This window comes from Leuresthes tenuis, unplaced genomic scaffold (assembly GCF_036924035.1).
Source record: "Leuresthes tenuis unplaced genomic scaffold, fLeuTen1.0.hap1 SCAF_24, whole genome shotgun sequence".
NCBI lineage: Eukaryota > Metazoa > Chordata > Actinopteri > Atheriniformes > Atherinopsidae > Leuresthes > Leuresthes tenuis.
Genome location: NW_027325378.1, coordinates 4,108,026 through 4,178,306, shown reverse-complemented (window position 1 = coordinate 4,178,306; position 70,281 = coordinate 4,108,026). Strand labels below are relative to the sequence as shown.

The 70,281-nt window shown below is 42.7% G+C and overlaps 5 protein-coding genes across 5 annotated transcripts; 2 read left to right on the top strand and 3 right to left on the bottom strand.

Moving 5' to 3' along the window:
• Positions 1 to 14,096: 14,096 nt before the first annotated feature.
• On the bottom strand, positions 14,097 to 22,736 carry cdk13 (cyclin dependent kinase 13). Its single transcript, XM_072379086.1, has 14 exons — positions 20,674 to 22,736; positions 19,836 to 20,402; positions 19,568 to 19,726; positions 19,329 to 19,468; positions 18,993 to 19,163; positions 18,717 to 18,906; positions 18,548 to 18,604; positions 18,329 to 18,430; positions 18,165 to 18,242; positions 17,622 to 17,738; positions 17,403 to 17,534; positions 17,115 to 17,311; positions 15,774 to 16,286; positions 14,097 to 15,507 (listed from the first exon to the last, which is right to left on the bottom strand). The coding sequence occupies exons 1-14, from the start codon at positions 21,819 to 21,821 to the stop codon at positions 14,813 to 14,815; spliced, it is 4,266 nt and encodes a 1,421-aa protein (XP_072235187.1). The 5' UTR covers positions 21,822 to 22,736; the 3' UTR covers positions 14,097 to 14,812.
• A 1,803-nt stretch (positions 22,737 to 24,539) lies between these two features.
• Positions 24,540 to 29,245, bottom strand: ralaa (v-ral simian leukemia viral oncogene homolog Aa (ras related)). The gene is made up of 5 exons (XM_072378038.1): positions 29,156 to 29,245; positions 26,995 to 27,218; positions 26,703 to 26,911; positions 26,440 to 26,614; positions 24,540 to 26,352 (listed from the first exon to the last, which is right to left on the bottom strand). Exons 2-5 carry the CDS (start codon positions 27,106 to 27,108, stop codon positions 26,230 to 26,232), a joined length of 621 nt encoding a protein of 206 aa, XP_072234139.1. The 5' UTR covers positions 27,109 to 27,218; positions 29,156 to 29,245; the 3' UTR covers positions 24,540 to 26,229.
• A 30-nt stretch (positions 29,246 to 29,275) lies between these two features.
• On the top strand, positions 29,276 to 34,881 carry med1l (mediator complex subunit 1-like). The gene is given in 17 exon segments (XM_072378039.1): positions 29,276 to 29,365; positions 29,781 to 29,872; positions 30,865 to 30,940; positions 31,022 to 31,076; positions 31,250 to 31,376; positions 31,459 to 31,487; positions 31,648 to 31,719; positions 31,806 to 31,880; positions 32,095 to 32,171; positions 32,242 to 32,321; positions 32,407 to 32,510; positions 32,613 to 32,737; positions 32,827 to 32,942; positions 33,044 to 33,275; positions 33,348 to 33,443; positions 33,824 to 33,926; positions 34,026 to 34,881. Coding segments are annotated over 17 exon segments (1,749 nt in total). The 5' UTR covers positions 29,276 to 29,364; the 3' UTR covers positions 34,315 to 34,881.
• A 523-nt stretch (positions 34,882 to 35,404) lies between these two features.
• LOC140284223 (F-box/LRR-repeat protein 7-like) lies at positions 35,405 to 62,701 on the top strand. Its single transcript, XM_072378037.1, has 4 exons — positions 35,405 to 35,851; positions 40,924 to 41,013; positions 57,804 to 58,421; positions 59,718 to 62,701. Exons 1-4 carry the CDS (start codon positions 35,815 to 35,817, stop codon positions 60,452 to 60,454), a joined length of 1,482 nt encoding a protein of 493 aa, XP_072234138.1. The 5' UTR covers positions 35,405 to 35,814; the 3' UTR covers positions 60,455 to 62,701.
• A 973-nt stretch (positions 62,702 to 63,674) lies between these two features.
• LOC140284470 (uncharacterized) lies at positions 63,675 to 68,864 on the bottom strand. The gene is made up of 10 exons (XM_072378336.1): positions 68,797 to 68,864; positions 67,553 to 67,656; positions 67,375 to 67,462; positions 67,049 to 67,123; positions 66,891 to 66,956; positions 66,688 to 66,801; positions 66,458 to 66,586; positions 66,281 to 66,358; positions 64,492 to 64,617; positions 63,675 to 64,409 (listed from the first exon to the last, which is right to left on the bottom strand). Exons 1-10 carry the CDS (start codon positions 68,797 to 68,799, stop codon positions 64,278 to 64,280), a joined length of 915 nt encoding a protein of 304 aa, XP_072234437.1. The 5' UTR covers positions 68,800 to 68,864; the 3' UTR covers positions 63,675 to 64,277.
• Positions 68,865 to 70,281: the final 1,417 nt, after the last annotated feature.

Genomic DNA, 70,281 nt, shown 5'->3' with positions numbered 1-70,281 from the left:
CACTCTGAGTGCCCCTCCACTCAAAATTATACGATATTAAATGTACTTGATCAAAAAGAGACGCAGATGTGTGCATTCATTTCGGTCTCTGACTCAGAGGTAAGGGACCAACAGCCCAAAGGACCGGTATTACACTTTCATACGATCGGCAAAGCCAAAGCAATCATACGAATTGAGATATTTTACAATATTTCACTGTTTCCACACTAATTCTGCCCGTGCTCCACTTCTACAGCAAGCAAAATTATCCAGCTATTTTTCTGGGATGTGCGTATGCAAACAGAAAACAAATTATTCTACAGAACACCGTTCTAAAAGCTTGCTCTTCGTTATTGCACCCAGTTATTGATGATGAGGACAATACAAGATGAAATGAAAGTGACAATGGAGCGAAATGGCATCCCATAGACCCAGCAGCATGAATAACAATTTAAATCAAATATTAAATTCATCCAAAAGGGGATGACACTGGCAGTGACAGTGTAATCAATCCAAATTCTGGCCTGATCAATTGTGTAACAGCTCAAACAAAAGAGTGCAAATGAAAAAAAAAAGAAGTCGATTTCTCCTCGGCTGTGAAACCAATCTTCCTTTCACTCTTTTTTCCCCTGTTCTCGCTCATTTCTTAATGTTTCCTTCCACTCTTATTCTTGTTCTCAAGATCAATTAAAGTCATTTTCCTGGTCCATCTTCCATACGTTACACTTTTGTGTCGTAATATCTGATGGTCTCACATAAAAGAGCAGTCTATATACGGCTCCACAACAATGGAGAATCTGCCTGCTTCATTTCTTTACTTGTGACAGATCTAATCCTCCTCATATCTGTCTTTCTTACCAGCCTGGGCCACATTGCTTCTGAAACAGGAAGAAAAGGTCAGAGCATTATTTCATAAAGTGACAGCAGATACATCACCTAAATCTGTGGTGACTTTTGGTAATATATCTCACATATGGGCTGATTTTTTTGTTCGAGGAGGGGTCAGAGGAGAGAAACTGGGAGCTGATTTCTCACTGCTAATTATGTTTAATAAGAGGATAAACAAACTGAGGGTGCTCATTCTTTCTAATAAACTAAATATTATATGTCATTTCCATTTGTTTGCCATTGAATTTGTCTTAATTGCAGCTCATTTGAAAGCGGATAATAACAATGCACTTAATAACAGAAACACATGGGCTCAGTGGTGAGAGTGGGTCCAATAACCTGAAGGTTGGCGGTTTGATTCCCTCTCTCACTGCTCCTTGTATATGGCATCTGTGACCCTGTGCATGTGTGTGTTCAACAGGCGCCAACCTGGATGGGTTAAATGTAATTTCGTGTTTCTACATGACAGTAAAAGTCTTAACTTAACATCTCTTGAGTTATTCTATAATTTTAGACAAGGAGCAGGGAAAGGATGATCAAACACCACAAACCACTACTGTTGTGTTTTTCTAAGTATATTTGACCTTAATCAAGCTTTTTTTTGTACATTCGATTAATAATTTGCTTTGCAGTAGCATTATTTTCATTGCTTCCATTACACATTTCTCACATAATTTACATTTAAAGTAATATTCAAACTAAACGTCTTGAAAAAAAGAAAATAAATGTTCGTCACGGTGGGTAAAAGGCCTCTAATCTGACTTGATTTTCTACACTGCTGCTGTGTCTTTACACTTATTCTGCAGATTGTGTGTCTGTGATCATGATTCACAGTTAAATATTTATCTTGGAGCCAAAATATGTTGGAAGTCAGGGAAGCAGACACCGGAAGTAAGATGCCTTTGGCTTTTACTGTTTTCCCACATGTGCATATTAATTTGAAGCAGTTTTTAAAAAAATGTTTCAGTGGATTCACTGATGGTGACATTGGCAGGACCGTCTGGGGCTTTGCAAAATGTGAGCGATGGCAGTTTGTGACCTGTTCAAAAACCCAAACCTAACTAAAAACTAGTGGTAAAAGCAGAATATATTCATGGGATCACAGTATTTTGGAGAATGGTTTGTCATTTTGTTCAAAATGGACGGAGAAATTATTTCAGGAGCTGGTCTTACAATGTATGCACAAAAACATGATCCTGAGGGTTAGAAAGCAGGGTCTCTGCATACAAAAGATAGCCACAATGCCAGCTGGATCCTTACAATATGGTATATAAACAATGTAAGGTTGACGTCATGAATTGTGGGCTTTTGGGTTTCTCTATTGTGACACATCTGCGTTTTTGTGCTGAGGAGCTACTGCAAGTTCTGGAGTGAGACTGGTTTGCAGCATTTTAGTCGTGCATTTACAATGGAGCAGAAGAGAGTAATTCCATTACATTGCCAGGTCAAACTCTAGCTTTAGTTAGTTTGTGTTGTGAGTGTCCAGCTTGTTGCGCTCTGTCTTCAAAATAACTAAATAACATTTGATAAATGTTTAAATTACGATTCAGATGTTTTCTGCACAGCCCACTGGATAAAATTCAAAGAGCCACTTATAAGATAACAATATTATGAAAACACATTAATCTCACCATATTACCATTGCAAAAGCAATAAGATGTATGCACATAGATGTAATTCTTAATTGAATATCTAATTTTTAAGCTGTTTGTTGCAGTGATATTAAACGGGGGGGTTGATTTTATACACAATCTTTATCTATTCATCATAAAATACATAATATTTCCAAGGTCCAAGGTTTCAAGTATAACTTCTTGAAAATGGTATAAATGAGCATGTGCTCTATCTTGAAACCAATTAAAATGCCTCTTTCTCATTTATTTACATAAAGACAAGTCAACTCAGTCATCCAAATTGTCCTGAATTGCAGATTATGGAGAAACTGTATGAGAGTGTCATTTTTACGATCATTAGGATGCGTTTCCATTAACAGTTTCAGTTAAATGTTGTGTGGATTAGAGTTTGCTGAAGCCATTAGTAAGCAGGCATTTCTTCACACCCTGTCTCCCTCTATCACTCTTTGTCCTTGTGGGTGATTAGAATGCACCCTGGTTGTCTGTCTGCCTGCTCATTAATCACACTGCAAGAGACTGGGCCCAACACTAAATATACAGTTTGTCCTCATCTCAGCTCTCCACACAAAGTGCTTTTACAGCAGAAACCCACAAAGGGTCATAAATGACTCATAAGCCGGCTATAAGAGCTGGTTTGCTCTTGTTATAGTGGCCCTACCAATGCATAAGGTGTAAAGTGATTGCCGCTATTTGTGTAAAATGTTACAGCCCATTAAAAATTACATCTTGGAGTCAAACACCAAGCAGGACTGGAGGGGTATTCTGTCCAGGTCTGGCTGCTGACCTCCACTCTCAGGCTGCTTCCGGAAATAACTAACTTTATTTTATTAACAAACTTAATTGTTTTACTTTTAAGAAGGGGAAAAGAATGAAAATTTGTTATTTCATTTTCATTATTTGTCTGTTAAAAACGTACAAACCAGTTTACTCTGTGGGCAAAACAGCTGGGATTACTTCTGTATGTAAAACCCTCTGAGCAGGCATTAACTTGTGTCAATAAATACATTTTCCATTAAGCTCAACGTTTTTACATGGACTAATGTCGCTAAACTACAGGCTATGAATGGAGTTTATTTTGACACTTGATGCAATAATAATGCTGGTAGACTGATAATGCAATGAATAAATTCATGTTTTTCATATTAGTGTTGATTAATTTAAAATTAACTAATTAAGAATAAATCAACAACAAAGCGGCTTCGTCCAAAAGTGTGTATTCAGTTTTATTATGAAGTTTCTTGCACATAAGAGATCGTCAGTCAGCCGTTAGCGCAACTTATTTATGACAAACCATCCACATTTGGTATAATCATTCGGCAATTTGCAAACGTAACCCGTGGATTCAAAGTGCGGGGCGGTGCGTCATGAGGACCGGAATTTAGAAAAACTGGATTAAGGTGTCTACATGAACTGAATAACTCAGTCTTATTGTAATTTGGCCATTAATCCGATCCGATGACATGCATGTAACCCCACTGACTGATTCAAATATCCACCTGCATCCACCCAATTTAGGGTCGCGGGGGGGCTGGAGCCTTTCCCAGCTGTCATTGGGCGAGAGGCGAGGTACAACCTGGACAGGTTGCAGAGACAAACGAGACAAACAACCATGCACACTCATACTCACTGCTAGGGACAATTTAGAGTCACCAATTAAGCTAACATGCATGTTTTTGGACAAGCATACTCCACACAGACAGGCCCAAGCTGGGAATCAAACCTGGAACCCTCCTGCTGTGAGGCGACGGCGCTAACACCACAAAAAATAGTTCAGTGTGAATGTATATGCCATCAATCTTTTTCTCAGCCTGAATATTTTGTCTTTCTGTCCTTTAAGGTGGTGAACCGTACAGAAATTGATCTTCTGGCAGAAAATTAAATAAGTGTCAAAAGTATTGACAAAGTTACAAAGATTTCACCATCAACACACAGCAACTTTGAAGAAGAACTTAATAGCAGTCTTCTTCCACTTCTGTGTTGTGAAGTGTAAAGTTTAATCTTTTTGGCATTCATTATAAGAGATAAGATCAGTGCCATTTGTTTATCTTATCCCGTGATTGCATAATTTAGTCACACCACAATAAAGCAGATAAGTTGGAATTAAATACAAAACATAAAGGACATTTCTGACTGTTATATCTCTCCCCAGGATGAAAAGCAAAAGTGCAGTGTCAGCAAACTGCTTCAAACATGTTTGCGCAGTTACTTTGCTGAAAGACTCATTCGTCTTGTTAATAGTACTTTATTCAAACAGCTTAAATTAACAACAAGTTCTCCAGTCACAATGACCAAATAGGTCATTTGTTCATGCCCTTAAATATGAAGGAGAAATACAACAATATGGTGTAAGAGCAAATTACCTCATCACGTTTCCTTTAACAGGCCACAAAGTCCTCCTATGAAGGAGGGGAGAGTTGCGTGGATGGTGTGATTATGCGCTGTGCTTTCAACCATGGGAAACCAGCTGTTTTTTCCCTTCTTGGTTATGCCGAGTGAATAACACGACAACACTTTACTCAAATACTTTAGTCACTTCCTGGTTGCGTTTAGGCATTAAAGATTGTGGTTGGGGGTAAAATACATTCTTACAACACAACCATCACCTTGATGGAGGCTAGTTTTCCAGTTGCCATGGTGGCAAACAGGCCATACTTTTTCTCTACTACGCCTTTTTTAGGCACCATTTTGAGACTACGCATGCAGTTTTCCTCATGACCACTAGAGGCTGCACTTTCTTTAACATAACTGGGGTCATTTTTGGGTGGACAGCGTTCGAATGACGTGATTACGAGGCCAGCAGTGACATCTTGAAATGAATATTTCGCTTTTGCATTACTTCAGTGTCCTTAAACATTCAAATGAATTAATATACAGGTTAAAGTCGCATGTAGGAAACTGAAAGACAGTTGAACAGTTATTTTCACTGTTTCCACTGCATGGACTCTAAACTTTGTTTATGATACCATTAATGGTATTTTGAAGGTCTTTTCATTGAATATCACAGATTAATGCTGCATATTTTGGACTTTACTCTTAAACTTGCTTGGCCTCATTCTGTCAGTTTTAGCCGCTGACTCCAGGCACAAATTCAATGCTAAGTTTACTATGTTAACGTGTTTTAAAGCTAAGCTGGCTAACCATCATGGGGCTTGACTTAGTGTTGCAGCAAACAAAGGTTACATAGGACACAAATATAGTGATGCTTCATGGAAAAACAAGTAATAAGAGCTCAACATCTCTCATTGCCAGCTACAACTTACAACACTTTAACAGACCCAGACAGATACTTGTGATTCAGTAGAGGACGTTTATCAGTCAACACACCAGCAGCACTCACAGAAATTCAAATATATTGACAATATGCCTGATGTACTTAATCGGTCAACTGTCAGGTCAAATCAAGCCTTCCGAGCGAGGCTGCGTCTTTTTTTTCACAAGGATGCCAACTGATACATAATCTCTTGCGTCTTCAAGGGTATGATTAAAAACCAAGGACACTTTAATGAGGACCTTTCATAATAATCTCCTTTTTCTAATTATTCTGCTTTAATGGGCCTCCACATTCACAGACCAGCTCGGGGGCGGTCATTTACCTGCAGCCTAAGCCCATAACCCACATCTGCTGTGTGATTCACAATCTAGCTAATGAGGTTGCCCCTTAAATTAGATTTTTTTATATACTGCGGATCACCCAGCTGAGGATGTAAATGAGCATTGTTTTTGGCATGTTTAACCCCAAATATCTGCTTTTGATGAATCTTAAGGAAAGTCAGCAGGTCCAAATAACATCAATTATCTCTTGAAGAATTATTAGCTTCAGCAGAAACTGTGTGTAATTTCATTACAAGCTCTATCCTTGAGATTCATCCTCAGGAGGATGAGATGAGCCTCAGGTCCATGGGAAAACTGGTAATAGTGACCCACAAAGGAGAGCTCCCATTTTTCATCTCAGTCAATTACTCACTATGAGGAATATCTTATAACTTGTTAAAAAAAAGCAGTGAAATCATCTCCATCAGTGCTGTAGTCATTTTAGTTCTCAGTCTGAGCCTGGAGATTTCACTTAGGAATCATATTACTAAAATTCGTTAGTTAATATTGAAAAGTAGCCCATATATGATATATATATGCAACAGATCTTAACATTAGCCTATGAAGTCTGAAATGTGCTTCAAGAGTTACTGAGCACTAACTTTTCCAAAGGAGATAGACGCTGTGGAAAGGATGGGAGGATTGGAGTGATTGGCCAGTCTGAGAGGAGATCTAAAGTCATGTAGAAATGTTTCTCTGTGGTCATGTGACCGAAGTATCTCACAGATCTCAACAAATTCTGTGTGAAAAAGGGCAAACGGCCTATAAAAGGCAACTGTAAAAAAAGAAATAAGCACAAATCCACATATTTTCTGACTTAACATTAAAAAATGAAGATTGTTAGATGGACATTGATGTGTATTTTCCAGCAGATAGCAGGAAAGCTCCAGATCCTTGTTATTCCTGATTCTTTTTCACTGCCTTTAACACACTTTTGTTTGATCAGCACCCAAACGCATCATTCTCCTGTGCAGGGAATTTGAGAATTTACTCTTTCATCACTCGAGCATTGTTTGTTTTTTTTCTCTCTTCATGTATGAATCACATCATAAAATGCTGTTATTGTTTCCAGTGAAATCACTTTGGAAATAAAGTTGTTTTTTTCCATTTTGACCTGATGGTAATAATTTAGCTTGCTGCCTTATTATTCTGATGCATGGACCATTAGAAATAAACATCAGCCAGCATGTATTTAAACTCCCTCCTCCAGCATGATGGCATATTGTTGTATAAAACAGTGTCAATCGTCATTACTGGAGTGTTTCATTTTTTTACCTTCATCACAAACAACCAGCCACAAGCTGTGTTTATTTCCTCCTTCTGATGAGTTCAAGAGCCTGTGGGGTGAATGTTCCCTCCAGGTAAATATCAGTCCCGGGTGTTTTTTCCTGACAGGTTGTTTGCTCAGGAGGATGTCGGCGGTTGCAGCCATCACATTGATATAACGCTTACAACGCAACACGCAAACTGTGCGTTTCTAAAGGAGCCGGTGGAGAAACCAGCCGCAGAAACAGGACTTTCTGTAAACTTGCTATGATTCTAAAAGACATGTAGTGTCAAGGTTTTACGGTGCCACAAACAGAGCCGCTGAGCACAAACCATGAACCTTTTGGACAAGGGTTAATCTACGGAGCAATGAATCGTGACCAAGATGTCTTATTGGCCTTTACGCATGTCAAAGTGGTTGTCTTTTTCCCATCCATGCCCCCTTACACCATTTCAATTTGAGCCACAATAATTCTCTGGATTGCAACTCACATTTCACGCATGATTTCATATTTCTCTTCGCATTTACAGAAGAGCACTTGTCTTTGCTTCCACAATTTAAGTTAATGGCTCTGGAGATTGTTTTTGCTACGGCTTGGACAGCCATAATCTGTAGGAAGTTGCTTTATCAAGCCACCAGCACCCTGTTTCACACATCATATAGCTTTGCTTCACCTTTGAGACACAGTATGAGACTTCATGTGCCCTAGAGCAAAGGATTAGATGCTTGTCATTACACTGTGATGAATAAAAAACAAAGCACTGCTGTGTCGCTGCTTTTGTTTTCATTTTCATTGATCCGAAACACCCTGCAGCAAAGGCAGCATGAGCCCACAAATATTAAACATACAGTAACTGCACTTACTTATCATGCTCAACAAAAACGTAATTGAATTAACAGTCATGCAGAAAGCAGTGCAAAACCCAGCCCAACCCTTTTTACACTCAGTTTTGTTGATGCTTTTCTTTGGACTTTAACTTTAATGTTTTCTGACGATATCCAGTTTGTCTTTTTCTGACTTTTTTTCTTCAGGAGCTGTTTTAGAAATGGCTGACAAACAACAAATTTGGAAAATGCGTGATGATTGTATAATTTTTTTCATATTGTATATGCTAATTATGGCCATAGAGGTCGCTGTTTATTAACATTTATCTCAGTTTCCTACTTTCCACTTCTAGAAATCTGATCTTTTCCAGGGTTTTGTATTTCCCAGTTCTATATTGCATACAACAGGATCCTGAAAACAGGTTCCTCTGCTCTGTATTTGTTAGTAAGAATACGCTCTTGGGGCTCAAATCAGCAGAGGGTTAATGTGCATCAATGTAGCTTTAAACTGGGAGCACAGGAAGAGTTCAGCTGGACTTTGGAGACTTTTTCTCACCGCAATCAAAACAAATTCATCATACATGTCTGTGGCAACACTGACGGTTTAAGACACAATCTACCAATTGTAGATTCAGGGGCTCCGTTAGAACATATTTCTGCATCTATACACAAACCGTTAGCCAGTGGCAGCTTGGATTTTACGTTGGAGCTCATTTACAAAACTGATTTCTACTCCATGGTGTTGATTTGTTTGGCTTTTTTCCCCTTTAAGGCATCCTAAGATATGCCCTCATCTTTGTTTAGCCATGCTTTATATGCTCAACACAACACAAGCACTAATACACGGCACAATGTCCCCTTGAGTTTACATGCGATTGATTTAATTGGAAGAATTCATGCACAGTAATTATCCATTCAAACTTCACTTCTTTAATGACAGCCCTGAATTTATGGGCAGAGGTAGAAGTCATAGCTGAACAGGGTCCAGTTTTGGTCTGTTTGGGCTTCATGAAATCAAACTTTCTTTTTATCTTGAATTAAAGCATTCCAACAGTGTCCCTGTGAAAGGAGTCTGGTGGTCAAGATGGCTGGCGCCGAGCCAGATTTACTTTTAAAGAGACTTCCTGAAGGTTGACCTTACACTTCAAAGGCAAGGCGTAAAGTTAGGTTGAGCATGACATTTATGGGTCATTTCTGCTATAAATTATTCGAGAGATCTTTGTCTTTCTGGTTGGAGTTAATGGGGATGTCACAGAGAAGGTGAGGCCACATCTCCCGGGGGACGAGGGAAATCACAGCATTGAACATGTTTGTATAGTAAGAATCGCACACTCTTTGTGTAATTTAAAAGAAATTTAGCTGATCCTCCTTCTCAAAAAGGTCTAAAAAGGATCATGACCTTTAGTTAATGTGATGGCTTGAATAACTAGCGGCCACCCCTTCCACCACGTGTGGCAATAGCACAATAAAGGTCAATGCGGCCCAACCTTTTGAGAAGTGTCACCTTGCTGCTGAACACACAGATCCGATGCACAGTGCCAGGAAGGGAAGGCTGCCCTTTAACACTCCATCTTGATTGATTAGCTCTGAAGTCTCTTCATTGAGAGAATATTAAGTAAATTCCAGATCTCTATCTGTTACACAGTTAGTGCAGTGCCTTTTAAAAGAGGCCGCTCATTAGAGGAGATTAACACCCTGTAATGTAGTCACGTTAATGGCTGGTGTTCCACGCAAGCTCTAATAATATGCATCATAATTACTGACACCATGAGAGGTTTGCTGTGCATGCATGTGGAAGACTGCACAACCATTGTTTGCCCGGCGAAACTTTTTTAGATTCCATGTTTTAATTAAAATCTAAACATAAAACAGAACACAGCTTCAGGAGGAAATCACTCGGAAAGAAAAAACAGGAATGCCTTTCCCCTGATTATCCTTCTAATTCTAAATATCCACACACACACACACACACACACACACGTGTGCACATACACAAAGAAAACAAGTTTGAGCAGTGGCCATGAAGCTGTCATTAGCACAGCTGAGTCACCACTTCAAGGAGGAGCATGGTCCAGCAGCACAGGGATGCAGTCTGGGTCACATTTTGGTTCAGTTACTGCAAAATCTCTAAGGTTAATCAAAGTCACCACATGAATCCCTCAATTGATTTTCCCTTAACTCCTAACTAATTTCCCTCCACATTTAAGCTTAACAGTCAGCATAAACAGCTGATCGGGACAGAAATGAGTTAACAAGTCCAGGCAAGTCTGTAAGACTAATTAGATCAAATCATGGATCATAATGAAACAAGCAGCCGCCCCATATTGTGAATTCATCTGTGGGATCACCGTTGATTAGCATGGGTTCATAACCATTAACTCAAGAAAGAAAGACACTGGACATACTTTTCAGTTTAGTTTCAAATGTTCTTAATGGATTGAGCAGCTTCTAATTGTCACTTTTCTTTTCAATCCTATAGCACCACACAGTGCTTCAAACTGGGCATGACAGCAGATAGGGAGCCTGTGCTTTGACCTGCCATGTGAATGCATACAGAGTTAAGTATGTTTGGCATTTTGCTGATCTTCTTGTTTTTCAGGAGCTTATGGTGGGCCACAATTTAACACCTGCTCAAGAGCAGCCCTACAAACTTTGAGTGTTGAAAAGTAGGAGAACCAGGACTTAGTGAGAGAGTGCTGAGCCTGTTTCCCTTTCAGCACACATACCTGTGCATAATCTGCACGTCTAATAATAAAGTAATAACATCTTTTAATCCTTTTGAATGTTCTGTCTGAAATAAGATTACCTAAAATATTATCAGCAAAAAAAGACTGAACAAAATCATTGTTTTAAAGAGGAAAATGACTAAATATTACATATCTGTGAGTGTAACAAGCATGTGAACACTACTTAGAGCAGTTGAAATCAGGTTAATAGAAGAATAAGCTAAAATTCCTCCAAGCTGATGTGCAGATCAGCAGTTATTAAAGTAAATGTTTGATATTGAAGATATTTCTTCATAATTCCAAAGGATTCCAAAACCTTTCAAGGACTTCAGCTTTAATCCCATTTGTATGTTACTGATCTTGTCTGATAAGTTAGAACAAAACACAAAGGCTCCAAAAACTGTTCAACTGATTTTATTCCTTAACCCAATTTTGATTGCAGGTTTTACAGGTTTTAAGTCCATCCCAGTAACACAGTCATGCCACCAGTGGTACAACTGCGCAGCAAAGCTTGCAGTAAACATGAGCTGTCATGTCAGGCTTAGGAATCATCAGATAATTTTCTTTAGCAGGTTTCAGCCTGCAAAAATCAATAATTTCAGTCACTGAGTCTGAGAAAAAGAAGCAGTTTTTATCTTTGGGGCATACACTTGTGTACTCCTGAGAGGAGAGGATTGATAAAACTTATCTGTAAGCTGAATATGAAGCTAGCACTAGCAGACTCTTACTTAGCTTAGCACAAAAAAAAAGAAAAATAGAAAAAGGGAAATGGCTAGCTTGGTTTAGTAGAGTTTTTTCTATGGATTACAGAAAGTGATGTGATATTCAGACACTTGTAGTGTTTATGTTGAGGTGGTTTTTGTTGCTGTTCACCATTTCTTTCCATTATTTATAGCAAGCTAAGATATAACAGGCAGCAGGTGCTAGCTCTACATTTAACATAAAGATGTTAAACAACTGAGACATAATCTGAGCTACTAAGGCACTCATGGCTCGGTTACAGCACCAGCAAGTGTCATGTGGCCCAAAGGCCCATACAGCTAGGCTCAACGGGCTCAACAGGCCTAAAAGCCTCAAGAAAATGCTAATTTAGGCCTTAGCTGGTGGATATGTAACTGAGTTTGGACAGCCACACTCAACCTGCATGAACACAGTAAACTGAAGCCAAATTTGGAGTTAAAGAAAACTTCAGATATGAGACATGGTTTGCTTTATGGGAATCTTCTGCTCTGAAAAGGGGATTATGTAGAGACACCAAAGGAGAATGGACTCGTGTAAGACGATCTGTCACATTGCAAGTCTTCTAAAATGTTTGTGCAGGTATGTATGTAAAGATACTGAGTGATTTATGTGACGTTAACTTTAATAAATGACCACATGTCTTATATCTGTGACCAGATGGGAATGCTGACCTGCTCAGTGTGTATCCAGCCTCTTGCCCAATGACACCTGGGATAGACTCCAGCGCATATAAACAATGATATGTTGAAGATTTTTTCATTTCTCAGAACCTTAACTTTGAATGAAATAATGCAAGAAGCTGAGTGGATTTAGTTTTATTCCTTGGCATAAAGCCTTTTTTGACAGGACGTGATTGTGTGATTGATGCTCCTGTCTTGTTTGGAGTGGCTGCTTTAAGAGTGATGAAGGACTTTTATCCCAAGTTTGACACGAACGTGCAAGATCTTATGAGGAACATTTGCTGGGGTGCAGCTATTCAATCAACAGAGAGCGAAAACAAAAGAGAAATGATTCATACACATATTCATATACATACATATACAAGTTCACTGAGTGGATGAGATGTCTGAATAAATTATATGATCTGCATGGGAGGGCCAGCGTCACATCTGCTTTATTATTTAACTGTAAGTGATTGAAGAGTAGGATTTCTTCATTTTTCAAACTGGATATAGGCCTAATTTGTTTTTTAAAAAGACCAAATTACTTACTGTATCTCGTGTTCTATCATCTTTTTAAATGTATACAGTGTTGTTTCTTTGATTGTCCAAATATTATGCTGCCAGTCTCAGTAAACGTGCCTTAAATTTTCCGGCAATTCATCATCCATGCCGCATTAATCAGACCAGCTGCCCCCCAGTCTATGAATTAGCTTTGCAGAATGGATCCCCTCTCGAGATAATCGCTTTTTCATCAATGGGATGTGGGAGAAATTCAGATGTGGATTGGATGAGAGAAACAAAGAGCTGACGACCGCTCCCACTCTGCCTCCCTGTTTACCCTGTTTACCTCTGCTTTCTGTTGCAGGTACGGGGAGTGGTTAGTGGGTGGAGTGGGAGGGTCATACCCATGTGGGTCCATGTGGGCTGGCTTTCCAGGGGGCCTTCTGCATAGCTTCTCCCTCTCAGCAGGCTCCAGACCCGCCATTGTTGCTTCTTTGTTTGGTTTGTTGCACCATACAACACATGCATCCACACACCGCTGCCATGACTGACTCTTATCTTACCTGCAAGCCACATTCATTTGCAAATAAGTTAATTCAGTTAAATTAAATGAAACTACTTTCTGAGCTCCATCGGTGTATGTGCCTCCCTCCTTGTTGCCACCTTAGATCCAGATGGTAACAGTGGCTTAAGTCTCACCGTTTTGGTGTAACAAGTTGTTTAAGCTCAATTAAGCATCCTCTCAATTTAATAAGGAGGAGAAATCCTTTAATTTAGTGACAAAACTGATTTTATCTGAGCGCAACAACTTAAAAACATCCAGAAAGGTCTTATCAAAGTTGGTTGTGGTCGTTCAGGAACTGTTTTCTATTAAAAAAGTACACTGCCTGAAGATTGAATTCAGTGGAAGCTGTCAAATGCTGGAACATTTTCTTTCTTCCCCGAGTGTCTCGCTGTTATCTGAGGATGTGCATTATGTAGCCTGAAACCTGGCACGAGCTGCTATCTCCTTAGCCACGTCTCCTCTGGTGAAGACTTACTGCAAACAGTCGGTAAACGCGTCGCTTTGCATCACTGGTAAGCGAGCTCGTCTTCTCCTGACTGGTGCATAATGTTCAAAGTGACAAGATTTAGCACCAATAAAGTCGCCAGTTCTGCGGTTTTAAGAGAAACTGACAAGCCAGTGTGCTGAGTAGAAAGCAGACGTGTGTTGCTTGTGTGAGAGCACACTGTGGGACGCACCGTGAGGACATTTTCAACAAGAACTCAACAGACTGGGATGCACTGTTTGCATTTCTTTAATAAACATTTGCCAAAGGAGGAGAGAAGGGGACAAATCATTTTAGTACAAAAAAACAAAGACATTTGTCTCCTTTCTGCACTCAGGTTATGTCTGTTTTCTTTAGGATGCCCCCCCCCACCAACACCTACTGCCAAAAAAGGCATGTGAATTCAAAGTGAAAACAGCCTTTTTCCATGATATAAGAACCGATCCGCTGCAGTCATACAAGTGCTATCAATATCTCAATATACTCTGGCCTTAAAAAAAAGAGAGAACATTACAGGTCATATTCCTCAGCGTGCAGATCCAGCACACCCACGTCCTTTCACAGCCAAAACTGTTTCTGCCTACTTCATCAGTAGTGCAAAACATTAATACTACTCTAACCTGGAGCATTACAGAGAGGCTAAGGTAGAGATTTAAAATTTACCGCGCCTGATAATGTACAACCAAAGGAGAAAAAAAGAAAAGGTTTAATTTAAAAGACAGCAGAATAGATTACAAAAAAATACGAAAATGGTATGAGCAAGAAAAGCTCCTCCTGTGTTATTCAACCGTCGTTCAGCAACATGTTCCAGACTGAGGAAAACACAAGGTGTCACACACATTTAAGTTATCTAAACCCAATGTGCATCTCAACTGGCCTAAAGAGGCTTCAGCTTCAAAGCAAAGTCCTCTGGCCTTTTGTCATTTGTTGCATTAACGTTTCCAGTTTTTCAGAAAGGCAGCCCCCGTCCCCTGATTGTTGCTGTGGAGTTCACATGTGGAACAAAGCCCAGGGGTAATGGTGGGGCTCCGACTTGAGAGGGGGAGCCCCAGGGTTGTCCAGGTGGCGGAGGAGGTCCGCCATCCTTTCTCGCCATGGTATGGTTGTACAAGTGGATAGCACCAGGATTGTGTTGTCCGTCCACGGGTAAAGGGCTGTGATTGTACTCAAATCGGTGGTCCTTATCCCCGGTGAACACCATGCTGCTGGGTCCAGTAGCTGCTGCTGCTGCTCCAGGGGGGAAAGGATCCGAGTGGGTCGGCTGCAGGTGTCCAGCAGCGGTGGAGGAGGCGGCAGCCTGACCAGGCCCGCTAAACACTTCTCTCAGAGTGTGAGGTGGCAGGCCTCCACCCAGCATGTGACCCATGTAGCTGTCCCCGAACCCTGCAGGAGCGAAGGGTGGAGGTGGTGGATGGCTGTATTCACCTCCGTATCCTGAACCCTCTGCAGGAGGGAGAGGTGGGTAGTCTGGCTCTGGGGGTCTGCCTCCATCGCCTCCACTTGCAGACGGAACAGGGGGAGCGTGGACCGTGTTGGGTTCGGGCGGGGGCTGCCGGTAGTCCAGGTCGGCATGTGGGGGTGGCTCCGGGGGCTCGGGGGGTCTCTGGTCGGGGGGTAGGATGGACACTCCACCTACCTCAGACACTAAAAAACAAATTACAGAAAGATGTTTTTCACTCAGATGTGATGAAATAAAGTTTTAGTGAAGATTGTGACAAGTTTTGAGTTTATTGATGAATTATTTGAGAATTAAAAACTAATCAAGAGATTAAAGAGTTCTGAATGTTGTAGTTTTCTTGATCTTTAACCCATTTACCCTGCTTCTGGTACAGCTTTAACATGAAAGTTTCATTAAATCGTCCCAATCTTTAGCTTTTATCATGTTGGATCTGTTGGTGAAATGTGTTCACCTGGAGAGACTGGGCTTGGCTCTGGAGGCTGTTTGACCTCCGGAGGTGGGGGCGGCCCAGCTGCTGCTGCTGCTGCTCCAGCTTCAGCAGGGTTGGTGCTCTCCGGTCCTTCTCCTCCATCACCTGGCTCCTGTCTCTGAGCCTGTTGAGCCTGCAGGAGCTGAGCGAGCAGCATAGTCATGGCTGTCTGCGTGGCAGCTGCAGCGTCACCCTCTGTAATACTTGGTTGTGCAGACATAGGGGGCGAAGGAGGCTTGGGCATCGGAGGTGTGCGAGGTACTCCTGCTGGGGCAGCAGGTTGGGGGGGCTTGGCGGGGGCAGGCTGAGGAGGAGGCTCAGATGGGTCGGAAGGAGCTAAGGTTTTAGCAAGCTGCTGTAATGTCTCTTGGCTGACCTTTGTGCTCATAGACTGTACAAACTGAGTTGTGCTCCCTGCACTCTTGGGCTGGCCAAAAAAGTTCAGGAGGACTGCCAGCTGCTCCTGGGTGAACTGCGAGTTTGGACCCTTTGCATCTGTAATGAGTCAAAATTAACACAAGCATTTAAGATTCAACTTCTCCTCGAAAAGGCAAATCTGGGATGGCATTAGGTCCCACAAGAATGAACGGTACATCAGACGCAAAGTAGCTGTTAACACGACAGAAGCACAGGACAAAGTGACTGAGGAACATGAACCAGTGGAACAATCAGCCTGTCTTTGTCACCAACAGAACAAGGTTCAAAGGTGAACTGGACTGTGCTCCCTTCTATGAGAGTCTCCTTCTGTTATTACCACTTTTACTCGCTCTAAACAGCTGGTTAACACCCTGTTGACTCCAGCTGAATGCGGCCCGGCAGTCTCAATGTGGGCTTTAATGTAAAAAGTGTGCCGACGTGAGACTATTCATCACAGAAGACAAAATGGAAGCCTTGTAGTGAGATGGAATGCAGCCGAATGGTCGTTTTCATTGTGCCTGAAGGCCGTAACTTGTTTTGGTGGACATGCGGAGCACCGACACTCTTCTGAGTCCAGTTAAGTCCACACATCCAGGAGTGATTCGAACCTGCATTATCTGGTTTTGAGAAGTTTCACTTCGTACAACCTCAGTCAGACTAACGTGTTTCTTTAGATTGTAACAGGCCACACAGCCATGCAAACGTGCCGAGTGATCATCGATCATATTTCAACTCTCAGCAGAAATGCCTGCGCTGACTCACTCGTGTACATTTGCTGCTCTGGTTTTGGATGATCTGCACCTCCTCCATTTAGATTAGCCTATCCAGAGTTTTTAATGGGTGACTAACAAGCTAATAATGAGATGGTGGGGGGGCAGGGACGGACGGACAGACAGCAACACTCACCAAGCAGTGCAGAGGCTACTGCGTTCTGTGCTTTGATACCTCCAGGGGCAGAGAAGCCCTGTGGAGTGTTACTGCGGCTGTCGTCAAGGCCGAGCTCTTTGCGGGGCACCTTAGGGGCCACCAGCTCCTCTGGCATCTGCTTCTGCCGCCGACGCTTCTTGCTCCACAGCTCATGACAGTCCTGCCACAGTGGAAGACTGGAGAGACAGACATTGTTAGAGGAATCTAATGGTCATGGTTATACACCACAGGATCAATCTGTTGCTGCAACACGGGGAAAAAACACACTCTGGTGGAGGCATCTTGTCTGGATCCACGTCTTTAAGAAACTCGCTGCTCAGTGCTTGTTCAGCTGCGCAGCGTTTGCTGGGGTCCAAATTCAGCATGTGGTCAAAGAGGTCCAGGGCAGATGGCGGGATGCTGACCAGCAACAGAAGCAAAAAAGGTCATTCCACAATCAAAAGGCCACCTTTCCTAAATGTGACGAATAACATTTCATTCACTTACAAAGCAAACTCCTCCCGGAGTCGTCGCCGGTATTGCTTCTTTGGTTTCATGGTGTTGAAGAAGGGAAGCTTTATTACATCTGGCCAGACAGCAGGACAGGGGCTGCCACATATTCGGCTAAAAGACACAAATCTGTTTGTTCCATCAACATGCAACAGAAAGGTGCATCACGTGCGCTTCTATTAGCTCCCACTTCCTCTACTGTCGTCAGTTTGTGATGAGAGAAAAGTTAATGCCATGAAACCATGGAAAAATAAACAGCGTTTTGCATACTTTATGCCCACAGCAAAAGAATCAATTGTTAAAACTTTCAGGTTTTTCCATCTGCAGAGGTTTTCCACTTCATCAAATCCTTTAACCTTTTCTTCTGACAAGTAGAGTCACGACAGAACAAATAGTGGCAGTCGATCAAAACACATCACCAGACTGCATGGCAGGATAGTTAACTGAGACTTTCAGGCAGGAAATTAGCAGCAGTTTGCTTCCTGTTTAATGCTCCTTCTCCATCTTTGTGTCTGGTTAAAGAACTTAGCCGACACTCACCTGATGAGCTCTAACTGTGCAAGCTCCTGGTTGGCTTGGAAGATGGGTTTCTTTGTGAACAGTTCACCAAGAATGCATCTGAGAGACAACAGGATTACACAAATACCTAACAAAGGAATGGTCTTTAATGTGAGTAAATCCAGGAATATCTGCCTCGCTCTTACCCGCAGCTCCACACATCAATAGCTGGCGTGTACCTCTCTTCTCCCAGGAGCAGCTCGGGGGGGCGATACCATAGTGTGATCACTTTATTGGTGTAGGGTCGGCTGAAAATGACAAGAACTGATTGTTAGCACCATAATATACATATCTACTTGTAATAATAAACGATAAGCCTTCTTAACAACTTGTTTAACAAGTGAGATACTTAAAAGTCCTCTTACCTCTCTTCAGAGTTATACAGCCGAGCAAGACCAAAGTCTGCAAGCTTTATTTGGCCTCTGATCAGGAGAGAGAAACTAAACTGATTAAAGCAAGTCGGGAAGCATCCTTCACAGTGCAACTAAACATTAAAGGACTGTTTGGTCCAGAAAAGAAAAGCTGCATTCTCACTTGTTATTGAGCAGAATATTGGAGCACTTGATGTCTCTGTGCAGAAAGTTCTTCTTGTGGCAGTAATCCAGGCCCTCCAGCAACTGTCGCATGAAAGACTTTATGTGGTTCTCATTGAAATGGACGAGGCCTGACTCGAGCAAACCCATCAGATCATGATCCATGTATTCAAATACCAGATAGAAAGCACCTAAAATGAGAAGAAACAGTGATTAGGGGGCGCAAAAATGATTTTCAAACCACAAAATTTCAAATGGAAGGAAAGACTTGTGTCACCTTTATCATTTTTGAAATCCAGAGCATCCTCCTTGTCTGTGACAATCTCCTTCATGTTTATGATGCTCTTATGGTTGAGCTGTCGCAAAATTTTAATCTCTCTGATGGCTGTGATCGGGAAGCCCTCCTTTTCGTTGTCCAGCCGAACCTTCTTCAAAGCCACCATTTCAGCTATTAAAAAGAAAAAGAGCCGCGTTCATGAGCAGGTCTGAACCTAAACAGAATCTTATATGTTCATATGGTGAATTCAGTCGATCGTCATCAACCTGCAGGAATAACAAAGACAACAGATCCGTGACAAAAATGCTGGAGATGAACGTGCATCTTAAAACTTACCCGTGTCTTTGTCTTTAGCTTTGTACACCTGGCCGTAGGTGCCCTCTCCTGTGATGCCGATTATCTCAAACTTGTCCACACAACGTTTTCCCCAATCTATCTCAATTTCTTTGATCTCACCATACCGTGGTCCACAAATTCTGGGAATTACAAGAAAACATTTCAAATGAGGCAAAGTCAACACTTCGCCTGCAGCGCTGGACAAGGCCAGCATTGAGACGACGGCCATCGTAACGTACTTGGGTCTTCGACGAAGCGTCTGGGACTTTTTGTCCTCAGCTGGGCTGTGCGGGGAAGATGCGGCACCGGGAAGCTCAGGGGGCAGTGGCAAGTCGGTCAGGAGCTGACGAGTCTTTTTCTCCGATTTCTTCTTCCCTGAGAGTAAGCCGTCTTTCAAGCTGCAAAGAAAACCAGAAAAACTGCTCAGAAACACTGACCCGTGCACAAAAATGCAACAACGCTAGGTTACATAGTGGATCAAACTCTCAAGGGGAAGTCCATCCTTACCTTTCTCCTTTGTCCATGTGTTCAACAACTGTTTGGGGCAGCGGGAGTGGCGGCAGAGTAGAGATAACCGGACCAGTGGCTTTTTCCTTTTCTTTGATCGGTCCAGATGCTGGTGCTTTTCTCTTGTCCCGGTGTAAAGAGTCTTCTCTGCCTTTTCCATCTCGGTCCCTGCTGGTCTCATGCTCCGCGGCCCTCTTGGACGCCCTGTCAGTGGGGGACTGAGGCTGACTCGACGGTGGAGTTCTGGGTCCCTTCTCTGGCTGAGGTGGAGAAGGAGGGCGGCCCTTCCTCAACGTGTGGTTTGACTTGGGGCTGGGCTGATGAGCAGATGAGGGTCCCTTGGTTGGAGTCGATGTGTTGCTGGAGTTCTTTGCCTTGGCAGCTGCTTCTGCAGCTTTAACTTTTTTCTGCTTACTGAGCTCAGCCGCAAGGCTGGTTTTGAACGTGAGCGTGCTTGGTGAAAGACTGGAGGGGCGGCTGCGGGAACGAGAGTGGCGATGGCGGCTGTGAGAACGTGAATGCCTTGAGGATGAATAAGGACTTCTGCTACGGGACCTAGCAGGTCGCCTGTAGAGCAAACAAGGACTTCTCGTTAGAAAAAAAACTCACAAATGTCATAACTTTATGTAGGACGTTTAGGATATACAAATGATTTCAAACTAAAAAGTTATGAACACTATTGCAGGGACTAAAAACTAATAAATCCATGCTTGCACAAGGGTTTTGTACACTACTTAGACCATTATCTAACACATCTGGAGCACTGCCAGCTTATAACATCAATAATCATTTCACTACACAAGTAGATCACAGCATATAAAACTGCACTTTAACTCACCTGACATCTGGACTTGGGCTCAGGGATTTCCTGTAAGGACTTCGTGATCTTCTGCGATTCCCATAAGGACTTGAGATAAACTCTCCTTGCTCATAAGGACTGTGTCGGCCATAACTCGGTGACCGGCGCCAGTTTGCTGGGCTCACTGGGGATCGCTTCCTCTTATTACTAGAGTATGAGCTGGGTGACTTTGGCACACCATATGCCCCATACCCATCTGCGTCCCGGTTGTAGTATGTGGAACTGGGAGAAAGTCTTTTACTCCCATAAGTTGGACTTCTTCTAGATATAAGCTGGTTATAACCACCAGGAGACTGGTAATTATACGAATATGCTGTCCCATAGGGACTGTCTGCTTTAAAACCAGGACTTTTCCTGTATGCCCTGAGGTCTTCACGGTCGTCTCTATAAGACTGTGGAGCATCTCTGTATGCAGATGGGGTCTCTTTATCAGGTCTCGTTTTACTTCGGTGCCTTTTTGAGTCCCTTTTATCTGCAGATTGTGAGGACTGAGATGTAGATGTCTTTTTACCATTTTTATCACTGCTCCTCGTAGTGTCTCTGTGATTTTTAGACACACTTAGGCTACCTCCACTCTTGACTTTTGAGGAGTCTCTTTCACGACTCTGGCGGTCCTTCTTCCGACCCAACTCCTTAACTTGCTTGTTCTTCTCAGATGGTCCCCTTGTTTGTTCGTCCTTGCCAAGGCATACAGCTTCCCGGTCTCTCAGACGACCTCTGTCTGGGGATGCTGGTCCATTATAGTCCCCCAAGTCAACATCGCTGAGTCGATCCACTGACAAACTGTCAACATGGGGCTCCAGTTTAGGAGAGGGGCTCCCAGAAAAACGCTCGGACTGGGAGCTCACGTCGTCATACTCTACTAAAGTCCGAAGTTCGAGCTCTTTTTCAAAACCGCTTTTTCGGTCATTGCCGTGGTCTTCTGTTGTACCGGAATGCCACAAGTCTCTTTCCTTGGGTTGCCTGCGTTTCTTTCTCCTGGAAGCCAATGAGCGCCTCTTCTCCCGGTGTTTATCTCGCTGAGCGGCACCGCTCCCAGGCTTACTACGCCTGTCCAGCCTGTTAGCATTTCGCGGAGCGGAGGGGCCACGACCCCGACCGTCGCGAAGCACCTCTGAATTGGGCATTTATCCTTCAAATAAAGGCTATAGCCAAGCTGAAAATAATAATATAAAGCTGTTTATCTACACTATGTCCCTTTTTGTGTCGTAGAACAAAACATTGGGCTAGCTGTGTAACAGGCTACTTAGCTGACGTTACATCAAATCCACAATTAGACAGCTTTAGCATAACAGAAGCTAGTACGATTGAGGTTTAAGACCAAGTAACTTAGTCTTAACGGTAATTCGTGACACTTGGTGTCAAAGGATGCCGTCACTCTAAAATAATAATTCAGTGCTAAGTTAAAGAACCAGTCGATACTCAGCCATTGTACTCCAGAAATGACATCTCCCAAATTCGATAGCTAATGCTAGTCGGTTTAGCCAGCTAGTGGAGACTAGCTAACTGTTCACCTACACATCGCATTCCATTTCATAGTGAATGCACAGGCCCGGAGTAGCTCCGAATTTAAAATTAAGTTCCTCTAAAATGCAACAGTCCGTACAAGCGTGTAAATCCATTCATCAGACAATGTTAAACTCTAAGTTAAAGAAAACTCAGTCTTCTTCTCGCCTTCCATCACACTCCAATCACCAACAAGGAAGTGAATAGCACGCGAGTTCACCGCTAGCTAGCTAGCTCCCAGCTAGCAACGTAGCCAGCTATCTTTCTTTTCTCCTTGCGTGGAGTTAAAGGCAACTCAGTCAATATACAGGGAAAACAAAGCCATTCACAGACTAGTCTGATTTAACGAATCCCACCGGGCCGCTCCTCCATCTGTTCACAACATTACCAAAAAGTCACGGACGTCCTGGCGTGAAAATGGCTCAGAAATCCCTTGAATTGATTTAAAAATATTATAACTTTGTTCGCGATGTGGCTAACGGTACAGCTCGCTTGGGCCCAGGCAGCTTTCAAACTACAGGCCTCGTGCGTCGATGTGAACCAATAGTACCCGTATGCGTAATCCAGATCAGAGGCAACGTCACCACGAAGGGAAACCCTTACCCTCGATGTGGAACATCATGATACCAAAAACTAGAACATGCGACATTACTAAGAGTTACGCGTTATAACATCACGTCGTAAACGTCTCTTTAGATCAAGAATGTAATTCCTTAACAAAGAAACCATTTCGTTATCTTATAAGGCACAATCAAATAATGTATGAATATAGTTTGTTTGAAATAAAAAATGGAATTGTATGCAACATAAACCAGGTTTGATGCATAGAACTGAGTCAAAATCTATTTCTAAATTACTCCCATCTTTGCATTTTATTGCCTTAACTGTCAAAAAAACATGTTCCATAACAACAGTACAACAAGATCTATTAATTCAAATTCACTTCCACTCGATAAGTTGCAGACTTAAAAAAAAAAGCAGCTGACATCACTGTGACGTTGTTCCATGTGTCCATGACATCCCAAACTGAAATCTGGTAAAATTGCAACTTGAAAAGGTCGAGGCCCAGAGGTTGTAGCGATTCAGCGCGCTCGCAAAAAAATACAAGCAGACGAGCTTCAATTTGAAGGTCGAGTGTCTGTTCTGTGTAAAGACAACGAGTAACAGCCAACAAGTTCAGCAAAAATGATACAAAGACAGTTGGGGGATGTTATTAGCAATATCCACTTTATTTGCCATTTCCAAAAATTCACAAAAAAAATGAACTGAAATGTAAGCTTCACCTCTTGCATTCACAAACAGGCTACATTAGTGGTTATGCTGAAAAAAGAAGTAAACACGAAGGAAACATTTAACCGATGGCATACATACAACCATCCAATCACAGAGTTATCCATTTTTACTCTGAGGGTATTTATAGAAAAGGCAAAACAAGTTATTTGTATACCCAGTAGGACAGTTTGCTCAAAGCATTCACACAAACATCTGTTTTAGCATCCAGCTGAAATATCTGGGCCATCAAGTCTATGAAATTATCCGTGAAAACAAAGCAAAAATGTAGAAGACCATGATCGTTTTCCTCTTTGGAAAACAGGAACGAGACTGTTTTAAGCGGATGTTAGCGAGCACTGCGGTGGACACACAGCTGATGGTGTAATGGAGGGTCTGCCGTTCCAAACTGGGATCTGTACACCGTGCCAGCTTCTGCCACTTTACCTCTCGGCGGGGGTTCATCACTGCGATGTACTGGAGGTTTAGCCCTTAGAACATTTGAAACTGCTTCCCATGTAATCTCGTGCCGTTTCTATTCTTTCTAACATTCCGGGTGCGGCCTCTTCCTTTCCAACTCTGTCCACCGTGTGCTTTTTCAATAAAACATAACCCCACATCATCTGCGCTGTGTCTTCAGCATCAACTCGTGGACTCTAAGAGACCGTGCAGAGTGCTTTTACATCTGATTAGCAAACTATTTCATAACCTTTAGATGATGCTGCGTTTTCTGGGCTGCAATCCGATCCCCGTTTGATTCAAGCTTAAGTGCTTCTCTTTTTTAAAGGTAGTTTACAGACACTGAAAGTGATCTGAGCTCCTTCCAAGTGTCACATTTCCTTTTAGCAATTCCAAGCAATCGTTTTGCATAGACTCCACATGTTTACCCTCAGGTTAAATAGCATGCAGATGGATCCGAGCGGAACTTGGCAACAACCTCTGAGTTGTTGTTGGACTTCATTTAAACATTAAGAATTAGTTATTTAAAAACAGTGGGGAAAAACAATGGCTCAGTCATACATTAAGAATCGAGGGGTAGATGTCAAGGTGTGGGGTTTTTGTTTGTGTAATTTAGCTATCAGTCACGGTTTGCCAATTTCTTTCCTCCCGCTGCTTCAGACTAACCATCGCCCGATGACCCGAGCAAGACAAAATGAGCTCATCAGGGTTTTTTTTCAAAAGAAATCTGCTACTATGGCATTTTAACACAGGACAGCCTGGCACAAAACAAAGCAAAAGTCATCTTCTAAACTCTGCACAGCACTGGGAGGCAAACAGGACGAGTAAGTGGGTTTTATTCACATTCACAACGGACAGAGAGGCAACTGTGACGCACTGCACAACAATTACTAAAGCCCTCAAAACCTTCCTTTTCTTTCACAGAATTAAACCCAACGCTCCCTCTGACGGCGGCACGTTGAAGTGTTGACCATCACAACTGTAGTGTTAGAAAAACAGCTGCAAATAAAGTCATCAACCCATCACTATGGCAAGTTGTCGCTCTCTTGAATTAGTATGTGGGCACTTGTTTGTGCAAGCTAGCAGTTTCTCTTTGGTGACTGACGGCAACGTTTTTGTACAGGCATCACCTCGCCTCGATAGAGCCGCGTTTTTCAAGGTTACCGGCCTTCAAATTCATCCATCCATCAATTTATTTCCACTGTAAGAGATGCAGTTAAATAAAAAAAGAGGGGTGGAAAATAGTGGATTCGAAGTTGGAGCCAGGTAAAAGTTAAATAGGCAAAAGATATCTTTACATGTCTGGAAGCAACCTGTCGTAGAAGAGCATGTAAAGGATGTAGTGGTACGGAATCACCTCTTATCAGAGCACCAGGGATTCCTCTGCTGCAAAAAAAACAAAAAAATAAAATACAAGGCAATGGAAGTCATTAGCCAAGCGAGAGAAAACCTGGTCTGAAATGTGTTGGAAAGTCCCTCACGTGTTTAACAGTGATGAGCTGTGTTTGTGCATTTCAGGAGACAAAGTGACCGTGAGAGGAGGGGGGGGGGGGGGGGGGGGGGGGGGGATGGGACCATTAGTGTGCTCAATTTACACCGGTTCATAACATACACGAGAAGGGGAAAATAACTTAGAATTCACAAACAAATGTGGTGACAGTGAACATACCACACAGGAAAACTGAAGTGTAAAACGACAAAGAGGAATGGCATCAAATTTGGGCTCCGGCCTCGATAATGAGCGGCTCTTAAATTAAATCCTTCACATATTCCATCACACATTTCCTCGGTGGCACTTGATTAGGTCGACACTACTCTGCCGAGTCATTCGCTTCATCTTCCCTGGCAAGGATGCTTGATTCATTGTATGGATTGGGGCTTTCCAGTTACATCTTTCCTATTTAAACCTCTTCTCTGACACTTTCTCTTTCTTTTCTGTTGAACTTGCCCTGTACAGCTGTCTGAAGGTATACACACCGAACTTTACAATGAAACGTTTAGGGTCATTTCAGGGCTTAGCCTCTTCTCAAGCTTCAACCTAAATTTAAATAAAAAAACACCATCCATCTATTAAACTCTGTAATGTCGTCAGAGTAAGAGAGAGTACATCAATTATTTGGAGTGTCAGCACATAAAAAGTTAGAGCTATAAATGGTGTATGGAGTGCCGCCTCACTACTCCCCAACGCAGATGTCCCGTTAGCCAGGAACACAAAGTCATGGTCAGGTTTGGGCACAAAATAAATGCAAAAGTCTGAGAAATGTATATGTACAGAAGCAGCTATCCTGCTCTCTTTCACCACTATAAAATACAGCATCTCTCTCTAATTCTCTTGGCCAAACTTTTACTTTTCTTCTTCCCGTTCTTCTCTTTGCTGTCCTCCATCTTTCTTGCCCGGATCTCTCTCATCAGGTCAAAAAACACCTGTTAAAAGAAGCAAGGGGTCACGTTTCTCTATTTGCTCCATGTCAACACAGTAAACCTGTTTAATCAGCAGCAGATGGGACCAACCTTGTCGACGTTGGCGCGGGTTTTGGCCGAGGTCTCCACGTAACACACGCCCCACTGCTCTGCGCGCGCCTTGGCCTCGTCAGCGCTAACCTGCCGTCGGTCGTCCAGGTCCGACTTGTTGCCCACCAAAAGGAAGGGCACGTTCTCGTCCTCCTTCACTCGCAGAATCTGCTCCCTGCAAAACAAACGGTGTGAAAAATGAGGCGCATAAAAGCCAAACAGAGAAGGAAACGTTTGGCTAAAAGCAGTTCCTGCCACCACACCTGAAGTCTACTGTGGCTGCAAATGACTCCAGTTCTGTGATGGAGAATACGCAGAGGAAGCCTTCCCCACTCCGGAAGTAGTTATCCCGGATGGCTGCGTAGTCCTCTTGGCCGGCTGTGTCAAGGATGTCGATCTGCACCTCCTCTCCATCCAGCACCACTTTCTTCCTGTAACTGTCTGCTTTAGTGGGCTCATAGTCTTCAACAAACTATGGAGGGGAAAAAAATAAGAATCATCACCCGTTACGGCAGAAAGACTTTTACTTAAAGCGCCGTGACACAGGTCGCTCACCTCGTCGTACATGAACTGGAGAGTCAGGGCTGATTTCCCCACTCCTCCACTGCCCACCATAATCACTTTGTGAAGGGCAAGGGAGTTCTGCCCCTTTGGCTTTGTAGCTGCCATGACTCTGGAGAGCGCAGGTGTCGGAGGGAGAGAGTTCAAGGCGGTGAGGGGAGCTGCGAAATGAAGATCGAAAAGGATTCAAGGTGCCACAAGCGGCTCGGTGATAATTCCTGTGGAGATTAAAAAGGGAGAAAAGAGACGTCGTGTCATCATTTTCAAGGCTTTGGTGTTGTATTTCTAAAGGAGAAAGAAGCTACACTCCAAATGTGGGTCGGTCAATGATTCTCTGCACCTTGTTGAGACTGCTGCACAAAAGTGTGGCGGCACAAGAATAACACATTAGAAATGTCATTTTCCACCTGAATTCCTCTCTACATACGCGCTGCTCCCAGCCTCTTTGTACATGTAGTAAATATGGCAGCCAAGTTTGCAACATGCGTGGGAACTACTGCTCCTGACAGGTAATGAAAGCAGCCCTGTTTACAGGAACTACAACAATCCACAATGGATCGATTTAAATATTCAAAGCATGCAGAGAAGCCTCTTTATCCAAGCCCATGTTAAGTGGTTGTGACCTGCAGGCCCTCAGGCATTTAAAAATGACAATTTCACTAAAGAAATGAATGCACTTGTGAAAACAACCATCGGCAGACACGGTTCATCTCTGCACCCCCCCCCAAAAAAGATGGTCAAATCTCAACCGTGAAATGAGCCAAACCCATCACAACCAAGCTGCAGACACGCTCGTCATCCTCTGAGGCCGAATCCATTTAAGATGGACTGAGGGGAGGTGAAAAACTGCTCTGTGGTTTTGACTAAAATCTGGAATTCTTGTTGGAAATCATGAGCAGAGACACAGAATGTGGCTTTAAAGGGGATAAAAAGCAGAGGTAAACAGTGCTGCTTCCCAGCCTCAATGATCTTAGCACCTTTTTCCCCTGATAAAATAAAAGTTTAAAGGTTTGCAAAGCAATGCATTCTGGGCCAGATTTCCAGGTTTACAGGGTCATATGAAATGGATAAGGAGAGGTTTTCTGCTGCAGATTCCACTGGCCAATGACGGGCCTGTGAAACACATTCAGCAAAGATATCAAATTCTAAGTTTCTAGGTAACATCTGGTAGAGTTTCCAAATCTTTGACCGTGAATCAAATCAGACACATGCTACAGCTATTTTGCAGTCAGTTTCCCACAGTGGACTGTCCACAAAAAGAAGAGAAAAGCCTTTTATTCCCCCACAAATGTGTTGTATATATGGCGAGGCCCTTTTCCTTATGACAGGCCAAAGCAGACCTCTGGGGATCAGGAGTAAATGTGGGAATGCTGCCAGTACATCATTAGACAAATTAACAAGAGATCTATGGACCGACTGTCGATATAACGATTTAGTAGAGAAGGAAATGTCTTCTTTAGTCAAAATCTGATCTCTCTACAATGGACATCTCTACAGTTTCAGAGCTCTAAGAACAGATTTTAATACAAAGCTACTCTATGAAGACACTAAAAAAAACGGACGCGTACAAAGTCATGTAGGAGACTTTGCCCCTGTGACAAACTAATGTGCGTTTTCCACACTTAACAAATCATTAACGGCATTAAGGAGGACGCCGACAGTATGATGGGGTTTAGTCTAACTGAGCACGAGGCAGTTTCATCCGTTACAATAATAAGCAATGTTACAAATAATGTATACGACTCTAAAAATCATATTAACTTGACTGCAGGTTCACCAGTGGCGTTTTAATTTTCATTAAACTAGCTAGCAGGCTGGCAAGTGGGCGATGTGGCTAATAAGCTGCCGAGCCCACCAGGCAGGTAGTCACCACCTGACCCTTAATTAACAATCGCATAAGTTCAAACTGACTGCAGCGGTTCAGAAAACGCCCAAACGGCAAATCTTTCAAATCGAATACCCAGCAACAGATGCTCGGTCGATGCTTTCAAACTCAGCAGTTTCTTCGTTAGCAAGCAAAGCTGGCTGACCACACAGGGAAAAGGCTAGCAAGCGATAACAAGCAGCTAATCACAAGTAAATGACGTAAAAAGGAAAAAAAAAAAGGAGAGAAACGTGACCCGCAAGATCTCGATTTGTGAGACGAACCACCTACCGGTAAATTAAACTGTTCACTTTGGCAAAACGGTCGACGAAGGCTGAGTTGTAGTGGCAAAATAAAGCTAGTTGTTAGCTCATGGCTAGCTCTGTGGCTAACTCCAGAGACTTGGCTGGTAGCTGTTAGCAGCAGACTGACTGACTGCACGTCCTGTGGGCTTGGCTCAGTCTGACAACGCCCGCCCGCCTGGGAGACAGCGAGACAACAGTCAGTTACTTTTGTTTAAACCGATTTGTTACTCATTAAAAAGAACATTTACTTTGGCTTTGGATAAACATGCATGATATTGGTGTCAGTGTAAATGTTTGGTAGTTAAACATGCATATTAAGGGCAGTGAAATTGAACATAGATATAATTAATTAACTGGCTAATCCGCATAAATGGTGGCATGTTTGTCCAGGAAGACAAATTAAATAGACTTTCAAAAGCCAGGTAATCTTAGTTTAAATGTTTGTTTTTCTTGATAAACTACTTTCTGCTAAAATGTTTTCTCTTCAAATCCAAAAAACACAATTACTGTAGCTATTGTAAAGATGTACAAAATGGCCTAAAACTGAGTAAAAGGTAGATTAAAGGTGAAGATGATGCAAAGTTTAATATTTTCTCCTTGTTTGCTTTCAGTGATGAAGGAAAAAACCTTAATTTCTAATCTGCACTATAAGTTTGGAGAGAAGAGCTGGAATGAAACTTTTAAACTGGTCCGGAGATGCATGGTGAGACAACACTACCTCTTGTTTCTCCACTTTTTTTCATAATCTTTCCAGTCTGGTTAGTTGTTATGCGGGTGAGGACTAGATGCTGGTTACAATGGGCTCTCTAAAACGATGATGTGCTGTGAATGGGGAACTGGATGGCGATGCCCTCCATTAGATCATCCATACTCAAACACACTGGTCTTTGTTTGATCAGCACTGACTGCCATCGCATCTCTTCTTGCTTTCACTTATCGGCCACATTTCGCTGTAAAAGCCTTTATATCAAAACACAGCTGCTTGACTGTTGTTTATTTGTGTGTTTGAACATTTAATTCTGGCCTTTTTGGCAGGAAATTCACTACTACTGGCTGTAATCATTTCAGCCCCTCAGTGTTTGCATTGATATACGTCTTCACGCTCTACTCTTGCCCCATATGCAGATGTATGACATTTGATTAAAGGTTTATAGTTTTTAGGGGTCCAAACATGCTGGCTTTCAGTAGCACAAAGCTTTGGAAGTGCTGACTTTTGTGCTGAGGCTCTGTAAGCAGAGAGAGGGTTAGTTTTCGTTGCGTTTGTCGTGGGTGGAGCAGCAGGGCAGATAATGCTCGTGGATTAATTCAAAGTGGAGCTTGGCAGTGGTCAGTCCCTAGAGTCTGGTAAGGAAAGATGATTACTTGGTGGTCTGAAGTGATGTGTGGTCCAAAGGGATAAGGCATCTGGGGCTAGTTATACAACTCTCTGCCAGCAGTGATCATGAAGAACTGTGATTTGCAAACTACAGGGTCCAGTGCACAGTATATTTTCTCACACAAAAGTCCCAAAAGGTTGTTTTTATTAAACACACCCATCCCAAAGTGCAAGGCATCCAAATGTCAACATTCCCCTTGCCCCGGTGTCATCCAGCCTGTGTTCCACGGCGGGGTGGACAGACAGACTGTAGACACAAGGCTCACGCTGCAGCACAACTGGGCCATTGTTGTTTTTTCCTTCCCTTTGTCCCATAAAAGGAGAAATCCAGAGATGAATCCAAACCCTGTGAGCCACTGGTTAGATCCCTGGAAAGACTCCAGGAAGTGCTTCACGGTAGAGAAACAAACATTCCAGTCATTCTTATTGCATTTTAATGCGTGGATCTCTACCTTATTGAGTTTCTGTATGTTTCAGCGCCCTCTGCGAACGCCACGAGGTTCCGTTTGGAAATGATAGCCAAGCAGCTACGGTACACACTTTCTCTCATCATGTGTGATACTATAGGCGCTATATGCCTTATACTCCTACCACATCACCCTTGCTGTCCTTCATTATCATAAATCTACATTTCTTGTGTCTCCTGTGGCTCTGATAATATGCTGTGGGGACGGGATACGGTCTGGATTCATGCTTTCTCCACAGGATGGGTTTTCACATGACGAAGGACACATGCTACCTGACAGCTGACTTATTCTACCTGGAGGTCTTATTGCTGCCATGTGGTGGAGTTCAGGAGGTTAAAGTGGCTCCACACGGAGAACCCCCTGCTGTAAGTGGACTCTACTGTTTCCAATAAGCCAATCGAAGCGTTCTGTTGCTCTGCTTGCTAATGAATTGAATCTGTCTCATAGCCAAGCGAGTCACTCCTGCAGCTGCTGAGGTAGGGGGCAGCGGGATGGTAAATTCACTTGTCTGACATTCTGCTAACTATAGACTGTGCCGTTATCCTCTAAACTTTACAGATGAATGTCAACACTATAAATCATTACATAACGGTACATTTTTGAGCTGATTTCCCTGTTTTTTCGCTTTTGACAAAGGTCCAAAAATTTTGCCGATTTCTCAATGAAGTTGAAATGCCTTTTAACCCAATATGACATCCCTGGAGACAAGTATGGACTCTTAGCATATTCATCCTTTGAAGATTCACGTCTCCTGTGGTCATTTAGCAGCTTCTGTTGCTTTTTTTTTTTTTCAGTGAAATCAAACTGAAATTGTTGGCATCTCTACAATATCTTGGGAAAGACTTGCAGCAAATATCAAATTTGCCAAGGTGAGCAGTGACACAAATCAACTTATCTGGGTTGCCTGTCAAAACAAAAATGATCAGAAGCTGTTTTCATGACAAAATATGATCTATTTTTGACAAGTTTAACATCTTATCTGCGTTTTTTCTCCCACTTTTTGACTTGACATAAACTAAACGGTGAGAAAATAAAGAGTAGGTTTGCTGGATAGTGAAACACGTCAGTGTTTTCTGCTTTCAGGAAGCCAAAGTACAGCAACCCCCAAACAGACTTGGTTAATAATGGCAGAATTGGCTGTCTGACAGCAGGAAAAGAAGGTGCGTATCGCAGCTATGTGTGCACACTTAACATTTTTGATGTTTAATGAAGAAAATGTCCCCGTTTTAGACTGTCCTATGACTATCCAGTTCTATGTCCCCCCGAGTGATGGAAGGAACGCTTCAGATTCACGTAAGACGCAGACTTGAGTTGTAATTTCTCTGCTAAATTCAGTCTTTTTGAAAGTACAGCTGAAGAATTCTCTGAAAAGCATGTAGAGAAACTGATCTGGAGCCAGCCGTCCAGGCTGCTCAGGTTACGGTTGGTGTCAGCGACGTGACCCACAACCTTCAGATGGCATCTGTGATCCCTCAGCCTCCTCAGCTGGATCCTCAGGGGTACAGCGTTTTTGTTTTAATCTCTCGCCCAGCAGGAAGCTTTTTACTTGACATCACTCTGAAAGTTGTCGGTGTTAACAGTGAAATTGTGTCCTGGGGCAGATGTCCCGTATTTACTCCACTGAGCGAGGTGTCAAATGAGCTGTTGTCCGCCTGTTTCCTGCTCAGACTGCAGCCAGCTGTGTCCATGATGTCGTCATTTGTTGAGAGGTTTAGATCGATCACAGGTAAGAAAAAATGTCCACATTTCTTCTCTCTCTGTCAGACCATCACTTATCCAGTTCTTCCCCTGTGATTTTTATTTTATTTTTCATAGCTGTGACAGTACCTGTTGTCGACCTGCAGTGGGCACCATTACCCAAGCTTCTGATGAGAGGTTCACTGAGGCCAAGCCCCTGGGAGACATTAGATGAACAGGAAGTCTTTAGAGTGGTACGAACGTGCTGTTTTGCTTCAGTTTCATCAGTGAATGCGGCTTATTTCAGGTTAGATTTAATGCCTGGCATAAAAATGCTCGGTACTTGTGCCCCCAGCCTCTTCCTGGCGGTGTGACACACAGCTACATTCTCCCTGGAGCTGCCTGGGCTGCGCCGGCACATAGAGCGACTGTGGTGGACAGCGTTCCCTTCAGCCACCCGGCTCATGTCCCTGCCCTGCTGGAGCTGCTGCGCCACCAGTGTGCCATTAACACTCTGCTGAGTAGCTGCTTCACCGCCAGTCCAGCTGGGACGAGACTTGAGCAACCAAATCCCGCTCCAGGTGGAGGTGCCAATGAGTTCTAAAAAGAAATTTGCCTGAGCTTGTTACGCGATGCTTTACTGATGAAAATCCCACCAGGCTCGATGTGTGACCTGCATTTTGAAGTCCTTCCCGAGTCTGATACCAGCTTTTCTGTGACCTTCCACCTGCCCCACACCAGCTCCCTTGCTGTTTGTAAGCATTTATTATCTGGACTATTTATGTAAAGATTAAAGTATTATTTGTTTCGTGGCACCCAGGGTCGGAAGCTATTTTAAGGATTAATCCTTAATGATTTTCAAGCAAAGGTGCCAGACATTCAGAAGTGCTGGCTACTCAAAGTAAGAAATGAATTAAATTCTTCTCTTATCATGGTAAAGTCAGCTGAGTGCAAAGGTCTGTTGTGCTGCATCACTCTGGGCCGTTTCACACTTTAACAGATGAGGAAACTAATTGTTTGCAGCCCTGACGTCAGCTTGTGAGACTGAATGAAAATGGCAGAATTTATCCGGCTGCTTTCAGGTGATGGTATGCTTTAGGGTGACATTACAAGGTGGACTCGCTTGTGTTCACAGTGCTGGTGAGCGTATGCAACCCGCATCAGGTTACCTGCAGCTTGTTTGGAGGAGGAAGGTCCGATCCCTGTCTGGATGAATACATCTCCACAGTTGTGAAGCGGTATGTTTACTTATCCTAACTTTTTAACCTCTGCATCCTTCAACAGGCCACATGTGTAAATAAATAGCTTTCAAATTGTAATCCCCCCCCCACACTCAGTTGTATGTCCATTCCTGTGACCATGAGGGCATTACACAGCAGGCTCGAGGAGATCACCTCAGCCCCACCTTCTCCCAGCCGCCCGGCCACCGCAGAGGCCGTAAATGACGGCTGGACTCCTTCGAGCTCAGCTGGGACGGACGCCAACACCGAGACGGCCACGCTAACCCAGAGCGCCAGTGTGCCAGAGGATGGCGTCGGTGTTCCTGGTTCAGCCTGTGGTGCCATGTCTGTAGCCAAATCTGAGCTTCTTCCTGAAATAAACGGCAGCCCCTCTGTCAACCCTTAACCACTGGCTGGATGGGCAGCAACTGCTGGAGCTGATGTAAACATTTTGGGAAGCAGCTGTTTTCTTCACATCAGATCACTTTAACCATGTGCTGCACAACCTTTTAACATTTTCCTCAGTTTAAGATGCTGATGTGTAATTGCTGGAGGTGGAAGTCGTCTTACTATGCATTCCAGTGAGGCAGAGATTGCTGGCTGTAAAGGTCTGAGGTTTGGCTTGACCTGAGGGCCAGGAGCCCAGTTGCTCGGTACCATGTGAGCCAATCAACAACGGTTTCAGGACATTCTTGATGGCTCATCAGAGCAGTATATGGAGCAGTACTGCAACTCCTAAACACTTGTAATTATTTTTCCCTTTGAGAAAATAAAGTTTAGCATCATAAAGAAGTGACAGTTGGTGTGAAAGCGTGGGAGCTGAATACCTCCGCGGGATGGAAACTGCGCAAGAAGAAATCTCTTGATTACTGCTGTGGGTACTTTTTCTGGACCTCTGCCAGGACATCTACCAATATAGAACAAATGACTACTCTTTAGAGTAGTAGAAACATTTTACTTTCTAATGTAGACAGGAGTTTGACATGGAAAAGAGAATTGAAGCCGTTTGCAGACGAGCAGCGCAGAAGCTCTTTCAGCAGTGTGCGTACAGGGAGGGATTTAACATTTTGGTCCACTGTCAACAGCGGACAACTGGCTTTGTCTGCCGTCTATACGTCTACATATCCAATGACCTGTATGACTGCTATTCTTAGAAACATTCCTACATGCGTGGTTAAACCTCTCTCTTCCTCCACGGGGACTATATTCTCCGAATATTTTCGAGATTATGTGTCCTCGGTTCTGATTGGCTGTGAGGAAGTTCATAAAAGTGACACCTGGTAATTTAGGATCTAAACATTTGTAAAGTATCTAACAGAATAACTTCTTTGGGTGTTGACTTGAGCCGAATTTTGCGCGTTTTAAGGCTCCTCGAGGCATATTGTCCTGAACATTGCATTGTATTATGGGGCCATTTCATCACTTCTGACTCATAGTTTTGGTCCGTTTTTGGGCGAATCTTTTTTCTTTTATATCCACATCTCCTTCTCTGGTCTGCGGTCTCTTTAAATCCCAATCCAGTGGACGGGAGTTGCGCGTCCTCACAAACTTGTCTGGCCTCTAGAACTGCCCGCACTCAGCCTGATAAACAGCTGCTTACCATTTAGGGAACTTCACCAAGTTTTCACCGACCTCCTAGAAATCGGGATTTTTGTGTCCACCGCTCAGAGGCTGCGGATGTTCAGATATAGAGTCTCCACCGCTGGAAGCACAAGTCTGGATTCTAGGTTTGCGTAATGCTCAGGCGTCCTCTGTTCAACATCTGGATTAACTATTTGAAGTCAGAACTAACGGCCCTGCACAAAACTCTTGCCCGTGTTGCCTATCTTTATGGACAGACTGCCTTTTACTCTGGAGTTCAACTTGATGACCCGAGTTTTTGCGTATAGATTATGTATTCTTTAAAATGGGTGCGAACAATGGAAAACAGTACGGGAGCGAGGGTAAGTGCTGCAACAGTTACTTTAAAACTCATTTAATTTCTTTTCCTTTGAGGAGGCGACCCTTTAATCTCAGTCTGTTCCTGTTGGGAGGAAAAAGCGGCCGTTGTGTTGCCGTCATTTGCGACTTTGGACATTTGGACTAAAAATAGAAGAGCATGAAGGGTCTGAGCTTCCTCGCGTTTATCCCCAGACATCAGTTAGCTAGCCTGAAAGTAGCACCACTGACTTTATCTTTAATTTTCTCGGTTTCCAGCCTTCTCTCCGGGTGTGCGCGCTCTTGAACGCTTTCCCACGTCAGTCATGTTGCTGTTGAGGCCAACAGCTGAAACCAAAAAGCTGTTTTTAAAAAAAGAAAAGAAAAAAAGATGCTTTTTGAATATGTGCAACATTTATATTTTTCAGAAAAGACAGAGAGTGACATCTGGTGGTCATATTTTCGCACGTTTTAACCTCCTTCATGTCTCCAGGAGCTCGCTCCTCTTCCCCTCTTTTGTATTTTAGGTTTTAAAGCAGCTGCTTCTGAAGAATAATTAAAACCCTCACAGGTGTTGGCTTGTAAAGCTTAAGTTTAAATGAGTCGGGGGCAAACATAGCCAGTAATATGAAGGTGGTTTAAACTTCATAAATGACTGACTTGGCAGCAAAGCGACACGCCTGGAAGCCCAGCCTGTGTCCTGCTGTCTTTTAAAGGAAAAGTGTTTCTGCAGGTGGACGGGAGGACTCCGGCGTTTGGTATCTTGATAAGAGCCAATTCCAGAGATTTTTGTCCACAATCCCAGAGCCTGCAGTTATTGGACTTGGAGGCCATTTTGTGCGTACTGGTCAGGCCACATGATCTGTGTAAGATATGTAAATATGTACGCTGTGTTTGGTACCCTGATGAGACACAGAGGCCACTCTAATAAATGCTGTAGCTTCCATGTCTTACACAAGTTTCCTGCTGTGGATTCACCTTGATTTTTTTTGCAAATTGAACAGTCAAGTTGATGAAGTATTTCTGATGTTCAGTAGCCCTGCAGCTGGTTGTGACTGTACATCTGTTCGGGTGGAACTTCAGAAACTGGAGCGCTGAGAGGACAAGTAAACAAAAAGGATAAATTCCCATTGCTCAGCACTTCAAGGAACTAATCAATTCAAACAGCTTTGTTGTCAACAATGAAGGACTGTGTTCCTTTTTAAGACTAAAACCGGATTTATGAGATGCGTTCAATGTCTGTCTCACAGATGTATTCATAGAGCGGTTTCACTCTGCAGGAATTCCACTCAGATTCACTGAAACAGCATTAAACCCTCTTTTTTTAAAACATTACAATAACGGCATTCTGAACCTGGCTGCCTCACACCACAAAATATAAAGTCTTTAACATCTGGCATTAATGAAGGGAGAGTATCGGCCCAGCTGGACAGCCAAAGCAAGCTCCGGTGCCTGCAAACAGGGTGTAGACTGCATTTTTATATTCATGTTATTCCCACTTTTCCCTCACGCACATTTCAGCATTCAGAAAAGGAAGCTGCAGCCCAGCTCAACCAAATGCATTATTCCTGCCCCCAGAGCGCAGATGTTTGTATAAATAACATTCCAATGAGCTCTCTTCCTAAGTCAATAAGGCCAGAGAAAAGGTTGGAACTCGTGATCTTTGGAAATAACATGTGGTCTCGCTCCACCTTAGAGTTCAGGCTGTGAAGGTACATGAGCAGAGTCTCTAATGCTGAGTTGAAGCTGTTTTAGAGCATTAAAATGGAAGCACACATTCCCACGTATGTAGAGTCTGACAGACAACATTTCAGCGGTGTCCTGAGTTTACGGCTTCATTGGAAAGACGTTCAAATGTCTTTGAGAAGATGTCTCTGAGGTTTTACACTGTTGGAAACACTTGAATGTATGGTGGGCAGGTTGTCTGGAGGGTGTGGCTCCAGCTGTTTGGCTGGAGATTCAAATGGCTTTGATTGTGAGGCTGATGCTGGAGTTACAAGAAGCGCTTCTGATGCGCAGGCTGCAGAGGCTTCCTTTCACTGTCTCTTCAGACTTAACTGATGCTGACTGGAGCAACTTCACTTAAGGCTGATAATTGGATTTCTTTTTGTTACACCTCCCTGAGGAGCCACAGAAGGCTTTAAAAAAGCCTCCTTGACACCCGTGGGAGATTTTGATGCGTGCCAACATGTTTAGTGGCTGCAGATGAAAGTATTTCTGATTTATAATGACCTCTCAGTATTGAAGCTGTCATGCTTGTAGCAGAGTCAGACTCTTTCTAAAAGTTTGGCAGTGGCCTACTCACCTGTGTGCAGCATGAAACCAGCTCATGGTTGCTCATGGCGTGATGGAAAAAAAGCTCAAATTGAAATAATGTGCAGTAAATGGATGCACCAGTTGCTGTTCTGGTGGATCTCTTTAAGCTTAAAACCTACTTTTTCACCTTTTCCATATGGTGTTTTTATGGGTTTCACGACATATCCCAAGGATTTCTGTTTTGAATCTGCAGAAGAAGAATCTGCAGAGCACTCCCCTCAGCCTGAGAACAGTGAGGTCAGGCAGCCTGAATGTTCTATGTGGACTATTTGGAGGAACCAGCAAAATCGAGCACAAGCGAGATGGAGCAGCTGCTGCTAAAGTGGCAGACAGGACACTTTGTGTTTATGACTGTGAAAGCATGGAATTAGGTTCTGTAAGCATTCGTGTCATATTCAAAGATGATAAACGACAATAGAAGTGGGGTCAGTTTATCAGAGAGACGTAACCAGTTTGATCATCAGCTGAGGTTCTACCAGTTCTGGCTGATGCAAAGCAAGGCAGACCGGTGTCGTCTGCTGAGAGGAAGAGCTTTCTCCCATGCAGTGACTCGTCTTCCCCGCTAAAGACTGACACTCTTCCAGCCTTTTATCCAGGAGGCACGGCTGGGATTAGAAGGCATGTCAGATTAAGGGGAGGCACGAGCAGCGCCGCCTGCAGCCTGGACACAAATCTGTATTTTAAGGAAAAAAACCTTCTGTTTGGCACACAGTTCTAAAAGCCAATAGGGAAGCAGCGTTTTTCCCCTCAGAGGCAGCTCCACTCCACTTAGGACTTCACAGACTCCTCTGGAGCGATGACTGTCTCTTTATTGGGAAGAAAGTCATTGAAACTGCTGAAAATGAACTGGAACGTGATGGATGATGGATGAGGGAGCAGGACTTTGAATATCCAGCATGTTTGAGTTGTAAATGCAGCTGCCTGTCCGGTTGTGCATGCATGCCAGTTCCTGTCCTCACTTCTGAGCAGGCAAACTGTGACTTTTATCTCCACTGAACAAACTGCTTGCATTTATGATCTGAAGCCTTCCCCAAAGAGAGGTCTTAACAGCATTATTTTGTCCTTTTTTATGCATTTCATGTCTTATCCTTCTAGCCTAAGAGCATGCTTCATTATGGATAAAAAGTCTTTAAGTTCATGCCGTTGAGTCACGTGCACCAACGTCCAATGGCAACCTCTGCAAAGCATGAACATTTAAAGCCAACAACAACCTGTAAACAGCCTTTTGGGCTCCAGAGAAAGGTATGCGAACTCTGATAAACCCTCTTGAGAGATGCTGCTTGAGTCAACACGAGGAGGAACTGGAGAGTACCAGTTTATTTTTTTAAAAATATCTGCTACTTGCTCAAAACACCTGCAGAGGAGCAGCATTGTGGATAATGGAGGCAGTAGATGTACGGTGAGAGATGGAACAAAAGAAGACGTGGTGCAGCTGCTTATCTTTTCTTGCTTTTTGAAAGCAATGCAAAGCCAGTCGAGTGCTCTTTTTTAAGAATTACAACTTAATGTGTTTTCTCTTAAGCCTGTTGTTTACTTAAAGTATAGTAGTGGAGTTATTATCGCTTTATTAACCAGTGTCTTACAAGTGCAGAATTCTGCAAGCCATCAGCCCACATCTGTTTTCAAGTGTATCTCCACAATTAATTACACACGAGTCTCAACTATGCAGCAACCTTCCACCAGCGCATTATGTAAGCATACGACAGGAAGCGGGAGCTTTTTGGAAGCTTATTTTTCCACAAAAGATAGAAACGCAACCAAACAACTGTGAAATATTCAGAATATATCTGGAGATAATGCGCCAGCACTGCAGAGTGTCTGTCACGCTCATCCTGTAGGAGGTCTGGGCTCTCTGTGTCATGTTGTGTGGCTGAATATGGCGACATGTTGCATTCTTCTTGCTTATCCTCAACATTCATATTTACAACTTATCGTGAGAGGTGTGGAGTTTGTGTAGCTGTTCTTGATTTGCACGTGGGCGTGACTGTTTGAGAGCACCTTCCCGGGCTGTCGTGCTCATTGAAAGCCACAAAGCTGCATTTATAATCTGACAAAGGAATGAAATGCCATAAACAACCTCTCCGCAAGCTGCCTGCAGTCAGGCAGCTCCGGCTGTCGCGCTCCGGCTGTATCTGCAGGCACACATTCAGTTTTATTTATCTATCCTTATTTACAGCTCCTGTGTCTTTATGTAGAAATATAAATCCTACATCCATAAAACAAACATATCTCATGAAGGAAGAGATGGAAATTTATGTAAAGCCAATAAAAATCACTTTGATGTGGCAGTTGTGAGGCTGTACGGACTCCATGACCTAAGAAGTATGTGCCGATGATATGCAGTCATTCATTAAATGCTTATATCTTCCTCCAGAGCGTTTCCTCACTCGTACTGTGTGGAAGTGAAGACTGAAGAAGGATTTCAGGGGACTTTATACTTCTTCCAGATATCAAAAATGGATACTAACTCAAACAAATCAGCAAACACTTTGAACGTCTGCCAAGGCCAGCCAGCTGAGGAACATAAAAGTCAGAAAAGCAGGGAGGGATAGGCTTTATTTGTCTTTAAGCTTCGAGCCTCCTAACCATATTAAGTGCATCATTAGAGTGGAATTATCTCTCACGGACACTCCTCAGAGTTTAAACTTGAGAATATTGAGAGTTTTCAAAGGCTCCGGGGTAAAAGTGTCATCGTATAAATGAAAACATGCATCAGAAAGGCAGCTTGTCATCTCGGTCTTGTTACAGTTAATCCAGGAACTTTTGTTTTTCTTCCTTTTAGGTAAAGGGAGCTCAAGCATCTCCTCTGACATAAGTTCGAGCACAGATCACACACCAACCAAAGCTCCGAAGAATGTGGCTACCACCGAAGGTAAGGCATCTGGTGCTCATTAACCAAACTGCCCTCCCTTTTTCCTCTTCTTCTCCTCCTCCTCCTCCTCCTGACGCTGCCTTTTTGGGAGAGAAACCTGTGTTCCTGGGATAAGCTCAAACTGAAAACAAACTCACAGCTCCCTTCAGAAGGTTTTTTTAAAGCCTTCAGAATTTCTTGAGCTTTGTTTTAGAAGAAAGGGAAAAACACACGGACACGTACGCACACTTTTGGCTTCTCATTGTGGAAGAATGCTTATCTAAACTGTAGTGGTATCAGGCCCAAAGTGCTGCCAGGGAGGAGGGAGGTGTGCGTGCTTCAGGAGGGATTTTGTTGGAGACGGTGAAGGTGTAGGGAGTGGAAATGCTGGGACGCTGTTGTTACTTCCCTCCACAAAGCTCTCTGGCTCCCTCTCGCCTCGTCATCCTTCCCTCCTGCTCAGGCAGTCTTCCAGCCCTGGGAGTTTCTTTGTCAGGGTGTATGTGTTACAAATGTAAACTGTATGCTCACTGTAATGGTTCAGAAATCTTTTGCAGCTGGCAGAGGCTTTTTGAAGCCGTCTGTCAACAGCTGCCTCGTGTATAGATCAGTTGGAACAATTTGTCAGTCAAAGAAAAAGTTTTTTTACCAGAACGGAACATAAGGACAGATATATTTCAGTCGTACTGCAGTGCCAGGTGCAGCTCACACACTTTCTTTTGCTCTCTAAGAATGTGTTATTTTTTATTGAAAACACTGATGAAACCTTCATCATTAGAACCAAGAAAGCAGAGATTTTACTTAGTCTATTCATAACAAGTTACTCAGTGACCAGGATTATAACCGGAATCAAAGAGGTAGAAAGTGGGGATAGTTGGGTTTATCTGATAGTTCTAACCCAATAAAGCTGATATGTCTGATGGGCAGGTGTCCACTTCCTGATTTTATGGGTGGGCATTCTGGCTGTGTGGCTGCCTGGACCTGAAGCCTGTCCTGGGCTCAGGTGCCACGTTTCTACTTCCTGTTTTTGCTTTGACATTATTGTAAAAGTTCTGCTAAGAAGCGGTGATCTGTCATCTGAAATGTGGCCCAGTCAGCAGTGATACCCAGGTTACAGGTTAATGGATGGTTCCTGCCGGCTGCTGGTACTCAGGTGAATCTACAAAGTGAGTTTGGGCCTTAAGGATGCTAAAGTGCTCCACTGTAGGGAAGACATGTGCTCGTTCTATAGTTATGCTGCGGTTGGGTCTTTTCCACCAGATTGGCGTGTAATCTTTCATCAAACATGGCGATGGATGCTGAAATCTGATGGGGTTAGCAGAGGTGGTCCGTAGCACATTCAGTCTGCCACAGAGAAGGCATACATGCGTTGTTCCTTTTAAAACAACAGCTTTCCCCTAATTTTCTTGTATCTCAGCACTGATTGAACTGAGCTGATAAGTGAGCTCACACACCTGGTACCGAACACATCAGCGATGGCTCACAGTTGGGATGTCTGCCGCTCACTTTGGACGATGCCATCTTATGTTGAGCCAATCCCCGTGCAGACCTTTCTGACTCAAACTTTAGCTCTGTTTGTGCTCTCCACCCTTTCCTGAAGGAAAAATGGCTTTTTAGCTGCTGATTGATTCTACGTTGTCCAGCAATAAGACTGAGGAGATGTGTGACTGTTCCAGGAGTAGAACTCTGTATTAAGCTGAGCTTAACTGCAAAGTTGGGAGATAACATTCACATTTGATGTGATCCGATCCTGACTTTGAATGTTTGATAAAGCGGTTTTAAAACATCTCGTCCCATGTGACCTGTCAGTAAAACCATGATTGCTCATTTACAACACATTTGAATGATAGGTATGAGCCATTAAATGAAAATGCAATCTGAAAACCCAGCAAAGTAATCTCAAAATCTCTGAATAACAAAAATCTTCCCTCCAATCATCCCTCCAACTTCCTGCTGCTTTTTCTCTGAGCCGACCTGTGACTCATGGCCTGTTTTGCACACTCATACTCATATACAATACAGTCCCACTGTTCCTCTCATGCATTGTCATCACCAATCTTAAATTTGCTCTGGCACGAACGTCGTATCGTTGTGGTTTGGCGCTGCCCACAAGAAAACAAATAGCAGCTACAGCCTGTGTTTATGGCTGTCAGTCAGCTGAAGATTTCAAGGTGTTTCTCAGAGAGAGAAGAGGGAGCGGAAGGAGGGAAACTCAAGGCCAACTCCTCACGAGGCATCACATGTTCTTTCAGTTTCACGCATGATGCGTGTCATTTACTTTGTTTGACTGAGGTTAATTCACTAATTAGCCTTGTGAGATGTGGAGTGAGATGCATGTGTGAGTGTGCTGCGAACGGAGGCGGCTTGCTGAAGGTCGTTTGGCTTCGCTGGAAATGCTGACTCACTTGGATGCGTCCATGAAAAGAGCTTCTGGTACAAAACTGTATTTTGGAGAAATTTATAATTGTCCCAAATGTGTCCTCTTGGAGCACAACCTGTGCAGATAGGAATATATAGACAGAGCGAGTGAACGCTATAGACAGAGCGAGTGAACGCTATAGACAGAGCGAGTGAACGCTATAGACAGAGCGAGTAAACGCTATAGCCAGCACTGTCCAAACCATAATTCCCAACTGTGTTATGACTGAAATTGTTAGTTTTTTTCTCCATGCTAAGTGGGAGTAATTACATGGTCTGGAACCACCATGGCCACAGTCAAATCCCCCTCCTTAGAAAGACACACACATGCACAAATATACACACATGCAGACCTGCGTTGGAATACTCACAGTCAGTGGAAGATCACACAGCTCCTGCCCACCCTGTCCTGTGGTCCACTAAACTAATCAGGAAGCAGTCTGGGCTGTTTCCCCACCACACACTGGGAGTATTCATCAGGCCCACTCTGTCGCATTACTGCAGTAAGGTCACTGCTGCATTAAGGTAGTTACGCTTTATCTCTGCCACTACATCAAACATGACAATTGAGCACCACGTTTTCTACTCGCTCTATATTTAACTGACCAGATGCCACATGTCAATGCAGTAAAGTTAGTTAGGCAAAGATCCGTGTAACACATCCTCTCAGACCCTGTTGGTGCCTGATTTAAGACCACGAAAGTAACTGTTGCTCTTCAGTGCATGAAGCTTAAACGCTTGTTAAAAGCATAAAAGAATCCAAAAGTAAGTTTGAATAGAGACACTGGCTTTGAGTGTAAACGCACTGAAGAACTGTCTTATGTCCTCTTGTGCAGGTGTCGATTGCACGTCGTATTTGTCAGTTGGAGGTTGTCTTTGCGATGTGTTCAAATGTGTGTTTGGTGACATCAGGAAACACAGCAGGGTGTCCCGGTGTATGGAAGCCCTATGCTGTGAGCTTATTTTAATTACAGTGTGAAGTAATGTTGTTCAGTCACCGTGTCCGTTAACAAGTTTGGATCCATTTTTGCACATTTAATGCAACCCGATACAATGAAAAATGGGGTTTCTTTCTGTCTTTGTAGCCACTTTGTCCAGGATTCAAACCAGAGACCCTCAGAATAAATGGCTGGAGACCGACCAGTTTTCAACATGGCTGTTTGAATTTTCTGTAAACTATTCCATCACAAGACTTTCAAAGATGTCATGGTCTCCTCAAAACTGAATATCCTCCAGGACGATTATCAGTCTGCTAATGGAAACGAAGGCATTGCCTGTTTTCACTAACTGATCCAGTTTGAATTCCCACAGAATCAACATGAGGAAGTTGCGCTCCCTCTCCTCCTGAAAACAAACTGAGTCGGGCAGTCGTCTGGCAGCTTCTTGCTGAGTGTCTCTGTTTTCGGTTATCATTTAGACGATTTTGCGGTGTCCTGACCCAGTTGAGTTTGTTATTAGCTGCAGACTGAAAGGCACAGTCCTGGACAGTAAATCCTTCCTGTGGGATGAAATTGAGTATCTCGCAGCAGGGGTTACTCTCTGACCCTGTCTGGGCCTCAAGGATTTGCTTTGGCACAGCCCAACTTAGGGTACCTGAGGAATGTGGCTCCAGCAGAGTAAGACTCAAACCAACAGCAGCATGAGATGTTCAGCCTTTAACTCCTAAAGACACGTCGGTATCAGCTGAAGTTTAAACAATGACGTAAAACAGATTTTTAGGGGTGTTGATCATGTCAGAGTAGCCACGCTTGGGGGTCAGTTCCTTCACCTGTTTATAATGGCACCAGGAAGGTGGGAAGTGGTGGGAACAATGAACATGCTGACTTCCTCTCTGGCTGCCAAGCACCAAAGAAACAGAGATAAAAGAGACAAGGAAAAGCTTAATCTGTCCTTCCATACCACTTCCAGCACAGCGGTACTCTATGCTTATCACATGCAGTATGTCATTGAGACTGCATGTCTTCAGAAATGTCTACTTCCAGCAAGAAGTCCCAACCAGAATCAGACAAATTTTGACTGGCTGTGGTTATGAAAGGAATTAAGCTATAATTTATTTATTAATACCATAAAACCTTTTGGTTTGGTTTCATACCAAAGTGGAGTTTTTGCTGGAGTCTCAGTTGTATTCGAATGAGGTAATTTATTTATTCAACTCTGACAACACCATGGTGTCGGTGCTGCAGGACAGCAGAAGGCAAGACGTAGCCTTTGGGATTTCCTGCTAAATACGTGAGTTACACATCATTATCTGGACCAAAAATGAGAGAAAAAAAGTCATTTCTTAGTCATAGCCGAGCTGAATCCTGGAAGAATACACCGTCATAAATATGTTGAAACACACAGAAATCCTCTAACCTCCTTTAATGGGTACTTAAAGAGTTAAAGAGCACAGGAAAAGGTCAGGGAAGGTCTCACTTTTATTTGTGTACAAATTGGCATAAAAAAAGGGTCGTTATTTACATTTTTGGACTAGTATTCATGTTCTTAATCAATTCATTTGTCTCCTCTGATCTCTACCCTGTGGGCTCAGTTTAAGACATGTGAGACCGGAGCGAATGGCGCTCTCTGAGTGATTGGAGACCCACCTATAGCTGAGTGCGCTTACAGTAGCACTGAAGCACGGGTCTGACCAAACTACATGTCTGAAAGCACTGAGACGCTTACATCACAGGGCTGTATGTGTTGGCCACTATCACTGACAGACAGATACATGTTGCAGTGTAAAAATATATCTGAAAATACCCACCCAACGTTATGAAGGCATTGCAAAGGTCAGATGTTCAGTCTAAACAGCTCTGCTCAGAAGTCTCCTGTCTCCAATATGTTAATATTCTTTGCCCTCCTAGGAGCAACAAATCCCTCACACTTCATCTGTAAACTAAGCTCACATGCCGACGACCCGTTTGCTTGTGTTTACTTAGGCAGATATATAGTGTTTCACTGTTGACTTTTGCCATGCCAAAATTGAAATACTTTGCAGAGAGGTGTTTGTGCATGTCATTGCCACTGGGACACTTTAACTGCAGAGGGAAGATTTAAGTTGTTTTCTTGCACTTGAGTTGCAATCCAAGCTTTTATCTTTTCAGATTGTGAAAATATGGCATTTGCTCTGCAGAAAATATCGCATTGCATCTGTAGAACAGTTCTTGTTGATGTTCAGAGGCAGAGAAAAAAGTCTTTGTTTAGATATAGAGGCATCTGTTTTTTTTTAGGGGGGTGGCGGTGTGTGACAGTCTCATCTCATGGGTGAATTACTTACTTTTCAAGGTTAGCCTCAAGAATTTTTGTCTCTTTGCATTTTGACTTGATCTGATGGAGCATCCTGTGGTTATATGATAAATCTATAGCAACTGTTGTTAGAGATCTAAGTGGTTTGCTTCTAATCTTTGTTGAAAAGAGTCTTTCTGCAGAACTCAGACAGGAAAAGAATGCCACTGCTGTTTTCCTCAGATTTTCTCCATCAGCTGTTCTCGCTCCTCCTCCTTCCTCTACTGGCTCTAGAGCCAGGACATCTTAGCAAAAAAAAAAAAGCACATAACAAGAAAAGAAAAAAAAGAAAAACAAGTGCTTGCAGTTTACCGAGGAAGGAGGAGGGGGAGGGAAAGGCAGCTCAGTGAGCAGATCTCTCCATCTCATAACTCTTCTCTGATTACTGTTCAATCTTCTCAACCTTTGTTGGGAGGGGGAGCGCCAGCCCTTTTGTTTTGAGTCCATTTGCCATTTTCTTCGACAAGGTCACGTTTTTCAGGTCTACTACGGGAGCATGTTTGACAGGATTTGGGAACTACGCCACCTGGCTGAAACGCACATTCTCTTCCTTATAGATTTTGGCTTGTGAGAGATGTTTTTCCTGGGATCCACCTGGCTCTTTGGGCCTTTATGTGGCAATATGGCCACAGTTGTGGGCCAGCTGAACCAACACATTGGACTTCCCCTCCCCTCGTTTCTTTCTGTGGTTTCTTTCATTACGTAAGCGGGGAAGTGTCACTTGTGGTTGAAGTTGCAGTGGTGCAAAAATGGGGAACATTTCTCTCAAAATATTGTTCACCAAGGAGCCTTGGTAGGATAAATTTCATCTTACGTAATGATAATTTATAAGATATATTTTAATTTGTGATTCTAGATTTGTTGAATGAGCTGTAAATGAACAATGATTAATACTTGAATTCCCTAACTGTCTTTTGCTGTCAAAACTTTTGCCTTCTAATGTGGGGCCATATGTTGGGGGTGTGTGTGCTAAAGATGGAAAGTTGTTATTTATAAGAAACAGTTATATCTATAAGTGGCCATTGTTAAATGTTACCATCATCTACGAGCAATATCTCCAGAAATCTCCACTATATGGTCCTTCTACAACGAGTTACAGTAAACTTGATGGTAAGACAAAGGTGATAATCTACAGTAATTATCCTTCACTCAAGTAGTTGAGCATTCTGAAAATGCTTTTTTACTTTTTGACCTAGATCAGAAGTTTGATAACTCATTCCTGCCTATTCATCAGGACCACATGATGTCACTGGTACCCATGAAGGCTGATGGCTAAACTCAGTTAGCGTAGCCTAAACTCTGCTATGTAGCCTGAAAAATATGCTAAGTGTCAAGAACACAAGTGTACATGTCTGTAAGTTTGAATTATTATCTGTATATTGTATTTTGTTTGCTAAATAAAATATCACATCATGGTTTGTTGCTTTTAATAGCTTTTGTTTTACACTGTACAGATTTAGGCTAGTTGTTTTTCCCATGTTTATAGTTTTATGCTAATATAAACTGTTTGCTAGCTTTAGCTTCATATTTAACATGCAGACAAGTGTAATCATTATCTTATCTAATTCTTTTCTAATGTTTTGTGTGAGTTTTGACAACTCTTTTTCCTAAAGTTACGGCCTAGGATTATGATGAGTGTTGATAGAGGCATTCATATACATACATTTGGATCTCCAGCACATAGCTGGACACTGAATAGTGCCTAAAACCAATATGAACGTCACACGTCGGTTTCTTAGATGTCACATTGTGCTCCAGCTTACTCTGAGAGTATGAATTCTGACTTCAGGATAGTGTTTTTACATTCAAACTGTAGGATCAGCTTCTAAAGTCATATCTCAGTCCATTTATAAGCTTCATTATGAAATCCTAAACATATTAAACTACTGCAATTTAAAAATAAATATTTCTGATGAGATTCAAGGTCAAACCACATCTTTATTATTGACATAGTGACTTTTAAAACCCACCGTATATGACTCTATAAATAGAAACACTGCTGAATGTATTTTAAAGTACTCTCATTCTTTTACTGTAGTAATTTAACCTAAATTGGGGGAATCAGATTTCAGGTAAATCACTGCTGATTGATTAGCAGATCTTGCATTCAGTGGCTCTGAATCTCTCTACTTGTTACTTTCTTGATCTTTTGCCCTCTCATTTAGATTTGTCCATTTTTATCCAAGCAAAACAAAAATGGTGCTCCTGTCCCAGCTTGACCTTCACATTCTCTATTGAAGGGATGAACTGATGTTTTCTGAACAGCCTGATCTCACATTTGTGCACTTACCATGACTTTACCTCCACTGCGCCTTGTCCCACTCCAGGCCGTGCTGCTCGACTCACCCAAAATCATCTTTTCTGGTTAGATGGGGCTGGCCAACCATATTTAGTTTTGTGTCTAAACAAAATACTTTTTTTGCTTAAGCCAAACAGTTACTTAGAATAAAAAATAGAAGCTACTTGCCTGAATGAAATAGCAGCTCAGTTTATATTGATAGCAGCCTCTGATTTTGCCACCACAGAAATAACTCACCATTATAAAGTATTGTTCTATTTTTGAGGGGAGGATGGTGCACTGGGTATTCCTTTAAGCTGCAGTCTGCAAACCACTCAGTGTTTGAGATGTGAATCTTTGATACCCCACACGAACCATGAAAAATCCACCACAACAAAGCTGTTAATAGACTTTACCTTTGACATTGTTTCTGCAGTGCCAGTACATTGTTTCATATTAAATGTCTCTATGCCACTATAGGAGTATGAATTCCTAAGGCTCACAAGCAAAGAGTGCTGACCTGCAGCAGGCCTCTGGAAACTGTCCAATCAGAGGAAAGTGGGCCTCTAGAAATCAAAACTTTGAAAGGTGACAGGTTGCAAAGAGGGCCAGTATAATTTAAATTTGATTTTTTTTAATGTAAGCCATGGAAAGCCAGTCTTTGAGGAGTGCCAGAATGAAATATAGAATTGGAAATGAACATAATTGCGAATTCATAACCACAAAACTTCCAGAACTTCACTTTAACCACATTATATCATTATATTTGCTCCTCATCACAACCAAATCAAACATTTGGACCAGCTTTCACTTTTCCATTCGTGCTTAATATTCTTCTGCGTGCCACATATAGCCACATTTCCCTCCTCTGTCATTTAACATGACTGTCACTCCACAGTCCTCACACAACACTGCCAAAAAGAATAAAGTGTACAGAGTCACCCCATCTTTGGCATCCTGATTTAACAACCTGTAAGAAATGACATCATTTGACCAAAGGCCAGGTAAGCATTGAATGATGCCAAATTACTTTTGGAGTTCAAACTGCCATCTGTGTCCATCTGTTTCTGGCAATCGGTGGTGAATAGACGAGCACAAAAACCCATTAATGAAGGAGTGACGCTGACCTCAAATCTGGCTTCAGTATACCTGACCAACCACTGTCCTCCTCAACTGAGGATTTATTAAGTGGCAAAAGTGGAGAATGGACATGTTCGAAAGGCTTTAATAGGGAGAAAACTTCTTTTAGGAAATTAGCTGCGTTGTGGGGAAAACATGTTGAAGTTCCCACAAATCCGTCTTTAAAAGTCTTTAAAAAAATTCTTCTTGAGACTGTGAGAATAGCTTCTGCCCCAGAGAACAGGAGCCATGGGGGTTGTGTGGAGAGAAGGAGTCCATTTCCTGTCCAAGTGTGCATATTGTGAAGAAACCAGCGGGGCCTATTGTCTTTCAGGTCGTGTTGTGACGTCAGATCTTCCTGTAGTGAAGGCTTTGCTGATAGCCAAGCCGCCACACTGTACGGTAATATCAACTTCCATGTATTCAATAAAACCTGAGACAGACCCAGATGTTTTTCATCCCAACAGTTCTGTCTCATCGGATGTTTCCCCTTAAAAAAAACTAGAGCGTGTAACCGTCCAGTGCTGAAAAATCACTTGGTTTCAGTCAAATCCCTGTTGCCTGGTTGTCTTCTATTTGCTGATACTTTTCATTTAAACCTCACCTCTCTTCATTTGATTTGGATTTTGTTTTCTTTCTCATGAGCATCCCTGGTTCCCTCACACTCTTGGCAGGGAGGACTCAGCAAAGCTTGCAGAGCAGGAACATGTCACAGGGCTAATGGCATTGAGGTAATGGATTGGTCTGTTCTGCCAGATGCAGTGGTAATAATCCTTCGAGCTCCAGACAGGGTCTTAGCAGAGCTTCACGGCACTGCAAGATCCTGAGTGGAATCCCTACGGCTTTAGTTTATGACCAGACTGCGTCAAAGTCTGGACTGACCCTGCCTGTGCACTTGTCTCTGTCTCTGGTAAAGTCTGCAGGATCTTTTTGCAGGCCAATTTATCTTCCCTCTTTTATTTTTCTCTTGCTCCGTTTTTCTCTTTGGAGACCTTCAAATGAATGCCGTATAGCTGTTTTTGCGTGCTACTTTTTTAAGTTCATCGGGTTTTTGTCATTAAGTCAGCATCACTCTTAGCAACATAGTCATCGTGTCTTTTCATTGATCACTCTGATTGATTTACATTAAAGCCTCTGGTATGAAAGCACCATCCAGATGTGCCTCAGAAGTAAAGCTCAGTTGATGTTAATGAGATCCTGCTGCGGCACCACTGTGAATCAGCTCAGATCGAGCATTAGTGGCAAATGATTTCAGCCAAGTATGCCTTTCTGTGGCTATATGTGCATTCAGAACGCATGAGATTCTCTTTCACTTCACCACTGCTCAGTTGTTCTTTGTCCAGGGTACAGACCAGATGTTCCACTCTTCTCCTCTGATTTCCTAAACCAAACTGAATCTTCCACCAGCTGCACTTGCATTGCTTTAAAGAGAAGTTTAACAGCTGCATGGTATTTGTTCTGTTAATGATAGGTTTGCAGTAATACTGACATATAAAACACGACACCCTTGGTTAACTCATAAACATTTTTGCAGCAACTGGAAATGATGGGAAAGTTTATTCTTTGTTTCTTAAAGTTTGAAGTTGCAAAGCTCCACTAAGTGGCTTTTTCTGCAGGTTGTCTATCTCATCAGATGTCAGAGGCGACTTGTTGTTGTCACGGAGATATTTATGTTCAGGTTAAAACTCAGTAGCTCTCACAGTTTCATCCACAGCACTCCAAGGACATCACACGACTGAGTGAAGAGAAAAACAAAGCTCATTCTTGCTTTTGTGAATGGAAAGAATTCCAACACAAGTTTCTGTTTAAAGGTCAAGACTTACTCACAGCGGTTATGTGAACCTTGAGTGGTAATTATTTTGCAAACTATAAATTCTTAGTTAAAAGTAAACCAACAAAGAAGTTGATTCCTGAGAAATGAGCTTCTTCAGGAGGATTCAGGAGGCTCACTTGCTTTTCAGCGTATAGAAAGGGGTTTTTAAAGCAAGGTGGTGCCTTTTAGTAGTTGATGAATTGGGATTTGCTTTGTCTGCATTAACTTTGTGTGTCTGCTTTTTACACGATGCTCCCACAGCTGGAGCATCGTGTAAAAACATCGTGTTTGGTTTTAAAACAGTATGCTAGACTTACTACACGTTATGGACTCCACTGGAGGCTCACGCCTCACTTTTCTCCTCTCTTGTCATTGCCACTCTGTCAGTATAAGAACAAATACGAGCTAAATAAGCTGCAGCGTTGTGCTGCTTTAGTTCTCGCTTTAGAGGAAATGAATTCAGTTTTCTGTTTAATAGCTCTGTTCATTCACTTTCTCCACATAGACTTTAATCCACATCACGTTTCATTCCGTGCTCTGCTGTCGGTAACATTAATCCAGTTTGTCTTTAACGATTTTGTGCCGCAGTGAAAAAGGAAAACAGTGAAAAAAGTTAAAACAGAATATCCGGATTTTAAACTTAAACACAAAGTTGTAGCATCTTTGATGCCACCACTGAGATCTCCAGGTTTCGTGCAAAGAAATGGATTTAAATTACTACTCGATCATTTCTCTTTAGACGTTCTCTTCTTTGCATGATTTTATTCTTACATCTTCTTTGAAAGATAATTTGATTTGTCTATTCATGCATCGCTGCAGTTTATTAGCAATTAGTAATTAGTAGTGGTCTATATATTGTGTTATTTATAGATATAGATTTATATATAGTTCAGCCAGGGCTCTACATGGGCTTTGCACAAAAGTAGTTTTGTAAAGATGAAAATGAAGATGAAAATGCATAATCTGTGTTTTTTACATCTATATGACACATCATTCTTTGTGGGATTCATTTTTTGGGCTGCTTTTCCCTCATGTCTTAATGGCTGATCTCTAGTTGGATCTGGAGCCGTCTTTACAGACCAGTTTCTGTCAGATTAAACCACCTGCGGTTGTGAAACTGCACAGATATTCTCAAAACTCTGTTATGAACCAAGAAGGCAAATGTTAGCTGGATTTCTTTGACGCTGTTTGATCGGCGGATTGTGAAAGAAAAAGGAAAAAGGAAAAAGGACACCACTTATGACCCGCACCCTGGTCACCATGGTTACCATTAGTAAAGGAATATTTCCATCCTCTGAGAAAGTGTCTGGAACTTCAATCTGAATGACTGTTTCTTACTGGTTCTTGTATGTCTGTGCAAATATAATTTTTCTCAGTTTTTTTCAAAATCGCTGCATGAACAGATCCGTCACATGGAAGAAATATAGGAGACTCAGACGCTGAAGAAATCGACGGAAAAGTTCAGACACGAGCTTATTTTCATGTGCAGCATCAACTAGAAAGCACTGACTGATTACATGTAAACCTCCTTAAAGTAATCCATGTGCAGGCGAGCAGCGCTGAAGCTGACTTCACTTCACTTTTCCCACCAGCTGTGAGAGAGTGCATCTCTGACTGAAGGGGTGGGTGTAGTCTGATTAGAGGCCAGCGTATCTCCCGAGGTTCAAAACACTCCCCTGATCAGTCGCACATGGAATCACACAAACTGGAAGTCGCTCCTTGGCCAGTGGCTGATGGCTTGCAGACTGAATCAGTGGCATTTACTTGGAATTGGACAACAAAGCAGTGCTTCGTTCATCCATCAAACCACAAAAGTGAAAAAATGTGTCTCTAATCCCAGCTCGCAGCTTTATGGAAAATATGACCTCCTCTTGGATGTTGCATCTTTAGCATTGCAAGACGTGTGCAGACCTTTTATTCATTTATTTATTTTTATTTTTGGATTACTTTGAATTGTAGTTCCTCACTCCCTGTGGATAGGTCCAGACTTACTGATTTTGCACAGTTTTGTGTTGCGCAGCATCTGGTTTGATGCTGGAAAGCCACGACTACAGTCCAGAGTAACAGCACAGAAGCTCGAGAGCAATATTTGTAATTATTACACATGATAACCTCAGCAGCACCGCTGCCAGGACATATTTGGCAAACTGTTAAGTGCTTTATGGACTTGTTAGATGATTTTAAAAGTGATTTGTATCGAACAGGAAGCCAGTGGAGGGACTGGAGTGATTATGTTTGTGAAAGAACTTTCTGAATTAATTGAAGCGTTACAGTAATCCAACCTGAGTGCATGAATCAATTTTCTCTTTGTCAGTTTGAGATGAAAAATGTCAACTTTAGAAATATTTATTAGATGATAGAAAGCAGTTTAAAACTGTCTAAAGTGATACCAAAGGTCTGACTGTCTCCCTGTGTTTTAGAGACAATGAAGACGGGTGTGAACAGATTTTCTGCCTCAGTTCAGTTCTGATTAGTTTTCTGACATCCAGCATTTATCATCGATACAGTTTAGCAGTTTGTGAACAGAAGTCAGATGACTAAGATGAGTACAACTGCATATCATCAGCGTATGAAGGGTGGGATATATTATGATTCTTTATGAAATTACCAAGTGGGAGCACGGAAAGGTTAAAGGAAAATGGACCAAGACGTGGCCCTAATGATCGGATTTTTCTTTCAGTTGATTTAAAAGCACCAACTCCTGTCTCTTTGGTACAATGTTAAACACACTGAATCATGAGGCCTTTGAATCAAAAAGTCACAATCAGCGTGGAGTTGGGATCCAGCAGAACTGAAGCTGAACCCTTCTGTGAGTCACTGTCCATCTCCTGAGGTCACTGATTGCTTTCATTAGAGCTGGAACCTGATTGATATTTCAACAGGTGGACAAAATTCTTTACTGATGGAGTGTTTATAATGAACTCAGGCAGTAAAATCCTTTAAAAGTAGCTAAAAAAATTATTTATTGCTGTTAAAATGTATTTGCCAACATAAGCTAGACGACCCCAGGGAAACCAAAGTAATTATAGACGGACCACCCACAAGAATGTGCAGCAGTAAACCCACACTGAGGTGAGCCGTGTGCCACGACTGACTCTCAGCATCCTCCTAATATCTCATGTTAGATTTGGTTTTCTTTTAACTGCGTTGCTGCTGATTTTACCTGGATTTGGATGCGAGTGCGACTTTTAAGACCCACAGGAGGCGGTTTTAAAGTAGCCGTGAATCAGATGACATGTTCCCGAGAGGATGGGTCTGTGGATGTCATCAGCGGCGAGCTGGGAGGCAGACGGAGACCAAGGTCTGGGATAACGATCTGCTGGACGAATGCTGGGACGGCGTCACTGCCCAGCTGTCAGTCCCAGTGCACAAATCCACATGACAGACAGGATGCTGGATGCATTTCTCATAGATACTGACATTCTGTCTGAAACAGCTGACTGCTGGTCCAAAAACATCCACTCACCAGTGGAGTTCAATCTAAACGAAACATCTGAATGAACCAACAGCCTGTGATTAATTCAAGAACAAAATAGAGCGGGCTAAAACCACAGCTGATTAAAGTGGACTCAGAACCTGTCTGTTCCCGATGCTTTTAAAGAAACTACAACCCTGAACACGCAGAGAGCTCAGTTCACAGTTTCTGCTCCTTCCTGTTGCAAACATCAAGGCTTTACTGGCCTGAGAAAGAGTTTTATTTTTTTGGGCTCACGGTAAAGCTACAACAGAACGGGGGTGCAGCGGTTATCACCTCCACCGCACAGAAGGAAGGCTCTGGGCTGGAATTTGGATTTTCTCTCTGTGGGTTTTTTCCACAGTCCCAGAACAAACATTTTGCTTATATCTGTGAAACCGGCTGGAACTTTGCTGATGACCTGTCCAGGATCTACTCAACCTCTCGCCTCACAGCAGCCGGGACAGGCTTCAGGCCTCCTGCGACCCTGAGAAGAGAGTCGGTTGAGAAATGACGAACTAATCGTAGGACATTCAACTCCTCTATTATCGGCTCTAAGTTAATTCAGCTCCACCCGTAGTCCTGATACTGATACTGGACTCAGGTCAGAGGTCGTTGAAGTCTGAATCATCAACTCTTTCCTTATGTATTAAAATTGAAGCTGTACTTAGACTTTACATTTGTCACACTCTTTATATCTTTCGTGTGGATGACTCATGGGGAGAAATTTATCCTGGCGTGCTCTCATCATCTCATAACACTGACTATCTCATATAACAACGAGATTAGTCCTCTTTTTTGGAAAGTGAAGGTTGAACAGCTGTAAGCAACATCACACTCTTCATTTCTTAAAACATCCTCAGTAATGACTATCAGTCCGCCATAAACACCTCCAGCTTGGACAAGATCAAATCAGAGGAGATCAGTCAGTGTCTCGGGGTGATGGGGCAAACTCGTGGAATCAGATCTGATACCACGGCTAATGATGGAGTCTGTCGTGTCACGCCATGGTGATGAGATCCAGCCGCCTCTTCTCACAGCTGCATCTTCAGACAATCAGCGCACATCTGTCAGGAGGGCCTCAGTGTTTACTGCAGCGCTGCTCTGCTTTGAAGCCGCTCAGTTCTTCTGATGAAGAGGCCCTGTGACTGCTGCTCCAACGCCTGGCAGATAAAGTGACACGTTTTTTCCCCAAACATGATAAGCAGATCCATGGAAACTCTTCCTCACTGATGATAGCAGCTTGTGCCACACAACCCATCTCCTTTGCTTTATCTGAATGATTTTCACCTACTCCAGCACAGACACAGTGAGGATTATTGGAAGAAAATCATTTCCGCGTGGTTTTGTCCCATGTTCTCATTCACACCTGTTCCTGGTATTCACTCACCTGTTGGCACTCAAGTCATCAGCCCTCCCAGTGCTTCTAGTTCTCCGGTCATCTGCCAGATGATTTGCATGTTGTTAGTTGCTGTTTTGCTCTTTGTTCCATGCTGTCCTTGTCACTCAATCAGTTTGTCCTGCTTTTGTTTCTGTTTAGTTTAATTTGTAGTTTGTTCCTGCCTTGGCAGCACCTTAGTTTTCCATTAAAGTCTTTGTTCATCTGTCCTCGCCTCCTCAGTCCAGCATTTGGGTCCACAGCGCATTATGACAAACACCAGCCATCAATGATGCATCGTTCTGAAAACCCACTAACATCAGAGCTGTCTTGAGTGGCAAAAGTCTAGAATCAACATGCGTTCATGAGCTGGATGACGACTGCAGCCACTGGCAGTGAATCCTTGCTCTGATTGGCAGACATGGAAACATGACAGATTTGAACCTTTCTTACTCTGCAGAGTAAGAAAGGTTCTGTGACAGAAGTCCGGGCAATGATGGCGCGATGCCTTCACTTTCTGTTATCCCACCAATAAAATCAGTGCTCAAGCATCATACACTAAGTAATGTTTGAAGACATTAAAGTAACAGATATGACAAAGGAAATGTTGAGCATGGCACAGCAGAGTCTCCTTATTTAGAATAACCAACATAAAGACTGATTCTGGGATAAAACTATAATTGGATGAGCTTCATTGAAGTCGGCTCCACATTAAAAGATCGCCTCCGGATCGCCTCCTGGTCAGAAAAAGTCCCAGTCCTGTTGGGGGTTCGTGCATCACACATTGTGACTACGCTGGACCCATTAATGCCTCACATTGCTTAAAACCCACTTGTAGACTTGTGAAACCTGATTTATTTTTTTATTTTTTTTATCTCAATCAAGACAACACTCGGCCCACAGAACTGTGATTACTTCTCTGGCTCCTGTGGTATCCACAGGTTTTCTTTCTCTATCCCTGCCACATTAGACCAGCTGCTGGTCAAATGTTTACTGGATTACTTAGACAGGCATTCAAGGTACATTAATCCAACCTTAAAGACACTAAAAACGTTATGTATTGTCTTGTCCTTTTTATATTCAGGTTTAGACACCAGCACAAGAACGCTGAGCACCCCCAGCCCGGGTTTGATCCTTCCATCCAAGTCCTCCTCTCTCTCTTCACCTGCTCTATCCAGTAACGGCCATGAAACCAACTCCTCAACCTCGTCCTCCGCTCCCACCGAGACTGTGGCCGTGATCCACCCTCAGCCCGGCGGCCACACCCGCTCCAGACAGTCAAAAGCTCACAGCCACGCGCCTATCGACCTCCTACCCGACCACACCCTCCTGCAGATCTTCTCCCACCTTCCGACCAACCAGCTGTGCCGCTGTGCACGTGTTTGCCGCCGATGGTACAACCTGGCGTGGGACCCGAGGCTGTGGATCACCGTCCGGCTTACAGGAGAGCTGCTTCACGCAGACCGCGCCATCAGGGTCCTCACCCACCGGCTGTGCCAGGACACCCCTAACGTGTGTCTAACGCTGGAGACGGTGGTGGTCAACGGCTGCAAGAGGCTCACCGACCGGGGGCTGCATGTGGTGGCGCAGTGCTGCCCTGAGCTCCGGCGCCTGGAGGTGGCTGGTTGTTACAACATCTCAAATGAGGCTGTGTTTGAGGTGGTGTCCCGCTGCCCCAGCCTAGAGCACCTGAACCTCTCAGGTAAAGAGAAAAATGCTCGTCACGATCTGTAACAGGCACTAGAAGCCATCTTACTTTGATTATAAGCCTCAGGCAGACTCACTCGGTTTTATTAAGGAGTGGCTTTTACCTTGCATCACGCATATGTGTGGATTTTCCTCAAAGGAATTCCTCCACTGAGTGCTTTTCAGTTATTTCTTGTAAAGCTGGTAGAATCATTAGAGGAGCAGGAGAAGCTCTGCCAACCTGCAGCTGCCATATGGGAGAAGTAAGGCTTTCTTTAGCTGAAAGCAGAACTTACCTCACATGAATAAGAGGAGCGGTCTGCTGCTTTCATTAAGGAAGTGACACAAATAACATTGACTTGGTCTGGACTGGCAAAGCGGCGTCTGCACCATTAGCACCAGGAAGCAATCTCCTTGTTGTAGAACGAGCCCTAAAAAAAACCCCAGTGACTTTCATTTGAAATATATTAAAGTACTTAAATCAAGTCTAAATTTAAATGGATACAAGGCTTTGATTTTTTTCTGTTGTACCAGCTGGCCACAGTTGCATTAAAAATCAGGCTGTAACTAAATCCAGCAGGTTTTACTCTTGCGCCCTCAAGTGGCAAATCACTTAACTTAGTCTCACTTATATGCACCCACCCACACACATGCACGCACAGAATTGTGTGCGTGCATGTGTGTGTGGCTGCAGTACTCATGCTGTGCTCATTCTGTGCAAAAATAACCTCCAAACTTATCAAGCGGATATCTTCAAGGGTTACGGCCTTTTTCATATTCCCCTTTTTTGTTTTCAATGCTTTGGTAAATGAGGCTGCTGCTCCAATACAACTTTAGAAGATGTTTATACACACAGTAAGGACCAAAGTCAGGTTTCTTGCACTCAACTGCAACCACACACTGTAAACAGAGGACAGTAACAGGCACCTAATGGCAGACATGAGGTGCAATACCAGTGACGGCCACTAGATGCTGGCTGCAAAACATCTCTGTCTCCGCTAGACTCCCATTCAAAAAGTGTTATCTTCTCACAAGATATACCAAGTGCATAAAGTTTTACCATGTCACTATGATCATTATATATGCTGTATTGATCATGTTTGAATCAGAAACAAAAAAACTGTCCAATCTCTGAGAAACTCCAACTCCAAACTATATTACTTCATTGCTGTGTTACACAGCTGGTTTGAGCTTTTTTTATACTGGTTTGATAGTATGAAGAAATATGCATTAATATTCACTGCTGAAATGTTCTTTAATGTATCAAACTAAGTACAGTAAGTGACGTAATTCTTCCTTTGTTTTCCTCCAGGCTGCTCCAAGGTGACATGCATCAGCCTCACCCAAGAGGCCTCGCTCCAGCTGTCCCCCCTGCATGGCCAGCAGATCTCCATCCACTTCCTAGACATGACTGATTGCTTTTCACTCGAGGATGAAGGTTTGCGCACTATCGCCTCCCACTGCCCTCGCCTCACCCACCTGTATTTGCGCCGCTGCACCAGACTCACAGATGAAGCCTTGCGCCACCTGGCTCTCCACTGCCCCTCGATAAGGGAGCTGAGTCTCAGTGACTGCCGCCTGGTGGGAGATTTCGGCCTGCGCGAAGTCGCCCGTCTGGAAGGCTGCCTGCGCTACCTGAGCGTGGCCCACTGCACCCGCATCACAGACGTGGGCATGCGCTACGTGGCCCGTTACTGCCCGAGACTGCGCTACTTAAACGCGAGAGGCTGTGAGGGGCTCACAGATCATGGCCTGGGTCACTTGGCTCGGAGCTGCCCCAAACTTAAGTCTCTGGATGTGGGTAAATGCCCGCTGGTGTCAGATAGCGGGCTGGAGCAACTGGCCATGTACTGCCAAGGCCTGAGGCGAGTCAGCCTCAGAGCCTGTGAGAGCGTGACGGGCAGGGGACTCAAAGCTCTGGCAGCCAACTGCTGCGAGCTGCAGCTTCTTAACGTGCAGGACTGCGAGGTGTCGCCTGAGGCTCTGCGGTTCGTCAGACGCCACTGCAGGCGCTGCGTCATCGAGCACACAAACCCGGCCTTCTACTGAGACGGGAGTTGTTGGACTGGTCCCCTGACAAGTGGATGTTGTAATATTCCTGCTAAGGTGTTGGCAGAGTTCTGCGGCCGATGTGTCAGAACTGATTGAAAACTGGTGTGCAATACTGGCCAGAATTTGTGTTTTTACATCGGCTCAGTGGCTGTAAATGCTGTCCTTTGAAAATACTTAGACAGAATGTATTTAACATATTTATCTGTAAAAAGGCAGAGAAGTACAGTATTTCAGTCTTCTCCCCCAGCATCGTACTTTGCATTGTATCAACATGCTACAACATTGAGCACTGGGTACAGCTGTGTTAGCATTTTAAAGCTTTGTAATATATATTTTATTTTAAGAGTCATCATCACTTTAGGCCCTAAAACATAATCACTATCATGCATTACTCCAGCTATTTATAAACAGCTGGTATCACCAGACTAAATCACTGAGAATGTAGCAGCAGAGTAGCAGCAAGGCAGATGTGGAGACTTTCTTTGTGTTGTGTGCATATGCACTTTATGCAGTTGCATGGACAATCACTTCAGCGGAGCACAAAGTGTCATATTTCCCGTCACATCTGAGTTTATCACGGATTATCATCACTACCCGAAAGGAATTTCAGTGCCAATTGAAAAAATATTTAATCAGATCTTTGTTGGAGATAAACAGGAACACATTGCTGCTATAACTGTGCCAATAAACTTATTCCAATAAAAATCGACATGTTCATGAGTCATTAGGTAACAGGGAATTCCAATTGTTGATTCAAACAAAGAGGTTTCACACTTTCACACACCGAGGCGACATATAAAATGGTGAAACAGGGCTTTTAAACATATCCTTATTATGAGTTTGATGCCAGGATAACAGGGCAAAAGATCAGGTTGGGACAGGGACTGTTTCATCAGCTTGTCTTTTAACAACGCTGCAGTTTTCTAAAGATGGAGGTTTTCAGCTGCCTAACAGTCTGGATCCTCCTCTGTTATTTTTGTGCCAAATGATTTCACCAAATGGGATGTCTGGCCTGCATATCAGCATATCAATATGTGCAGAATGTTGCTGAATCAAGCAAAATCTTCCCTAAAAAATATGCCACCTGGATGGCAGCATTTGCTGCTCCAAAGTCAGTTTATATTATTCGACTTTAACGCTTTATTTCCACAAAAATGACATCTTTCAACTTATGCTCCTCTTGTGTTATTAGTGTCATTCTGCCTGTATTCTGCCATTCTGCCTGTATTCCATTCAAACTAAAAAGACTCTTTCCCGTTGCTTCAGTGAGGTTTTCGTGCATCCTGAAAAATAAAGCATTGCCTCATGTTGAACACCAGGGGCCATAGTCTGCATGTCAGACTGAAATATGGGCCGAACATACATGTACGTGGAAGAGGCAGAAAGTTATGTGACTTTTTAAACTTTAATGCAGCAGCAGACATCTACTTGTTATTTGAATATATGATTTTGTGGTCTACAGATGTGTATACAGGAGCGAGCAGCCGCTCGACCTCTGTCTGCCTCCTGTTAAAGCTTTTATTTTCCAGGATGTTAGCATGTCCATGTTCCTTTTCACCCACTCACACACACCTTCAGTCAAAAAGACTCGTGTGACACGATTCGAGTCCATACAGGTCAGTTTTTGGCTGGAAATAGAAAATTATGAGCTGGTTTTGGACTCTGAGTTAGGCTTCTTTTTGGGTGGAGGTGTAGCCGGTGCTGGCTATTAAACGGTGCTGATAAGCTGAAGAGTTTCTTTCCTCTTCAGCCCGGGGAGTGTTCCAAAAAAGTTTTTTCATTCTGATTCATCAGACCGGTCCACGGGACAATTTTCCACTCCAGCTCAGTCCATTCTAAATGAACTCGGGTCAGAGAGGGCAGCACTGTTTCTGGATCTTGTTTATAGTTTTCTTCTTACATTGTAGAGTTTTATGCACTGGTGAAATATGTCCACTGACAATGATGTTTAGAAGTGTTGTTGAACCATGCAATGATCTCAACAACAAAATCATGTCTGGTTTTAGTGCAGCGCTGCTTGTGGAGCCTTCAGAGACTCTGGAGAGACCTCTGAACACAAGACTGAAAATGATCCTTCAGGCCTCAGACAGCACTGCAGTGGAAATTCGTCATGGACTCATTCATGGTAGAGCTAAATATGCCCTGTTCCAGTTTTATGAACATTTTGCTGGTATCAAATTCAAAATAAGCATGTATTTAAAAAGAAAAACAACATCAATAAAATGAGTCACTTTTAACATCTGATATGTTGTTTCTGTGCTATTTTTAATCAATGTGTCATCACATGTTTTACTTTCTAATTTCCCTTTGAGACTGATTATACATGTAAATGTATATATATATATATGTATATATATATATACATATATATATACATATACATATCTCTCTCTCTCTCTCTATATATATATATATATATATATATATATATATATATATATATATATATATATATATATATATATATATATATATATATAGATAGATAGATATAAATGCTGCTGCTCACCACTAGAGGTCACCAAAGGTCTGTGGTTTCTCAGTTCTTCTCAGTCACCTCTAACATCAAGCGGGATGATTATCCAGTTTGTATCCAGTTACCCCAAAATTTACCAGGTGACTTTCTGGTTCTTTTGAAATAAATTCTGGAGATAAATATGCTTTCAGAACCGGGAGTTTGGACCAGTGGGTTGGTTTTAGTACTTAATCTGAGCTTTGTTACTATAACTGGCCGATCTGCCGTGTTAATAAGTCCGGTGGGAATGTTTACATTTAGTCATTTTCAGGATAAAATCTTTTATTTCCTAACAGGTTGAGGCCACGTTCCACAAAACAGTCACCAGGAGTGGAGCTGCACCACAGGGAGCTCACAACACCAGAGATCCACTGGCTGTGTCCAAATTACCAACATATACTGACGCAATGATAATCAGAACTCTTTCAGAAATCAACGGCAACAAGACATTTTCTTTTCTTTTTCTTTGTCTTCCACTCAAAATGAACTAGTTTCTTTGGATTATATACTGAGTATCCTACAGCAATGCGCTTGCCTCGTCTCTCTATAATGTTCAAGAAATAAGATAAGCCCACTGATAAATATAAAACAGCAGATCTGTGTTCATCAGGGATAAATATATCAATAGAAATCCAGTGAGTGAGATGCAAAGAGATCAATTTCTTAATATACATCTGAATGTCTGTGAAGCTGTACAAACAAAACAAACAACATGTCATTCTGTGGTTTATTCTCTTTATAAATAAACATGAACCAGGAGCAAATGCATGACATACAATCATTTAAATATACTCTACGAAATAAATGTTTCTATATTTGCTTTCTTCTTCTCCTAGAACACATTTCTTCTTCCTTTACGGCCTTCAGGTGCAAATGTATCAACCTGCACCAAAATGACTGTTCCAGGAAACATATCAGATGCATCATTCTTCCTGTCCTGAGAGTGGCTGAGAACCACTCAGGTAAAATAGTGTATAAGAAGTCAGAAAAAGGCTTGATTTAGGTTTTTCCTCACATATTATCAAAGCAGAACATGATAGGGATGCTTCAGTCCTCCTTTTGTTGAAGAAATACTGTTGTTACAGGTACTGTTAACAGTAAAAACCTGTCTGTTTGCAGCTTGTATCGATACAATCCACATCTAGTGTTTTGGCAATGCAGTAATTGACATCTCTTCAAGCACCTGAAGCTGCAGCAGACAATCCTCCCAGACGTTGTCTCATAAACTGTCATTGTCTCGTGTTGAAGACTTGCAGTAAAGTGCTCTAAATATTATCACTTAAACACTGAGGTGGCTGGTGAGTTTCACTGTTTGCTGTCCATGTTGAAGCATCTTTGTAGCTGTTTGTGCTGCTGGTCAACTGAGTGGACTTTCCAGTTCGGACATTTGGCTCGATTTGTGCAGGAACAGCGGTGCTCTGGTTGAGTCAATGTCACCTGAGAAGAACACATGCACAGCGTAAATAAGTCTGCCTCACTGAATGTGGAAAAGAACAGGCGCAAAAATCTTTAAATGTACCTGAGATTTGAGGACACGCAGCTCATCCCGAACCTTTTTGAACCTTTTCTCCAGTTCCAGATACTTGTCCTTCAGCATCTCCCTGTCTTTGCGCTCTCTCAAAAAGTCTTCCTTGTAGACATCAGCCTGAAGAAGAATGACAAAGAAACACAACGTGAGGACAAAAGTGGAAATATGAGAGCATTGGGTCTCATTAAACCCACAGCTTTCACATCTTTTGGTTCACAACTCTGGTGGGAACAATGCTCGGCCAGTTTAGCTTTGTATAAAGACAGTTGTGCTGTTAAAACACAAGGCCATGCTCATTTTGAGACAAGGGAAAGCACATCTTCTCTTTAAAAACACCATCTATGTGTTTAAGAAACAAGGAGACCAACATCTGTTTTCAAAGTGAAAGGTTTCCACCATCCTGTCAGCAGTAAGAAGCCTCTTTTCTTCTATTATTCATCTCATAATGATCCAAATGTTTCCAGAGGCCGACAGACGCAGTCTTTTACAACAGAAACAAATGTTGTTAACATGTCCAGAGTTTGGTTTGACATTGTCTTGCTGAAATAAGAATAAGAATAAGACAACAAACGCTGCTCTGAAACTTTCATCTATCATCACAGATTAATCACGCCTTGTGCATTAATGCACCGCCACATTTCAGCCGTGTGCTGATAACAATGGATGGGCCCCTTCCTCTGTAGCCTGTCCTGGAGGACCTGGCATTCAGAAGTTTTACAGAAAAGTCAGAGCACAGAAAAGCTTTCCACTTCACCTCGTCCCTGTTAAGGTTCATTAGTCTGTTTCTGACCAAGACATCATTGAATCTAGTCAACAAATCAAAATCCTGTGTGGAAATGGAAATACAAGCTCACCCTGACTTGGTCACAACGCTTTTGAAGAGGAAGGAGAAGACGGCGGGAGGCACAAACCTACAGATCTCTGTGATAATGAACACTTCTGTGCAAGAGCAAGGATTGAAGACTCGTCCTGCACAAAGTTTCAGAAGTCGTAGAGCTTTTCCACCGTTCTACTGTGCCTTCACCCACAAATTGTTGAGGACATTGAAAGTCCATAGTTAGGGTTCCACTTGATGTTCATGTTTAGGTGTCGATCTTATAGAATACATAGTTTACTCATTTTGATTTTCATGTGTCTAAAATACTGACGAAGGTTTCGTCATTGAGAGCTCTCCAGTACAAAACCACGCCTGTTGTTAACACCGCGCTTCCTGAGAACCAAAGAAGCTGAACCACTCTGTTGTGGTTTTCACTTGTGTTCGTTATGCAGATTTTTCTGGATTCTCCGAAACTTTTGATGTTTTGCAATGCAGATGTTGAAATCCCCAAATTCTTAAATATTCAAATGTAGAATTGTTCAAATTTGCCAACACAGTCTTTCAAGAGTGATGCAACCCTCAGCATCTTCACTTCTCAGAGACTCTGCCTCTTTAAGGGGCTCTTTTCATACACATATGTAACCAGTTTGTTGCCTGTTAGCCTAATTAGTTGAGTTTTCTTTTCTTTTTAAAAAAAAAGGGGGGTTGAAATCATTTATAAATCATTTAATTGTTTTTTTTTTCATATTTTTCACAAAGGTCCGACTGTTTTGGAAACAGTTTCAGTATCTTGAACTCAGTCGTGTGTGATCTTTTCATGTAGTCTATATATGACTCACTCTCTGTCATGTTGCACCTGACGGGTTCACGCTTTCTTTTTTTTTCCACATCTTCAAAAGTTTTGGGGGTTCTTTTTAGGAAATTCCCCCAAAATTCAAGCCGCTGTTGCTGGTGAAAACTTACCTGATGTTTCCAGATGTCTTGTCGTGTTTCACTGCTCCCACCGAGGGGCTGAGATGTCTGAAGAGCCTCCTCCAAAGCCTGCACAAGCACATCATTGCTGCTGTTATGAGCCTCGAACACAGAAGTGTGTCGAACTTGAAGCAAGGTCTGTGTTTGCAGCAGCAGCAGCAGCCTCACCTTGTTGAGTCGCTGGATCTCCTCGTGCTGATGCTGCCCCCTGCGCGTCAGAGTGCTGTTCTGCAATCGCAGCTCTTTGGCTTCTTTCTCTGCTGTCAGCAACTCCGAGGTGACCTCACCTTCTCTAGTCTGTGAAAAAAGATCAAAAATTCCAAAGAGGAAACCATGAGTTCCGAAGTCAAATGATCAAATCCACGGAAATGTCTGAAAAATGTGTCTTTTGCAATTACCAGAGTGTCTGTCTTCACTTTTAGCTGTTCACATGGTGTATTGAGCTTCTCTCCCTCGTCACTTGTCTCTTCCTCAGAGTGATCGTGGTGCTGTAATGCTTTTAAAACTCTGATCTGGGAATCAGGAAAAGAAAAGGTCACTTCATGGACATCTACGTAAAACCATAAGAAAAGATCTGAGAGGTAGAATTAGTCTTTCTTACCTTCTCCTTGTAATACTGAGACATGGTCCTGTACTCTTTTGCCCATTTCTTATTAATAGAGAGAAGCTGAGTAAAAGACATGAGTAAAACGGACATGAGTGTGGCTCGTAATGAAAGTGCACACGTGTTGATAAATCTCAGTTCTGAAATATGCTCACCTCTTTCCTCTGCTCCTCCATGATGAGAATCTGTGCTTTCATGCTGATATCACTGCTATTACAAACCTCCTCTGACTGAAGCACCCAAAAGAGAAAAAGAGGAACCATTAAAATGTAGCATGAATTGCATCCATAAGCAGCCAAATGCCTGTGACAGGCCGGGCAGTTATGCAACTGCACCACATCCACTGACTTCCTTTTACACATTTTTGGAAGTTTTGCTGTACACTGTTGCGGTAACTCTAAGAGCAATGTTGTTTCTTTGTGGTCAGGGAATCACAACGCAGAAAAAGCATTAAAATGAGGCATCTGTTGAAATCACCAACCTGTGTGTCTTCCAGCAGACGGGGACGAAACTCTGCAGCTGATTGGAGTTTTTCTCCGGTGGAGCCAACCGGCAAACAGAACTCATACCTGAAATCATGTGGTTTGAGCGCAAAACCATTAAAAAAACAGTTTGATTGATGACCCAAAAGGAGCCCTTGGTGATGTGATGGGTCTCACCTGTTTATCGTCGGCAGTGATGGATACAGTCTGTGGGTCTGTTTAATATCTGCGGCCTGTGGCGTCTTCACAGGCGGCCTGTCCATTGAGCTCTTATGCAGGGACTGAAAACATAGAGGATAACATTCACTTTAATAACTGTCATTTAAAAATCTTAGTCTGGAGAGGTGTTTCTCAACATTTGTGTGTTGTGACCCAAAAAAGTAATAACCTCTATAGTCAACTCTTGTAATAGCCAAGAAAACTGAGCCTTGTGCACGCACACTTTGGGTCTCACAAATAAAACCTATATTTGGACAAATGATGTAGCATAGAAGCCATTCCTCAGCCTAAAACAGATAATTTTATTTCAGTTTTCCTTTATTTGTCTGATCATTCCACATTTCATGCGTCATGTTTCTGGTTTCCTGCATTTTTCTCAGTTTGTATTTTCTCAATGTTCTGTGTCTGTGTCTTTTGGGATTAATAAAAGCTTCAAGACCATCCGCTAGCTGGGCCTCATCTCTCCATAGTTTGTAAATGGGTTTTGCTGCTCCGCTGACCCTGACAGAACGATCCAACAAGGAACAACTGAAATCCAGGGGTAAACATACTGAAGATAGGTGAGCGCTAACCAGCAAATGAACCAAGTGAAATACAGTACTGCATACACAAAGGAGGCAAAACTCTACAACATAAAGCAAGAATTAAACTGAAGACCACCTAATGGAAAGCCAGAACGTAGGAAAACACATGAATCACAACAATTAAGAGAGACTGACTCATCTGAGTCCCATACCCACTTCAACCTTTTTAGGTTGAGAGATTATTATACAATTAGTCATATACAATTCAAATAACCACTGTTAGCGGCCCTGGAATTGTGTTGGCACATCATGGAGGTGTGCTGCTGACGCAGAGAGCTGAGTTTGCTATAAGTGACAAACCCACATGTGTAATTTATCTCACCTCCTCACGTTTGTGAGAAGTGATCACCTAAAAACCAAAAGCTGCGTAGTGTAAGATGTTAAATATCTTCATTAAACGATAAAAAAGAGTAAAAACTAGTCTTTAAAGTGACTTTTGTCTCCTTTTTAACTTATTGGAGGTATTAGAATGGACATGAAAACCCGTCTCAAACTAATTGGAAAGTATTGCTGCCGCTATGTGTCAGCCAAATATGTAGAAAATCAGCTTTATGAATTCTTTCTATTTGTTCTAAACGTTAAAATCACAAAAGTTAACGTTAAAGTGAACGAACTCACCATACTGTAACTCCGAAACGTTTTTCAAGTGGCGCAGGTCGCTTTACAGGAGCCGTGTGGTGAATCTCTAACCCGCTGCTGAGCTGATTTAAGCTGTGAGGAGGACCCCCTGTGACGTCATTAAACCAGCGCTGTCCAATCAGCCGCCGGGATTCCCTCGCGTAGTCACACGAGCGCCTCTGACGGTTTTTGTCGAAGGAAAGGAAAGTACAAGCACTTGATCAACAGCTCGTGCGGTAATTAAAGACGTGTTTACAGTACGAATCGATGACTAAGAGAAAAATCTGCCTCTACACTGCAAAAAAGAAATAGAAATAGAAATAAATCACACACTACAGCACAAGTCTTGCGGTTTTTCGAGACGATGTCCCCCACTCTACTTTTTGCGTGTTGTGTGCTTTCAAATTCCACGTTAAAAACTTAAAACGCGTAGGAATGACGCTGTATACAGGTGGCTGTCATCTCTCAACTTCACATCTAAAACTGTAACAGTTACTGAAAAACTCAGCTTTTAAATACAACTGATGATCATTAATCATAAGGGATATTTATACAATGAAGCAAAAACAGAAATACCTCTTTCAGTGAGTATGTTGGCATATCTAATAAGACAGGAAATATACACTGAATGATACAATATAACTTTATATGTTTGATGAAGTGGTGCATCTTCATAAAAAGTCTTTGTAGCACTCTTGCTAGAGACTTAAATGACAAATTGTGAAATTAAAAGTAATCTAGTGAAGATTCAGATTAATCCTTTAATCAACAACTAATTAAAAACGGTGTAAGACCAAGATATTTGCTTAAATCAGCATGTAGAAGTCGTGCTTTCTTTTTTTTTTACAGTGGGCTGCCTGCAGTAGCACCCTGTGTGTCAACTTGTCAGTACACTGAGTCCCTTTCCACTTCCTGGGTGGTTTAACTGCAGCTACTCAGCAGCCAAATGTTTCAGAGCCACTAATATCAAGATCAAACTGTCCAAACAAAATGTAAAACTAATAAGCTCTGGGAAAATCACACATCGCGCAGGCTTATCTCGTTGCACAATCTTCACATACAGGGTGTTCTCAAAGATGTTGACTCAGAGCGGGCTTGTTTCAGGGAAGATGGAGAGGGGAAAATACACCACAGCTCCTCCTCCAGTAACCGGCACTCTGCAGCAGGGGACTCGATCTATAGCTACTTTTTATTTCCCATGAAAGCCTGTGTAGCTGGTGGATTCTGCGTGTTCCACATTAGCTAACACAAGCTGGTCTTTTAACCTTTTTTGGATGCAGGTTTATTGAAGGCTCATCATTTTTTAATTGGAGATTACTTCCTGAAACGGTTTCAGACAGAGAAGTAATTCCGCCAGTGACACTGTCTAAATTTACATCTAAATAAAATGTATGTCTTGTGTCTGAGTGGACTGTTAGAATGAAGCTGGAGCTTCCACTTCTTGTATTTTTAGCTGATGTTAGTGAGGTTTCAGCAGGATATTGT

Bases quoted from the DNA above. Each gene is read 5' to 3' on its own strand.
- cdk13 (XM_072379086.1), bottom strand. From the start codon at position 21,821: ATGCCCAATTCAGAGGTGCTTCGCGACGGTCGGGGTCGTGGCCCCTCC. The intron at 17,535-17,621 runs GTAAGTGAATGA...GTTGCTGGTCAG, and splicing joins CTCCGGGAGGAGTTTGCTTT to CATCCCGCCATCTGCCCTGG. The intron at 16,287-17,114 runs GTGAGTGTTGCT...GACTCATTACAG, and splicing joins AGTAGCCTCTGCACTGCTTG to ATGCAAAGGGTCCAAACTCG.
- ralaa (XM_072378038.1), bottom strand. From the start codon at position 27,108: ATGGCAGCTACAAAGCCAAAGGGGCAGAACTCCCTTGCCCTTCACAAA. The intron at 26,912-26,994 runs GTGAGCGACCTG...TCCCCTCCATAG, and splicing joins TCCAGTTCATGTACGACGAG to TTTGTTGAAGACTATGAGCC. The intron at 26,353-26,439 runs GTTGGTCCCATC...TTCTTTTAACAG, and splicing joins CCCGCGCCAACGTCGACAAG to GTGTTTTTTGACCTGATGAG.
- LOC140284223 (XM_072378037.1), top strand. From the start codon at position 35,815: ATGGGTGCGAACAATGGAAAACAGTACGGGAGCGAGG. The intron at 41,014-57,803 runs GTAAGGCATCTG...TTTTATATTCAG, and splicing joins GAATGTGGCTACCACCGAAG to GTTTAGACACCAGCACAAGA. The intron at 58,422-59,717 runs GTAAAGAGAAAA...GTTTTCCTCCAG, and splicing joins AGAGCACCTGAACCTCTCAG to GCTGCTCCAAGGTGACATGC.
- LOC140284470 (XM_072378336.1), bottom strand. The intron at 67,124-67,374 runs GTTGGTGATTTC...TGGGTGCTTCAG, and splicing joins GTCTGCTGGAAGACACACAG to TCAGAGGAGGTTTGTAATAG. The intron at 64,618-66,280 runs GTAAGTTTTCAC...ATTCTTCTTCAG, and splicing joins AAGACATCTGGAAACATCAG to GCTGATGTCTACAAGGAAGA.